Genomic DNA, 72,089 nt, shown 5'->3' with positions numbered 1-72,089 from the left:
CACTGGGGTTGGTGAGAGAAAGACCTCCAGCAGACGGGGATATTCAGTCCCCTGCAGCCCCCCCTCCCCTCCAGCACTGCCCCAGTCCCACGCTGACCCTGCTGCAGGGCATTGCCCAGCGGCACCTCCTCAGTCTCGCTCTCCCCCCTCCAGCACCGCAGCTGAAGTCATGCTCCTGCCACCACCGTCCCATGCTCCCCACACCGGCGCTGGTGAGAGTGACCTACCAGATCCAGTGAGCCACGGTCCCATTGTACTCCAGCGTCGTCACTTCAGTACTGCGATCCTCCCTCCAGCACCTTACGCGCCGTTCCATCCTCCCCCGCCAGCACTGGTGAGAGGGAGAAAAGCTGAGCTGCCAGAGCCAGTGAAGGAGCCGGCGACCATGTGCGACCCTGTGCTGCCATGGCTTTCAGGTACACTGTAGTACCACCAATACAGAAGGGGAAGAGTGGGGCGGCACAGTGAAGCCTGTACTGAAGGGGGGGGGGGGGGGGGGAGTGGTGGACATATGTAATATGTGTTCCAAACACCTGCGTGCTCTTTCTGTCTCCCCAGCCCTCTTCTCTATTTTTCTTTAATCTCTTCTGTGCTTTCTCCACCTGCCCGACCTCTCTCTTCCTCTTTCTCTCTTCTCTTGTCTCCTCTCTTTCTCTCTATCTACCCCCATCTCTCCCCCAGCCCCCCTCATGCCTAATAAGGTGGGGGGGGGGGGCAAAATAGTTGAGGCTAGGGGTGGGTTGACCCCTAAATCCGCTCTTGGCTGACAGCCAATGTTTAGATCGACAGTCAATAAGTTCTCAATTATGGGCAACATACAAAATGGTGGACATGGTCAAAATGTCAACACAAGCAAGAGGTCGACATTGACATGAACACATGACACGTTTCACATGATTTTTTAAATATTTTTTTTCCATCCACGTGGACTCAGATTGGGAACGTTAAAGTACAGAGCACAGTGAGATGAGGCACCTGGCCTGAAACATGCCAGTACACTACCTGACCACGAGTCCGCGTGCTCAGGTGTCAACATTAACACCAAGACACCCTGAAAAATTCATGTCGACCTTTTTATGTGTCAATGTTTTCTGTGTTGACCCATTGCTTGTATCAACATTTTTGCTGTGTTGACTTTAGGTATAATTTTCTTCCATTTTGCTGTTCGCTCTGCATGGACCCTCAGGTATTAGTGCACATTGCTCTGTGTGTGTATTACTGTATGTCTCAAATAACTGAGGAGAACAGACTGCAAACGCTAATTGTGGGACACACCTCAGACCCAGTGATTCTTCTCTGCCATTAACTGACAATATACCACATTGTTCTTTTTTTTCCCCCAGGTGTTTTCTTTAAAATTGAATGAAATAATGTAAATAATCCCCCCCCCCCCTCAAAAAAAGAAAGAAGAAAAATAGCAGGGGAAATACCGTATTTGTGCACGTCTGCAGAGCCATACACATTTTGAGATGCTTATGTGGTGCCCCAGAACTCTATGGGCCCCACATCCCCTTCCAGGACACAAGGGGTTACTACAGCAGCGGTCCCAGTGCAGGAGATATGGGGTTAATATTTCCCCGGGACTTCACGCTCTTTTGGTGACTGGCAGGTGAGGGTGCCAGGGGATTGGAGAAGAGAAGAGGGGGAGGTGAAGAAGGAAGGAGAGACTGGTGGGAGGAGAGGAGAGCAGCGTGGAGCGCAACGGAGAGCAGCGACTGGTGTGCAGGGAGAAGACGCCGGGCAGCAGCGTGACCCCTGCGACCCCAGAGCGGGAGCCGACGTCCGGGAGATTGTAGCAGCCAGCCGGAGAGGACACCCGGAGACGCGACGCGTCTCCTTACTGCCGCGGTGAGGCTGTGACCCCCGCTGACCCTGCCGTCTGTCAGCCGCAAGTAAGGGGGAGAGTGGAGGCGAGTAGAGCAGCCGCAACCCCCACCGATCTACCTGTCCACCGGCTGACTCCCCTGCCTCAGCACCCGTCCATCGCACAAAGAGGGGACAGGAGGAGTCACCGAGTGCGGCAACGCCACGGCTGTGGCGCCCACACTGGTGTGCGGTCACCCTGAAGGAGAGGACGCCACCCCTGCATAGCTGAGCGCGACGGGCGGGAGCCTGCACCAGAGAGCGGTATACAGGTACTCATGTCCTGCCAGACAGTCACTCCTGGCCACCAAGCCTGCCTCCCCCGTTACTTGCCGGACCAAACCTCACCTGTGCCCAGTACCTGACCTCAGGGGCAGCGCCCCCCACCACTCCTTTATGCCCGGACCCTGACCTGCAGAGTAGCCACTTTGTGTACCCACCTGTGCCCGCGTCAGGGTACACTCCACCGACAGACAGCCTAACCCCTAAGCAGAGGAGGGGATTCCTAGAGTTGAGCTGCAGGACTTCGTCGGCTCACTTTTCCCTAACAGCTGCCCTGCTCCATTAGTGGGGAGCTACCGCCACCTTGTGGTTTAATTGAAGTACTGCACCGCCATATATTGATTGCTGACCCTCCAGGTTAGTGGGTCACTTGTTCCACGTGCTACGGCCAAGCAGGAGGGCGCAGGCCCAACGTAGTGCACTACCAGTACTGGATGATTCCTCTGGACAGCTAGTCCCTAAACCCCTGTGCACAGGTTAATCGGGACTGAACCCCAGGCAAGGTGACGTCACCTCAGGGCTATGGTTAAGGTCCTAGTTTGGTGCACCAGTTATCTGATTATTACTTACTGTTGTAATTATTGTTGTGGTATACCATGTACGGTTTAATGCGTGAATACGTCAAAGGTAGCCTTCAGTGTTAAGGGTGCCGTGTCGACTAATTGACCCAGTAGTAATCTTAAAGCAGGGGTGTTTGACCCAGAACGCCGTCACGGTACCCCGAACACGTGGAGACTGTAGGCCCTAGTGGGCTCATGCGTGGTGTGCTTAGGTTGTCATATCTTGTGGTTCTATTTAGTAAATCCTAATAGCGTCAGTTCACATCCATAACTGTTGTTACTTACTAACGTGACTTAAATTCCAAGTACTGCTGTGCCGCGAGGGTCAGTGGCAGCGGTTACTCTTGTTCCTAAAATAAACCTGAGTTATTCTGTCAACCAGTGTCCTTTTCATTGAAGTGTCTACCTCCTGTGAACCGGAAGCTCGACGAACCTGAAGCACCCCGAAGACGCAAGGTAAGGGGACATCTCTCCCTTCGTGCACCGGCCACCACACTTACACCTCTGCAAATGTGGCGTGTATATGAACCTGCTCTGTGGCCCCATACAAAGATGCAATTTTGGCTCAATTTTACATGATTCCAACGGACTGGGATGGGAAATCATGTGAAATTGTACCAAATCGCATGTGTTTGACATCCGTTTTCTGACCCGATGTGTGGTCCCACGTGCATTGGGTCAGAGTTGGTGATTGGACTTGCTGCAGATAACATAAATCATATGCATCTTGCAGAAACCAACATAAACCTCTATTCCACGTTTACGTACTGTAAGCTAGACTGCATGCAGGGTGCTCTGTATGGCATATCAACCTCCAGGCAATGAGCACGTACCAATATTAGTGTCCAGGCAATACGCATTGTATTGTATATTGGCCTCCAGACAGTGGGCTCTGTATTCCATATTATACTCCAAGCAGTGAGCTCTGTGTTGCATATTATTATCCAGGCAGCGGGCACTGTATTGTACAGTATATTATCCTCCAGGCAGTGGGCACTGTATTGTACAGTGTATTATCCTCCAGGCAGTGGGCACTGTATTCTACAGTATATTATCCTCCAGGCAGTGGGCACTGTATTGTACAGTATATTATCCTCCAGGCAGTGGGGACTGTATTGCATATTATCCTACAGGCAGCGGGCACTGTATTGTACAGTATATTATCCTCCAGGCAGCAGGTACTGTATTGTACAGTATATTATCCTCCAGGCAGTGGGCACTGAATTGCATATTATCCTCCAGGCAGCGGGCACTGTATTGTACAGTAGATTATCATCCAGGCAGTGGGCACTGAATTGCATATTATCCTCCAGGCAGCGGGCACTGTATTGTACAGTATATTATCCTCCAGGCAGTGGGCACTGTATTGTACAGTGTATTATCCTCCAGGCAGTGGGCACTGTATTCTACAGTATATTATCCTCCAGGCAGTGGGCACTGTATTATACAGTATATTATCCTCCAGGCAGTGGGGACTGTATTGCATATTATCCTACAGGCAGCGGGCACTGTATTGTACAGTATATTATCCTCCAGGCAGCAGGTACTGTATTGTACAGTATATTATCCTCCAGGCAGTGGGCACTGTATTGCATATTATCCTCCAGGCAGTGGGCACTGTATTGCATATTATCCTCCAGGCAGTGGGCACTATATTGCATATTATTCTACAGGCAATGAGCACTGTATTTAATATTTTCCTCCAGTCAGTGGGCTCTCTATTACATATTATCCTGCAAGCAATGTACTGTAATATTAGTCTCCAGGCAATGTGCACTGTATTGTATATAAGATTAAGCCTCCAGGCAATGGACTTTACTGCATTACAACTGTATTGCATTTAATCAACCTGCTCTGAGGACAGTGGCAGGTTGGGGGTTTGACAGGGACGGTACAACTCTCAAACCATAATGCATGTTAGACTTCAGACAATGGGCTCTTATGTACACTACTCTTGTGTACTACACTACCAGGCATATAGTAATGATTTCTGTATTGTATACTAGAATAGCACACGGGAAGTAAGGGGTTCTGTATTGTATACAAGAATACCAGACGGGATTGGTATGAAATCCCGCTGCCAGAATCCCGACCGCCGAAATCCTGACATGGGGGGGACGTGGATCACCCCCTTCCCCCCCCCCTTACGGGTTCGCTACGCTCGGCACACTAATTTATGTGTCGGAATATTGGTGGACGGGATTCCGGCGTCGGGATTTTGACCGCCGGCATTCTAACTACATCCCTCCTAGACATATAGTACAGGGTTGCCGACTTTCAAATGCTCCTCTCCGGGAGAAGCCTTTCATTACCCGTTCGGGGGGCGGGGCTTGACTGTGACATCATTAAGCCCCGCCCCCATTACGGGAAATAGTCCAAATCAATGATCTCCATGGAGGGGGCGGGGCTAAAATGTCACAAGTGTGTTGTTTTAGCTCCGCCCCCTCCTGAGACCCGCGGATTGCGACATTTAAATGCTGCGATCGCGGGGCTCGGTGGGGGTCCCCCTGATTCCGGGAGGGTTGCCCACCCTTCCGGGGGGCCGGGAGGGGGACCCGATTTTCGGGAGACTCCCAGTAATTCTGGGAGGGTCAGCAACCCTGATATAGTAATTGTTTTGTATTGTATGCTACAATACTAGGCAGGAAGTAATGGGCTCTGTATTCTATACTAGACTACCATACATATAGTAATGGGCTCAGATTGTATACTAGAATACCAGACACAAAATAATGTTCTATGTAATATATTGTATACCAGATGTATACTAGGAAATCTAAATTAAAGTAAATTCCCCACAAGGTGTGGGCCCTCATGACACAATAAGCCCAGCATCACCCCAACACTTCCCACCTGCTTCTCCTCTATGGGCATGACTACTTTCCTAGAATATATAGATAGATTTAATAAAGCATTGGCTTATTTGTCTGTGTATTCTGTTTATATACATGTATATAGCAACACATATAATATATGTTAGAGTAGTGCTTCTCAGACTGTGGGGTAGATGTATGAAGCAGTGATAAGGGAGGAGAAGTGATACAGTGCCTGGTACATTATCACGCACACATTGGCACCTCTGCACAATTCTAGGGTTAATTTTGTTAGGAGCCAATTAACCTACCTGTATATTTTGGAATGTGGGAGGAAACCAGAGTACCCGGAGGAAACCCACAATGGGGGAGAATATACAAACTCTGCACAGTTAGAGCCATGGTGGGAATGGAACCCATGACCTCAGCGCTGTGAGGCAGTAATGCTAACCATTACACCATCCGTACTGCCCATGCAACCTGTTATCTATATTGTGTTAGCCTACTGACTATATTGACGTATACACGGTCCATCATTTGGATTACCAGTGAGTGCAGGTGATGATTACTAGCATGTTTTGTTAAACTCATAACTGGAAACTTGCATGTGATTTATATTTTATTATAAATAACTGAATCATATGCAGCAGATTGGGAAAAGTTCTCCAAAAATAAAGTACAATTTTGGACGACCATTCGTCAGGATTGGTTGCGTGTGGTTCGATTGTATGTTTTTTTTTTTGTTGTCTGCAGTGATTGGAGGAGAGTTACTGGTTTCCAGAGAGACTTTTCCCTTATCAGACGCGACTTGTGATGCCTGTGAGCTGGAAGATTCTCTGGAAACTTTCTTATAGGTGCTTTGTAAAATGGGGCACCGCATCTCGGTTCCCTGCTCTCTGCTCTGTTCCCTGTGTCACTATCACTGTGTCCCAGTGTTCTCATCACTACAGTAGCTAGCAGCATTAGATCACTGGGGACAAAGGGGGAGCAGCCTGTGGTGTCCTATTATTATACAGTTGGAGTAGCCTGTGGTATCCTATTTTTATTATTATACAGGGGAGTAGCCTGTGGTGTCCTGTTATTATTATACAGGGGGAGCAGCCTACAGTGTTATTATTATTATTATAGAGGTGTAGCCATCTGTGGTGTTCTGCTGTTATTATTTCCCAGTCCCCCCGCCCCCCCTGCCACCACCACCACACCTCTGATGGAGCAAGTGCTTGAAATTTTTTTTTTTTCTGTCTAAACAAGGGTTGGGATCAAAGCCCTGTCCTCTTTCTGAATTACTCACCCCACAATATTTTTTTATTTGGGGGGGGTGCTAAAGAGGAGAGACATTATTATTAACCCAACCCAACCCACTGCACTCTCTATAGTTGGTAAGTATCCCCAGCATGATACTGGGATCATCCCTCCGTTGTCTGTCCTTTATCATCCCTCCTTGCAGCAGCCACAGTGACACCTATAGAGGGGCTGGCTGCCTGTAGTCCCAGGGCTGCCATGAGGGAGTACTGTATCATGCTCAGGATTATTTCTATACTGCGCTCTAGGGATGGGTAATTAATCATATGATGTTTCATCGGTAACATCGGATTTATGCTTTTAATGTTCGATGTTTAACCCTGCAATGTTAAGGATCCAATGTTTCCTCAACATCGCTAGATTTCTCCCCCGATGTTTTTCTCAATTTTCCCATTTTTGTTTTTGTGTGTGTGTGTCACTGTGTGGTGCTGTAACTGTTTACGGTAGCAAGCTCACTGCTTGTTTTATGTTCATAGACAACTTAAAAAACATACAAAACAGTAACACACACTGGGCCATATGTACTAATCTTCAAAAGTTATAAAATGGAGAGTGATAAACCACCAGCCAATCAGCTCCTACCTTCCATGTCACAGACGGTGTTTAAAAAATGTGAGGCAGGAGCTGATTGGCTGGTGGTTGATCACTCTCCATTTTATCACTTTTGAAGCTTAGTGCATCTGAGTGGTGATGATACAGACTTCAGTTGAGAGAGGATAAGAGAGAGAAAAAGATTAACTAAAGAGGAAGTGAGAACATTAAAGCTACTGTATAGTATATCCGAATATTGCAACAAATATTAAGGTACAGTATGTTCTATTTTGCACTGTATGGACAGTTTCTTGTTATTTTCTATGTTCAACTTAAGTTATTAGGCTGTTGCTACTGTTAAAAATTAAGTTAAAAATGTTACTTCCTCATCTTTGCGGCCACCGCTTATGCTACGGAACATACATAGCATATAGCAAGCTGCAAGAGTTATTTTCGGGGTCCACGCCACCATCTATTACCTTTAGTAATGTTGTGGCAAGCGAAGCACAGTGAGCCACCTAGCCCGAAACATGGTGGAGGGGACAATCGCGATTCACGTAGCGGCTAACGTAACTGGTGTAAGCAGTGGCCGCAAAAATAAGGAAGTACCTTAAAAATATTTAAAAATAGCAGATTTTACCACATAACATGAATGATTTATCCAATGTGTGTGTAAATTCTAAGCCACCAATAAGATGAACTTAATAGAAGGATTATTTATCATTTCAGAAGTTTATTAGTGTATTATATGCTTAAGTAGGCAGTTTATTAGAAAATATATAGAAACATCGGTTAACATCGGCTTCAGAGTACCAATGTTTAGGTATATATGATGTTTTGTAACCAAAGTTGAAAAACATAATTCAACTGATGTTTTCTTTCGATGTCCCATCCCTACTGCGCTCCCCCCTGTCATACACTGTGCAGGGCAGCATGGAAGCTCCTGCACAACAGGAAGAGGCAGCAATGAGCAGTCCACAGAAGCCCCGCCCCCGCCCTAGTACATCCAGCAGCACGTATCCCAGGCTCCAGCAAGTGTGTAGATTCCTCACCACCACAATCTGCAGTGCTCATGGATTTGGGACAGACAGGAGGAGATGGAGGGTGACTTCTGCTGCACAGATAAGGTAAGAGTGAGTCACTGTGCAGTGTCAGGCTGCTTCCACCCATCCCCCCAGTTAAGTACTCTTCTTCCAGGGCTTCCTCATGGATCATGATTCATGAGGGGTCTTTTATCAGGCACAAAACAATACTGTAGTTTGTGTAGGGATCTCAGGCCCTGTGTTTTGCATTTCTCTACCCCCCTCAGTTTCACCCTGCATCTATCTTTTCCCATCCTACCGCTCCGCGTCTCTCCGTCCCCATCCTACGGCCCCGTGTCTCTCTGTCCCCATCCTACGGCCCGTGTCTCTCCGTCCCCATCCTACGGCCCTGTGTCTTTCCGTCCCCATCCTTCTGCCCTGTGTCTCTCCGTCCCCATCCTACCGCCCCGCGTCTCTCCGTCCCCATCCTACGGCCCCGTGTCTCTCCAACCCCATCCTACCGCCCCGTGTCTCTCCGTCCCCATCCTACGGCCCGTGTCTCTCCGTCCCCATCCTACGGCCCTGTGTCTTTCCGTCCCCATCCTACCGCCCCGCGTCTCTCCGTCCCCATCCTACGGGCCATTGTCTCAGAGAACAGTCTGCTATATGGGGGCAGACATTTTATGATGGTCCGTCTCCATAGCCTCAGAACAAAGCCATGAGGGGAGCCGGGACCGCAGCGAATACAAGCAAATCTGCGGGTCTGTGGTGGCAGCGGCATTACAATAGCCCCACAGCCCCCCGGCGCCTGCACTTACACAGCGCCTCACCGTTACCGCGGGGGCTGCAGGGTTATTGTTATGCCACTGCCCCTAACCTCCCTGACATCAGCCTTTAACCCCTTGGGTGATATGCCTGGAAATTTTCCAGGCATATCTGGGCTGTCCCAGAAAATTTCCGGGCATACCACTTTGCATTAGGTGCAAGCCAGTGGTGCCTCCAGTGGAGCACCACTGGAGCACCACCTTCAGGAGTCCCCTCCGTCAACCCCCCCCCCCACCCCCACCCCCCTGCCGCTTCTGTCGCAACCCCCTCCGCTCCGGCGATCGTACTCCGGAACTCCCCTGCCGCCAGCCGGCTTTCACTATATGCATCAATGACGTAGGCAGCAGGCTCGGGATGGTCGGCGCGGCTTGGGGGCACTCGGGAGAGTTCAGGCTCCCGAGTCCTCCTGAACCGCCGCAAAACATCCCCGAGCGTACTAATGCCGGAGCCGAGGTGAGGGGGGGCTGCGGCTTCCTACGATCTGTGGTGGGTTTTGCTGGGGCAGGACAAACCTGTCAGGGCCCCACAGCAAAACCCACCACTTAAGAGGTTAAATACTGCTTTCCAGGGGAAAGTGCTGCTCATAGTCTCCTCTCCAGACTTCTCCCAGAGACGAGTCTATAAAATTATACCCCGTTCTCACTGCAGCCAAATTCCCGGGTCTAGCATGTAGAATGTGAATCGCAAACCTGAGAACACCATACCTCCCAACTTCTGTGATGATGAAATAGGGACACTCGAGCGCCCGAAAAGGGGGAGGGGTGTATGCAAATGAAGGCACGGCTTATGCACAGCGTCTATTCTATTAGATTGGGGGGTCTCCCAACTGCCACCCCCCGCAGCGGGACAATGCCTGCCGCGGGTGGGACAGCGGGACAGGACCCGAAAATCGGGACTGTCCCTCTGTAATCTTGACAGTTGGGAGGTATGGAACACCAGTTTGGGGCAGGATAATGTGATAGCACTGAATACAGGGTGTGAGATCCCTGTGCAGCTGTCACGGAGAGGGTTAATCTCTGCAGCTCATTGTTACATTGTTGCAGAATCTGAGCTGGGAGCTGTAACCATGGACCAGCTGCAGCTTACTAATCACTCCTGCACATAACACAGCATCAGGGCCAGACTAACAATGGGAGGCTGCAGCTCCAGGCCTCCACATAAATAGGCCCATCACCATGGCAGCGTGATGATCACCAGGCAGACACCACAGTCACATGGATGAACATAAAGTATTGCAACTTGTCCGCCACCCATTCACAGTGTGTGTTCGCACGCACTGGCTGCGAATGGAAGTTTTACATAAACATCCATTCGCAGCCTGCGGGGTAACACCCACATCGCCGACCATTGAATGATGTGGAACATGCACACACATCTAAGGTTCCCAATCTGAGGGAAGAGGGCGGGCAGCTGACATCCGGTGATGTCAGCTGCCCGCCCCTCGCACCAGCTTCATCGGTGCATTAACATGAGAATGCCCAGCGTTCTCATGGAAACACGTATGGAAGGCTGGGCATTCCCATATGCTAATGAGCCGCCCCTGCCCTCCGGCTGCAAGGTTGGGTGCGTGCACAGTTTGATCGCCGTGGGTGCATGCACCCAGCACATGCATTGAAATGCACATGCGCAAACAACAAACATCTGCCCTGTGCGAACGCGGCCTTGCGAATGCACCTGAATAAGGTCCATAGTGTATAGGTCTCATAGTGTGTACACACGGGGCGATATGGCTTCCGATGTTGCCGATATAGTGGACATCGGAAGCCATATCGCATGCAGATCGCATGCTTTTCTAGGGCTTGCGAGCCCGATGCGCTGCCGATGCGTGCTCCCGTGTGAGCGCAAATCGGCAGTGAAATAGAGAGGGCAGCCAAGACTATATACTGCAGATCTGCACTATGTAGTCTAAATTGTCCCTCTGCAGCATGCCGTGCGATGCGAGTCCCGATAAGATCTGATCGTATCGGGACTCGCATCTCACGGTGTATCCTGCCGTGTGTACACACCATTACATGGTATTGGCCTCCACTTCTCATAATAGGCCCTTGAACAGCTCCAGGCCCATGAGGCCCTACATCTGGGCCTGTATGGCGGGGGTAGGTGTAATGTGTTCCCCTGCTATGGCATTGTGCGGTGCTAGTTACTGGTACTCCATGCTGATTTCCCCCTAACTGCCCAGTACCGGAATGTGTGGCTGGTTATGAAGGTTGGATATGGTTGTTAGGTTGGCCTTTATTAGGTAGGCATACTGTACATTGGGTCGACACTGTTAGGTCGTCACCTATATAATATCGTCATGGCCTAGGTCAGCAGGGACTTTAGGTCGATATGATAAAGGTCAATATAAAGATGGTCGACATGTTTTGTTTTACACTTATACAGTTTTCATGTTGACGTAAGTCAGCATAGACACACACACACAAAAAAATGTTGACCTTTTTCATGCCGACCTATAGTCCCCGTTGACCTAAGCTATGTCGACCTTTCATAGGTGTTGACCTATGGCCTGCCAACCTAACTGTGTCGACCCAATGTATGTCAACCCAAATTGGGTCAACCCAACGACCCATACCCATGAAAGGAGAGACAGAGATCTATGCAGTGTTTTCCCCAAACCCCACTGCCTCAGGCAGGTGTAGCTACAGGTGGGATACTGTCATTAGGTCGACAAGCATTGGGTCGACACCATTAGGTCAACATGCAGAAAGGCCGACATGGGTCTAGGTCCACATGGGTCTGGGTCGACATGGGTCTAGGTCAACAGGTCATTAGGTCAACACAAACATTAGGTCAACATGGGCAAGGTTGACAGTGAAAAGGTCGACATTGTGTTTTTCACAGTTTTTTGAGCCGACATGCGCCAACAGGCGGTATTGTGTGCCGAGCGTAGCCCGAAGCGAGGAGACGCGGTGCTAAGGTTCAGTGTCCATGTTTTCTGTGTAGAAATTTGGGTAAAAAAAGAATGAAAACCCAATGTCGACATTTGACTGTTGACCTTGCCCATGTCGAACTACTGACCTGTCAACCTAGACCCATGTTGACCTTTCTGCATGTCAACCTAATGGTGGCGACCCAATGCTTGTTGACCATTCTCTTGTAGACCTACTGATCCATACCCCATAAGTTGTCCATAGATTTTTTAAGATGATTTTTGTTAAATTTAAAATCAACTGTTTAATGCAGTAGTAATACTGCGCTGTATATACTGTACGTACCTAATGTGTTTTTAATGAAGTGGTTCCTACATGGGGCGGTATTCAATGAGCCTGATTCGCCATGTTTTTATGGCGAATTTGTGCTGTTTGGCGAATTTTTGACTAAAACGGTGAATCACCCCATTCAATGACCACATGGCGAATACATTTGAAGGTTTTTTTCGCCATGATTCACCGAGTAGCAATCGCGTTCTTTTTATGGAGAAGTGGAAGGTGAACTTTTAAAATAAAGTGTTTTGTTTTTTACATTTGGTGTCAAAAAATCTGGAATTTTATTCTGAGGAGGGGCATGCTATTTTTATTCATGTGCTGTAAGCACATGAATATATATTTAATTTAAAAAAATATATATTTTTTTTTATTTTTTACACAGCAGCCAGCAGGGGGCGCCGGAGCCGAGCCGCTCATTACATATTCATATATTCACTGCACCCGATCGTTACGATCGGGTGTAGTGAATATACACGCTCCCCTGCTGGCACCCCCGGGGGCAGCCTGTGCTGCCTGGCACCCGGGGAGCCCACCTCCCCCCCACATACGCTCTGGGGCAGGCAGAGAGACTTCCATCTCTCTGCCTGCCACCGTCCTCAGGCTCCCTGCGGCGTTTGCCGCAGGAGCTCATATTCGCCGGTCAGGGGCAGCGAGCCCCTGACTCGTTGAATACCGGAGCCGGCGAGGCTCCGGAACGTGGCGAATGTGCAGCGAATCCTAAAAAGGATTTGCTGCACCTCGCAGGTATTCACATTGAATACTGCCTATGATCTTTGTATAGCATTGACACCATACGTGATGTATCATTTATGGGTCCCGCCTAGTACATTTAACCTAAAATATATATATTTTTTGCGAGCCGGATGGCTCTCCGACAGTCGGGATTCCGACAGTCATTACTCCGACGTCAGAATCCCGACTGCTCCCTCGTGGGGGTCCATGGCCCCCATAGAGGGAGAAAAAAATAGGTGGCGAGCACAGCTCGCTACCGTGCCCGCAGCGTGGCGAGCGCAGCGAGCCCGCAAGGGGCTTCATTGCACTCCCCACGCTGTGCAGTCGGGATTCCGACGTCTGACTAATGACTGTCGGAATCCCGACTGTCGGGTTTTTATACCACACCCATATTATTTTATCCCAGTTACTGATACTTGGTAGCCGTGGGCCAGCAGCTTCTTCTCTAACTGTTCAGTCATGTATATGTAACGCAGAGTTGCCTACCCTCCCGGAATGGCTGGGAAGGTCCCGAAAATCGTGTCCCCCTGCCGGGCCCCCCGGACAGGTGGGCAACACTCCCAGATACCGGCAGACCCCCGCATTTACCCGGTGGCAGAGTTTTACATTTAAAATGGTCGGCGGAGGGGGCGGGGCTAAATATGCAAATCGCCGTTATTTAGCCCTGCCCCTTACTCAGAGACCCACAAATTGCAGGATTTGCATTACTGGGGGCATGGACTAATGATCTCTCCATCAGCCCCGCCCCCCAGAAGTGCTGCTGACAGTCTCCTTTCCAGGGTTCTCCCGGAGAGGAGACTGTAAAAGTCAGTAACCCTGAAGTAACGTAAGAAATCTCTCCATGTGTAGGCCCCATAACAGTATGTGGCCTGAGGAGGTGACTGTCACTTTCAATATCATCCTTAAAGCAGCAGCACGCAGACTAGTGATGTCCCCTAGAAAATGATGTAAGACCATCTCTATCAGTGTGTGGTGCACTGCTGTATCTCCTGGGCTCCTACTGTATATTACCCATGTTTGTTTAGCCTGAGGCAAACTAAGGCAAATCCTTGAGAATTGCCCCATAATTCTGGTAAAATCTGGGGTCAATATAATTTGTCCATATAAATAATCCAATGATTTGACAATGATTTGTTATATTGATTTGGTTTATAGTTTTCAGATGCAGATTTAGTGGAGGAATTCAATTGTCGGTGAATGCATCCGTCCTGCCAGATCAGGGCAGCAATAGCCGTGCTTTATGGCAGCCTGATCCCATGGCATGACTTGAGGAATATGCACCTGGTATGGAAACAAGTAGGTGAGGAGGGATTACCAGAGCGCTGTTATGGGGTGTACACACGGTGCAATATACTTTCTATTCAATCCCGAATAAATTGGGATCGGATCGAATGTTGCGAGTACACATTCGATTTAGACTGTAAAGTACAGATCTGTACTATATGGTCTTGCCGCACAGTCTATTTTTCTATTTGATTTCGATGCCACGGTGCCGCGTATTGGGGATCGAATGAAAATCTAATACGTTAAATTTCTGTTCGATTTGAAGCAAAAATCGAATAGCAAAATAGACATAAAGCGCGCCCCCTGGGAAACGGAGCCTTCCTCCGGTCCCCACCGCCTCCCCCACCTTCGCCCTTGCCGCCCCGAGCGCCCCCTAACCCTGCCCGTCTGAAGCGGAGATGGGAAGGGACACGCAGCATCCCTGCCGAGAGACTGGGACGCGCGTGCGTGTGAGACACACGCGTGTCCCAGTTCAGTGAAGCCCCTGCCGCCAGCGCTCGCCAGCGGGGAGGGTCTGGCGAGCCCCGGCCAAGGATGGCAGGGGCTCCATCTGTAATCGAACCGTGTGCACGCCCTATTAGACTCTGAGCCTGGCGGGTAAACTGCCGGGTAACTCTGAGGATTCAGATGAAATCCCGGCGGTCGGGATCCCGGCATTCAAAATCCCGACGCCGGAATCCCGACCGCCAAAATCCCGACAAGGGGGGGACATGGACACCCACGGAGGGAGAAACTGTCGGGATTTCGGCGGTCGGGATTTCGGCAGTCGGGATTCCGGCGTCGGGATTTAAACTGCATCCCAACTCTGAGCCTGGCGGGTAACCTGGGGGCACCTGATGTACTGTACATGTTACTGTTGTGATTACGTTACCTTTTTCTATAGTAGACTATGCAACTAGTCAGAGTCCAATTCACTCCTGCACTTTATGTTTTTATTCTTCTGCACTTTGATAAATACTGTTTAAACTAGTTTTCTCCATTTGTTTCATAGGAGTTGCTGCTGAATGGTGACGGTGTGATTCCCAATATTGGCCTCACCCGAATAGGGTGTAATCCTCTCTGTGGATGCGCAATTGTCAGCCATAAAACATAGCGCATGTCCTCTGGTAGGAGACTCCACCTGACCTGCTTGGGGTTGTACTTAGAATGATGCTGTTATACACTAGGGCAGTGGCTCCCGAACATCATGGCGCCCTAGATAATCACATGCTTTTTGCGTCACCCCTAGACCAAAGGTTTCCTATTGAGATATTTCACAAAGAATATTAAGTAATTTGTGTTTATATGTCATTCTTAGGTTCACTTATGTGATGAGGGACAGGATTCTCTTCTGTCTGTCCACACATCTGGATTTTCCTAACACACTGACCATAAATAATTGAAGTTTTTCCTGGACCCCCAACCCAAGTCACCCCTGAAAGTGTCCTGAGGCCCCCCAGGGTGCCACAGCACACAGTTTGGGAACCACTGCACTAGGGAGTTTTGCTTCTCCTCTCTTGGAGCGTCTAAGATCGGGGGAATGATATCACTGAAGATTACATTTAGCAGAATTAAATTGCAGGACATTTTATCAAGCTAGTGCTGACAGATGCTTTGGTGTAATTGTTCCCATAGTGTGCCCAGGGCTGTGTACGCAGCTTTACCAAATGTTGGTCAGTAATTGGATGCAGTCAAAATCCCGACATGGTCAAAATCTTGAATGGGTCAAAATCCTGACAAGGACAAAATCCCGACATTAATATCCCGACAAGGTCAAAATACCGACATATAGAATGTACAGGTGAAACCTCGCGACCTGTCGACTCAAAGTCATGTTGACTTTTTCACCTGTACATTCTATATGTCGGGATTTTAAATGTCGGGATTTTGACCATCGGGATTTCATAGTGAATCCTCAGTAATGTGAGCATTGTATAGCGGGGCGGGGACAGGATAATCTTCCGACACAGATTTTCAGGACCATTTTACAGAGCCGCGGTGGCCAATTTGTGTATTCTGAAGGTTATCCAGATAAGGAACGGTCACTAGGTCGACCACAGGAAGGTCGACATATACTGGGTCAACCATTGAAGGTCAACAACCTCAAAAGGTTCACATGGGTTTAGGTCGACACAAGAATTAGGTCAACATGGGGAAGGTCGACAGCCAAAAGGCCAATGTTTTTTTTTTGTTATATTTTTAGCTGACATGTGCCGACATGCGGATTTTCATGCCCTACCATCCACTAGGGCGTGCAGGGAGAATAAAATAGTGTGCCAAGCGTAACGAGGCACTGTGCCCGAAGTATGGAGAGCACAGCCAGCCATGCGAGGGGACGCGATGCACCGATACGGTGTCCATGTCCACTGTGTCGACCTTTTGAAAACCCCATATCGACCTTTTGAGTTTTATTGTAGATCTAGACCAAGAATAGTAATAGAATATTAGGACAGAACAAGGGTGACATGTACATTAAATACGGGGTTTATAGGCAACTTGTAATCCCTGTGGACAGATTGCCAGACTCCAATGTCCAGAAAGCCGATCTGCTTCATTGAGCGGACACTGAGGTCTGTGGGAACCTGATACTAATCCTGACCACCCGCCTAATTCATTCAGAGTATTGGTTCAAGTTTGGGTCACATCAAGAATCACACTACTGTAATAGTACGTCCGCAAGTATCCCAACACCCCATATTCCATTTGTTATGGCATTGTGTATTCCTGGAATTAGAAATGTATTCACATCACAGGATGAGAGATCACACTCTTTATAATATATGTAATATAGGAGCAATAAATAAACCAGAGAAATAAGGGTGATGGGTACAATAGATAGAATTTATTATAAAAATAAGTTTTACAAATATTGAGAGAGCATGTAAACTTCCTAGCAGATGTTATTTCAATAATAAAAGATCTGTGAGTAGCGATGTCTTCTACCATCCTGGACAGGGGGCGATCCATGCTGCAGTATGCAGGGGACAGAGGACCTTGGCTCCAGCACATTGGATCTGGCAGTACCGTCAGCTGCCCACAAACATCTATGGGACCAGGGCATGTGCAAATATACTGGTTTCTAGGGTCTGCATTACTCATTATTTTGTATACACTGAAGCCTATTTAGCAAGATGTCAATTTATTAATTGCTGCAGGAGATAATAAACTACAGATCCCAGGGTAAACTGGCACTTGTGGTTCTCTAGTTTTATTGATATAAATACACATGCAAAAGTGTTTTTTATTTTTCTGATAAAATGTTTATTTACTCAAGGCATACAGAAGTATACAGACACTGCCCGCTTGCCTCTGTGACATCACAAGTTGGAGAGCGACAGAAGTTGGCTGGTTTACACTAATGATAAAGTTTGTTAGGTATGTGGAGCAGCACAGAACATAAAAGTTGGATGGTTGGAGGAAAGTTGAGGCCCATACACACTAGGCGCTTTTGAGCTCAAAGTTGCCACTTTTTCCGTTTTGAGCTACTTTTAACTCAAAATCTCCTAGTGTGTATGGGCAGGCAATGAGCGGTGAGCGCTGATGTACCACAATACTTCACCCTGTATAACAGGATAAGTGGGAGACTGTGGAAAGTCATGTCAACTCCTCTTTCTGCCAGCACTGCTTGCTTGTTGCTTCCCATTCCCCATAACCTCCTTTTCTCTATCTGCCACCCCGCCTGCTTTCTGCATCCCACTCCCCTTCACCTACTGTCTGCTGCCACTGCCTGCTCTCTACATCCCATTCAGTCACCTATTCTCCTCGATCTGCTACTACCGCCTGCTTCCTGCATCCCACTCCCCTCCTTTCCTCTATACTGCTACCACCTGCTCCCTGTGTCCCATTCCCTGTCAGTTTCTTTCCTCTCTCTGCTACTACTGCCTGCTTTCTGCATCCCTTTTTCCTCCTCTATGCCACCACTGCCTGCTTTCTGCATCACATTCCCTGTCACCCATCCTCTCTCTGCCGCCAGCACCTGCTTTCTGCATCCTATTCCCTATCTCTTCCTCTACGCTTTCTGCTGCCACCACCTACTTTCTGCATCCAGTTTCCCATCACCTTTCTCTGCACCAATGCCCCTTTCTAGCCATGATTTGGGTTGGTTTATTTTTTCATCAAAATATTAAAATGTAAAGAAAATAAAAACCTGGCCTCCAACCGTCCCCTCTAGCCAAACCATCACTCGCCTTTATTGTGTTCATGTTATTTCATGAAAAAATAAACTGACGCAAAAATATTAGACCTCCTGTCTTTGCTACCACCGACTGCTTCATCACTTTCCCCAGCACTTCCTTTCTTCTCTCTGCTGCCACTTCCTGCTCTCTACAGCCCATTGAGTCACCTACTCTCCTCTATCTACTGCCATCGCCTGCTTCCTGTGTCCCACTCCCCTTCACCTACTGTCTGTAGCCACTGCCTGCTTTCTTCATCCCGTTGCTTGTCACATCCTCTCCACTCTCTACTTCCACCACCTGCTTCCTATTCCTATTCCCCTTTACCTTTATTCTGTGTCCCATTCACGTCAGCTCCTCTCCTTGCTGCCACCACCTCCTTTCTGTGTCCCATTCCGCATCACTTACTGTCTCTGGTGCCACCTCCTGCTTTCTTCATCCCATTCTGTCACTTCTCTCTGTATTGCCACCTTCTGCTTCCTACATCCTATTCCCCTTCACCTACTGTCTCTGCTGCCACTGCCTGTTGTCTGTGTCCCATTCACTGCCACCTCCTCTCTTTGCTGCCACCACCTGGTCCCTGTGTTCTATTCACCATCACCTACTGTCTATGCTGCCACCGCCTGCGTTCTTCATCCCATTCCGTCACCTCCTCTCCTCCCTCTGCTGCCACCACCTGCTTCCTGCGTTCCATTCCCTGTCACCTACTGTCTCTGCTGCCAAAGCCTGGTTTCTTCATCCCATTCAGTCACCCCCTCTCATCTCTCTGCTGCCACTGTCTGCTTCTTGCGTTCCATTCCCAGGCACCTACTGTCTCTGTTGTCACCTCCTGCTTTCTTCATCCCATTCCATCACCTCCTCTCCTCTCTCTGCTGCCACTGCCTGCTTCCTGCTTTCCATTCCCAGGCACCTACTGTCTCTGTTGCCACCTCCTGCTTTCTTCATCCCATTCCATCACCTCCCCTCTCTGCTGCCATTGCCTGCTTTCTTGCATCCCATTCCCCGGCACCTACTGTCTCTGCTGCCACCGCCTGCTTTTTTTATCCCTTTCCCCTCACCTCCTCTCTTCTCTCAACCTCCACCTCCTGCTATCTTTATCCCTTACTCCATCACCTATCCTATAAAAAAAGTAAACTAACACAAAATAATTAAAATTTATCTTGATTTCTTGACTTGTGTATTTGATTTTGTATATCTTCAATATAATTTCAATACACTTTTATGATTAAAACAAATATTCAATGTTAAATTCTCTGTCACCTCCTGTCTCTGCTGCCACCGCCTGCTTTCTTCATCCCATTCCTCTCCTCTTCTTTCTTTGCTACCTCCGCCTGTAGTCTGTATCCCAATCCTCACCACCTCCTGTCTTTGCTACCTCCGCCTGCTTCATCTCCCCGTCACTGCCTCTCTTCTCTCTACTGCCACCACCTGCATTTTTCATCCCATTCTGTCACCTCCTCTATTTACTGCCACCGCCTGCTTCCTGCCTCCAATTCACAATCACCTCCTGTCTCTGATGCCACCGCCTGCTTTCTTCAATCCATTCCTCATCCTCTCCCTTCTATGCTGCCACCGGCTGTAGTCTGCATCACATTTCCCTTCACCTCCTCTCTCTGCCCATACAGCCTGTTTTCTGCATTGCATTCTCCTCCTCTCCTGCCACTGCTTACTTTTGGCATCCCATTCCCTGTCACCTCCTCTCTTCTCTCTGCGACTACTGCCTGTTTTCTGCATTCCATTCCCTAACACTATCTCTCCTCTCTCTGCTGACACCACCTGCTTTCTGCACTTCATTCCCTAACTCTTTCTCTCCTCCTTCTTTGCTGACACCACCTGCTTTCTGCGCTACATTCCCCATTGTCACCTCTTCTCCTTCTGCTGCAACCACCTGCTTCCTGCATCCCATTGCTTGCCACATTATCTCCACTCTATACTGCTACCACCTGCTTCCTTTTTCCTATCTCTTCCTCAACGCTTTCTGCTGCCACGGCATACTTTCTGCATCCAGTTTCCCATCCATTTTCTCTGCACCAATGCCAATTTCTAGCCATGTTTTGGGTTACTTTATTTTTTCATAATACAACATCATAAACATATTAAAATGTAAAGAAAAAAATAAACCTGGCCTCCAACCGTCCCCACTAGCCAGACCATCACTCGCCTTTATTGTGTTGTTGTATCATGAAAAAAGAAACTGACACAAAAATATTAGACCTCTTGTCTATGCTACCACCGACTGCTTCATCACTTTCCCCAGCACTTCCTTTCTTCTCTCTGCTTCCACTTCCTTCTCTCTACATCCCATTGAGTCACCTACTCTTCTCTATCTGCCTGCTTTCTTCATCCCGTTGCTCGTCAAATCCACTCCACTCTTCACTTCAAACCACCTGCTTCCTACTTCCTATTCCCCTTCACCTACTCTGCTGCCACTGCCTGTATTCTGTGTCTCATTCACGTCACCTCCTCTCCTCTCTCTATTGCCACCGCCTGCTTCCTACATCCTATTCCCCTTCACCTACTGTCTCTGCTGCCAATGCCTGTATTCTGTGTCCCATTCACTGTTGCCTCCTCTTTGCTGCCACGGCTGCCGGACGGGGTCCCGACAGTCGGGATTCCGACAGTCATTAACCCGACGTCGGGATCCCGACTGTTAAAACACTGACGGCCGGGTTCCCGACGGCCGTCGGCTATTTTCCATCGTGGGGGTCCACGACCCCCATAGAGGGAGAATAGAATAGGTAGCTCGCCACCGTGCCCGCAGCGAGCCTGCAAGGGGCTTTGTTGCACTGGCCACGCTGTCTGAGAACAGGCAGTCGGGATCCCGACGTCGGGATAATGACTGTCGGGATCCCGACTGTCGGTGAATCATACCACACCCGCTGCCACCACCTGGTCCCTGTATCCCATTCACAGTCACATACTGTCTTTGCTGCCACTGCCTGCGTTCTTCATCCCATTCCATCACCTCCTCTTCCCTCTCTGCTGCCACTGCCTGCTTCCTGCATTCCATTCTCCATCACCTACTGTCTCTGCTGCCACCGCCTGCTTTCTTCCTCCCATTCAGTCACCTCCTCTCCTCTCTCTACTGCCACTGCCTGCTTCCTGCATCTAATTCCCCAGCTCCTACTGTTTCTGTTGCCACTGCCTGCTTTCTTCATCCTTTTCCCCTCACCTCCTCTATCCTCTCACCCTCCACCGCCTGCTTTCTTTATGCCTTTCCACATCACCTATCCTATAAAAAAGTATACTAAAATAAAAGTAGTAAAATGTATGTTGATTTCTAGACTTGTATATTTAATTTTGTATATCTTCACTATAATTTCAATAAACTTTTATGATTAAAACAAATATTACATTGTAAATTCTCCATCACCTCCTGTCTCTGCTGCCACCTTTCTTCATCCCATTCCTATCCTCTTCTTTCTATGCTGCCACCGCCTGTAATTCTGCATCCCATTCCTCACCACCTTTGCTGCCACTGCCTGCTTCATCTCTTTCCCCATCACCACCTCTCTTCACTCTACTGCCACCGCCTGCATTTTTCATCCCATTCTGTCACCTCCTCTCCTCTATTTACTGCCACTGCCTGCTTCCTGCATCCCATTCCCCATCACCTAATGTCTCTGATGCCACCTCCTGCTTTCTTCATCCCTTTCCTCTTCTCTCTTTTCTATCCTGCCACCGCCTGTATTCTGGGTCTTATTCCCCATCCCCTCGTCTCTTTTGCTGCCACCACCTGCTTTTTTTATCCCTTTCCATCACCTCCTCTCCTTTATTTTCCGCCACTGCCTGCATTCTGCCTCCTTCTGCATCCTTTTCCCATAATGCTCTTACCAGCGTCACCATCAAATACAAAGGTCTTATACTACTTGACCCGTGTGTAGCCTTTGCCACTGTAGATGACACTCATTCAAATGCTGCCACTGCCTGTAGTCTGCGTGCCATTCCCCGTCACCTAGTGTCTCTGCTGCCATCACCTGATTTCTTCATTCCATTCCATCACCTCCTCTCCTCTCTCTGCTGCCACTGCCTGCTTCCTGTGTCCCATTCCCTGTCACCTACTGTCTCTGCTGCCACCATCTGCTTTCTGCATCCTATTCCCTATGTCTTCCTCTGTGCTTTCTGCTGCTGCCCCCTACTTTCTGCATCCAGTTTCCAATCACCTTCTCTCTCTGCCACCACTGCCCCTTTCTAGCAATGTTTTGTGTTATTTTTTTTTTTCATAATACAACATCACAAAAATATTGAAATGAATAAAAAAAAAAACCTGGCCTCCATCCGTTCCCCCTCTAGCCAGACCATCACACGCCATTATTGTGTTGTTGTATCATGAAAAAATAAACTGACACAAAAATATTAAACCTGCTGCCACCGCCTGCTTCTTCCCTGTCCCCATCACCTCCTCTCTTCTCTCTGCTGCCACGGCCTGTTCTCTATCTATCATCTACCTGTCTATCTATCTACTTACTATCTGTCTATCTATCTACCCACTATCTATCTATCTATCTATCTATCTATCTATCTATCTATCTATCTATCTATCTATCTATCTATCTATCTGCCCTAGTAAAAGTCAGCTATGATTGGTTAATGGATGGACATCAACAGGGTATATATATAGACCCAGAAGGACAAACGGCTTGTTCTCCTGATGAAGCATTTGTGAAACAGCTGTTGAGAATATGTTAGGCAGGGAGTAGGGATGTTTGGTGTATTATACTTGCAAATGTAAAACGAGTGCTATGTGTAGTATGGTGGCCTCAACCCAGCTAGTGCTGTCTCAACTCTAAATACTGCAGACCCAGTGAGCAGGCTGCAGAGAGTACAAAATAAGAGAAGCACTATTAGAAATATATCTATCTCATAAGTATATGCTTAGTACTGCAGTAGAGAAACAAACTTGGGCAATTTCCAAAGTGGCCACTAGATGGCGATATAGGCCCTTTTTTCATGTTTGATCACACTGATACAGTGTATAAAACCAATTTAGGTACAAAATACATGAAATTTATGGCTGCAGTGAGACTTATGAATATAGAGGAGGAAGTAGGAGCCATGTATCTTTATGATAAAGAGTGTTGAACAAACATATAGACCAGAGATAAAAAGAAAGTAAAAAATAAAACTATTTTCAGATCAACACCTACACATAAAACATTCCCCATCCCCTGCTGCCTTGCCTATTTTAATCTATTAAGCACGATTTCTTCTCTTTCCAAAGCACAAGTGCTACAAGCACTTAATTAATGTTGTATGTCAAGTATATGTGAACCTTTAAGTTCTCCAAAAATGTCACCGCTAGAGGGAGCATCTTACTCCTGTAAATCCACCCAAGTGAGTGGACACAGGATTTGTGGAAACTTGTTTTATTAACGTTCAAATAAAGATTATTAAGTTTTAAAGTGTGTCAGATTATTTACAATTATATGGTGTGCATCCATAGAGCAAAACCTTTTCTCTTCTTCTGTTATGTACCTGACGTGATATTTGCCTGGATAGCACCCGCGCCGCTACAATAAGGCGACAACTTTGGAATCCCCATAACAAGTGATACACAGGGGACCATACAGAGTGCGGAAAATCCCTAACCCAGTTCCCCCATCCCTACTTTCCACTAGTAAAAGTCACCAATGACCTGCTGTCAGCCAAATCCAAGGGTCACTTCTCCCTGCTTATCCTTTTGGACCTATCTGCTGCCTTTGACACTGTGGATCACCTTCTCCTCCTCCACACACTCCAAAACATTGGCCTCTCTGGCACAGTCTTCAACTGGTTTTCCTCTTACCTCTTCAACCGTTCCTTCTCAGTCTCTGCCTCTGGCTCCACCTCACCACCTTCCATCCTTCCTGTCGGGGTCCCTCAGGGTTCCGTCCTTGGCCCCCTTCTGTTCTCTCTGTACACCTCCTCTCTGGATGCACGCATTAACTCCTTTGGCTTCCAATATCACCTCTATGCGGATGACACCCAAATCTACCTCTCCTCTCCTGATCTGTCCCCCACTGTTTTCTCTCAAGTTTCCAACTGCCTCTCTGCCATCTCCACCTGGATGAGGATGGGGTGTGGGGAAGCTTGGAGGACCTCTGCACAAGTTACACCTGTGTGTTGAAGAATTTATTAATTATAACAGCTGTCTGCTCTTTCCCTGACAGATCACACCCGGCGCCGGCGAGACCTGACGCCGTTACACAGCGCCAGTCGGGAGACATCCAAAAGGCTCTCGGACTACACAGAGCTACCCGGCGGCAGGTAAGCAGTGTTAGCCACACTGCGTTCCTATTTCTTTTGGGATTACTAGCTCACCCTATATTTGTAGCAGTGTCCCTTCACCGCAGCAATATATAGGCTGGGCACAGAACTCCAATAGCAACTGGTACCAGCAAATTTCATTGTATTTTTGCTTCCAATGCATTAACAACGGTGATAACTGTAAACGGAGGGATTTTATTCAAGAGCGTCTGGGGCATAGCACATATCCACTCCCACCAATGTTTGGTAGCAATGGGACCTGGTAGCTATTAACATATACCCAGACGCATCTCTGTTTCTCTCTCCTCTTTTCATTTCTATTTTTGTACACACTTTCGCTAGGAGTTATCCTATCACTACAGGGGGGATTCGGCAGGACCCTGCTCTGATTACAATTCAACAGGGCACCTTATACCCTCATATAAGTGACAGGAGATACTCCACTCTATACTTCTAACGCGGCCTATGGTGAGTACCGCTCACTTCCCACCAATGTTTTAACACTGGGAAGCAGCAGCCTACTAGCCCATCAGGCATAAGCCGTCTTCTTGTCACGTTGACACAGCACTCCCTATTACCCTTCAATTAGCACTCTCATCTCCACCCATTAAATTTCGGCAGGACCCTGCACTGACAGTGTCAACAGGGCACCTTTTTATTGGGGAAGAGACAGCAGATGCTATTTCTTTATACCTCTCCAGTAAAACTCCCTGCAAACGGACTGACTACACACTCCACTCACGGTGTCGACTTAGGACTACGACTAGTCGGTCGACATAGCAGCATTGTTTGTGTGTACCACCGTGGAGTTCTATACCCATCTTAAATCCAAATAGAAAACCACTAATATCACCCTCTTGTTGTGGCTACCACTGCATTACCTGTCTAACCGCAAGCATTTGGAGCTCTGTGTTTGTTATCATAAATTGTTGCCGATTGAGCCAATTGTCATTTATTTATTGTTTCATTTGAGAACGTAACGGATACACATTGTACAATTTGTTGGATGAAACCCACTCAGATAAATTAATCCATTTCGCTATCAGCGTTTTTTCTTCAATATCAGTGTATCACATTGACCCACATTAGTGGATTTATTTACCCACATTGGTGGAGCAACACCAGCGACATAACGCTGGAGGGACTCAATTGAGTCCAAATAGTGTTTTTTTCCACTGATTTATGTTATATGTAGTTTGTACTTGTGTCTCTGTCCATTATCAAGCCTTTCAGATTTCTTGATTAAAAGCTATGTTTTAAATTCTACAACCATTACATAAAGATTTATTTTTGACAAGCGTGCCCCCAAACAAAGGAGAGTACTTTTTCTTTTTTCTCCAAAATTTCCACCTGGATGTCTGAGCGATTTCTGAAGCTGAATATGGACAAAACCGAACTTATTATCTTTCCCCCACCCAGAGCTATGTGCCCTACTAATATCTCTATCACTGTTAACAACACCATCATCTCCCCCGTTCCCCAACTCCGCTGCCTGGGTGTCACTCTTGATTCCTCCCTCTCCTTTGCACCCCACATCCAAGCCCTGGCCCATTCTTGCCGGTTCCAGTTACGCAACATTGCTCGCATCAGGCCCTTTCTCTCACAGAGTGCAACTAAACTGATCATCCACGCATTGGTCATCTCACGGCTTGACTACTGTAATGCTCTCCTCACCGGCCTCGCTCAATCCCAACTGGCTCCTCTCCAATCTGTCCTCAATGCTGCAGCCAGGCTTATCCTCCTCTCCCGCCGCTCTAATTCTGCCACTCCCCTTCAACAAAATCTGCAATGGCTTCCATTCCCCTACAGAATCCTCTTCAAACACCTCACACTCACATACAGGGCCATCTCAAATTCCATTACTCCATATATCTCTAAACTCATCTCCATTCATACACCCTCCCGCCCTCTACGGTCGGCTGACGACTGTCGTCTCTCCTCCACCCTGATCACTGCTTCCCATGCTAGAGTACAGGACTTTGTCCATGCTGCACCCCTTCAGTGGAACGCACTCCCTCGCTCCATTAGACTCTCCCCGACCTTGCAAAGTTTCAAACGGGCACTGAAAACTCACCTATTCATCAAAGCGTACCCTTTCACTGCATAAACCAGCTGGTTCTCCGACCCCTTGCCTGTTTACATCCTGCTATCTAACCACCACCCACTTGCTTGCACCTCTTGTAATCTGTCTGTCTCCCCTTTCTACTAGATTGTAAGCTCCTCTGAGCAGGGCCCTCTTACCTCCTGTTGTCAAAGCCCACTTATCTTCACATTTCACTCACAGCTCTCCTATACTCCAACACTCAGTGACCATCTTCGTCTGCATACTCATCTCCATCATTGGCCTCTAGTTGTATGTTGATTGAGTCCTCACTACTTACTTTTAAGCTGTAATGTGTATTGATCTGTGGCGCTCTTTATTTGTACTGTATTTTTGTTATTTATTCAATGTTATGCCAAGTTTTGTCTCCCTGTATTGTTCCTTTGTACGGCGCTGCGAAACACTTGTGGTGCCTTATAAATAAAATTATAATAATAATAATAATAATAATATCTATCTATCTAGTTATCTATTCATCCACTATCTATTTTCCCACTATCTATCTATCTAATCATCCACTATCTATTTATTTATCCGCTATCTATCTATCTATCTATCTATCTATTAATCCACTATCTATTTCTCCACTTTCTATCTCACTATATATCTCACTCTAATATATATGTCTTCACTATAATATCTTATATGCTTAATTTTTTTTTTGCTGCCACCGCCTGCTTCATCTCTTCCGTCACCTCTACTCTCCTCTCAACCTCCACCGCCTGCTTTCTTTATCGCATTCCTTTATCTATCTATCTATCTATCTATCTATCTATCTATCTATCTATCTATCTATCTATCTATCTATCTATTCATCCACTCTCTATCTCACTATATATCTCACTCTACTACATATTTTCACTATAATTTCTTATAACATACTGTATATGCTTAAAAATGTTTCAAATGTAAATAAAAAAAAAAATGTGCCACGCCTGCTTCATCTCTTCCGTCACCTCCTCTCTTCTCACTTCTGCCACCACCTGCATTTTTCATCCCATTCTGTCACCTCCTCTCCTCTATTTACTGCCACCGCCTATATTCTGCGTCTCATTCCCCGTCGCCTTTTCTCTTTTGCTGCAACCGCCTGCTTTCTTCATCCCATTCCTCTCCTTTCTTTGCCACCACCACCTGCTTTCTGCATCCTATTCCCAAATTGCTCTTACCAGCGTCACCATCAAATACTTGTAGTCTTATACTACTTGACCTGTGTGTAGCCTTTGCCAGAGTAGATTACACTCATTCAAATGCTGCCACTGCCTATAGTCTGCATACCATTCCCCGTCACCTAGTGTATCTGCTGCCACCGCCTGCTTTCTTCATTCCATTCCATCACCTCCTCTCCTCTGTCTACTGTCACTGCCTGCTTCCTGTGTCCCATTCCCTGTCACCTACTGTCTCTGCTGCCACCACCTGCTTTCTGTATCCTATTCCCTATGTCTTCCTCTATGCTTTCTGCTGCTGCCCCCTACATTCTGCATCCAGTTTCCCATCACCTTCTCTCTCTGCCACTTCTGCCCCTTTCTAGCCATGTCTTGTGTTTTTTTTTTTCATAATACAACATCACAAAAATATTGAAATTAAGAAAAAAAAACCTGGCCTCCATCCGTTCCCCCTCTAGCCAGACCATCACACGCCTTTATTGTGTTGTTGTATCATGAAAAAATAAACTGACACAAAAATATTAAACCTGCTGCCACCGCCTGCTTCATCCCTGTCCCCATCACCTCCTCTCTTCTCTCTGCTGCTACGGCCTGCTCTCTACATACCATTTAGTCACCTACTCTCCTCTTTACTGCCACTGCCTGCTTCCTGCGTCCCACTCCCCTTCACCTACTGTCTGTTGCCACCTCCTGCTTTCTTCATCCCATTCTGTCAGCTCCTCTCTCTACTGCCACCACCTGTTTCCTACATCCTATTCCCCTTCACCTACTGTCTCTGCTGCCACCGTTGGTTTTCTGTGTCCCATTCACCGTCACCTCCACTCTTTGCTGCCACCATCTGCTTCCTGTGTCCCATCCCCTGCCACCTACTGTCTCTGCTGCCACCGCCTGCTTTCTTTGTCCCATTCATTCACCTCCTCTCCTCTCTCTACTGCTGTCACCTGCTTCCTGCATCCCATTTGCCGTAACCTACTGTCTCTGCTACCACCGCATGCTTTCTTCATCCCTTTCCACATCACGTCCTCTCTTCTCTCAACCTCCACCGCCTTCTTTCTTTATTGCATTTCCCTATCTATCTATCTACCCACTATCTATCTATCATCTACCTGTCTATCTACTCACTATCTGTCTATCTATCTACCCACTGTCTATCTATTCATCCACTATCTATCTATTTACCCACTAGATGTCTATCTATCTACCCACTATCTATCTATCATCTACCTGTCTATCTACTCACTATCTGTCTATTCATCCACTATCTATCTATTTACCCACTAGATATCTATCTATCTATTAATCCACTATCTATTTATTTATCCACTCTCTATCTCACTATATATCTCACTCTAATATATATATATATATATATATTTGTCTTCACTATAATTTCTTATAACTTTTATGCTTAAATTTTCTTTTGCTGCCACCGCCTGCTTCATCTCTTCCGTCACCTCCTCTCTTCTCTCAACCTCCACCTACTGCTTTCTTAATCGCATTCCTTTATCTATCTATCTATTCATCCACTATCTATATATTTATCCACTCTATCTCACTATATATCTCACTCTACTATATCTTTTCACTATAATTTCTTATAACTTATATGCTTAAAAAAATTTCAAATAAATTTACATTTTTTTCTGCCACTGCCTGCTTCATCTCTTCCATCACCTCCTCTTCTCTCTACTGCCACGCCTGCATTTTTCATCCCATTCTGTCACCTCCTCTATTTATTGCCACCGCCTGCTTCCTGCGTCTAATTCCCCATCCTCGCCTCTCCTTTCTATGCTGCCACCACCTATATTCTGCGTCTCATTCCGTCGCCTCCTCTCTTTTGCTGGAAGGTCCTGCTTTCTTCATCCCATTCCTCTCCTTTCTTTGCCACCACCACCACCTGCTTTCTGCCTCCTTCTGCATCCTATTCCCAAACTGCTCTTACCAGCATCACCATCAAATACAAAGGTCTTATACTACTTGATCTGTGTGTAGCCTTTGCCACTGTAGAAGACACTCATTCAAATGCTGCCACTGCCTGTTTTCTGCGTACCATTCCCCTTCACCTAGTCTCTCTGCTGCCACCGGCTGCTTTCTTCATTCCATTCCATCACCTCCTCTCCTCTGTCTACTGTCACTGCCTGCTTCCTGTGTCCCATTCCCTGTCACCTGCTGTCTCTGCTGCCACCACCTGCTTTCTGCATCCTATTCCCTATGTCTTCCTCTATGCATTCCGTTGCTGCCCCCTACTTTCTGCTTCCAGTTTCCCATGACCTTCTCTCTCTGCCACTTCTGCCTCTTTCTAGCCATGTTTTGTGTTGTTGTTTTTTTTCATAATACAACATCACAAAAATTTTGAAATGAAGAAAAAAAAAACCTGGCCTCCATCCGTTCCCCCTCTAGCCAGACCATCACACGCCTTTATTGTGTTGTTGTATTATGAAAAATAAACTGACACAAAAATATGAAACCTGCTGCCACCGCCTGCTTCATCCCTGTCCCCATCACCTCCTCTCTTCTCTCTGCTGCTACGGCCTGCTCTCTACATCCCATTTAGTCACCAACTCTCCTCTTTCCTGCCACTGCCTGCTTCCTGCATCCCACTCCCCTTCACCTACTGTCTGTTGCCACCGCCTGCTTTCTTCATCCCATTCTGTCAGCTCCTCTCTCTACTGCCACCACCTGTTTCCTACATCCTATTCCCCTTCACCTACTGTCTCTGCTGCCACCGTTTGTTTCCTGTGTCCCATTCACCATCACCTCCACTCTTTGCTGCCACCATCTGCTTCCTGTGTCCCATCCCCTGCCACCTACTGTCCCTGCTGCCACCGCCTGCTTTCTTTGTCCCATTGAGTCACCTCCTCTCCTCTCTCTACTTCCGTCACCTGCTTCCTGCATCCCATTTCCCGTAACCTACTGTCTCTGCTGCCACCACCTGCTTTCTTCATCCCTTTCCACATCACGTCCTCTCTTCTGTCAACCTCCACCTCCTGCTTTCTTTATCGCATTCCCCTATCTACCTACCCACTATCTATCTATCTATCTACTCACTATCTATCTATATATTCATCCATCCACTATCTATTTATCAACTCTCTATCTCACTATATATCTTAAGCCCCCCATACACGGTCCATTAATCGGATCCGTTGTGTGCTTAAACAGCACACATCGTGTCAGATCGCATCCCTTGTTCATGCTTTGTGCATGCACTGCGATCCGATCCGATGTGTACCTAGTACAAAAAGTATGTGCAGCACATACTTTTTGTACCGTACTATGTGATGCGCGGGAGCACGCATCGCATAGTACAGAACGGAGCCGGCGAAAACGGAGCGTGTATGGGCTCCTTTACACTTACATGTCTTCACTATAATTTCTTATAATTTATATGCTTAACATTTTTTTTGTTGCCACCGCCTGCTTCATCTCTTCCGTCACCTCCTCTCTTCTCTCAACCTCCACCGCCTGCTTTATCGCATTCCCCTATCTATCTATTCATCCACTATCTATTTATTTATTCACTCTATATCTCACTATATATCTCACACTACTATATCTTTTCACTATCATTTCTTATAATTTATATGCTTAAAAATGTTTTGCTGATATATAGCCTCCAATTATCACCTGTTTGGGGGTCCCCTCCGCTCCTGATACCTCCACCCGACCTCCTAAGAACCTCTGGAGAGGGGAGACGGCGACTGCAGACCCGGGGTCCCCTCTGGTGGTGATGCGCTGATCGCGGCCTAGTCTGCGGCAGAAGCGGGGGCCTAACTTTGTTGCCACCACGCGAGCTCCAGTACCGCTCGGCGGCTCCAGAGAAGTGGGGAAGCGGCCCAAAAGACTCCTCATAGCCTCCCCGGGTGAGCAGACATCTGCCCAGACCCAAGGAGACCCCTTGGAGAGACCCCTGGATTATATCTTTTACTGCCAGGTTGGTGCCCGCAGCTATCTCACCTTGCCGTTCAGCCCTTGGCACTGGGGGAGCTGTAAGTACCCCGTGCATTAGGCGGCCGCGCTGGTGGGAGACAGCAGAGTCGGGGCGGTCGCTTGCGGCCGCTTGTGGATTGCGGCCTACTCGCCCGCAGGAGCCACGGCCTTGTGTGCGTGCGAGCCAGGGGACGGGCGGGACCCGACCTCCAGGTGGGAGAGTGCGCCGGGTGTGTGGAGAGCCTGTTCCGGACACCCGGGGACGGCCGGGGGCATCTCTCCAGGGCTGAGTGTCTGGGGCGGCAGCGGGCAGATGCTTGCTGGCTGAGGCCTACACAGAAGCCAGGACCCGGGGTGACGGAGGCCTTCATTTTGACTATTACGGCAGGAGTGCTGAGGGGGAACTGCCCTAAAAATATCCAGCAGGACCACCGGTGAGTCTCTACCTACAATTGCCGACCCTATTTGGAGTAAGTTGTGGATCAGCCACATACAATCTATCACCCCCCTGCAGTGGGATCCCATAGGCAGGAGAGCAAGGTTGAAGGCTTGGGCCCATGTTACTATTAGAGATAATATGTAATCCCACCATGGCTCTCTAAAGTGGGGGCACCGGACGTTTCTTAGACACTTCAATGATTTGTACTTTTGAGGCAGACTTAATGTAATTCTGCCAGGGGCCTGCAATTTTTCTATTCTCCTATCCGCCCTGCGTCATTAGATTGTCTTGCCTATCTCACTTCTGTAATCATTACTAACATAATGCCGTCTAGGCGTCAGAAAGCTTCTAAGTCTTCTAAGTCTTCTTTCTTCAAACACCCGTCCCCAATCCAGGGGATTAAACTCAAGTCTCCGGTCCCAGCATCTCAACAAAAGCTTCCAATATCTAACGCCTCCTCTGAACCCATTCCGGCACCCACTTCTCCTATTCCCAACATGGGAGACAACGACCCACTAACAATTGGTGCCATGAAACAACTGCTGCAGGCTTTCAAAGCAGACATCTCGCAGGAACTCAAAGCAGCTTTTCAATCATACCAACAATCTATTGACGCTGTGGAGCAACGGGTCGATCACCTAGAAACTAAAATGGGGGAGGTGGTGAAATCCCACAATGAGCTGATAGTCTTACATGAAGAATTACAGGAGGAGAATGCCATTCTACGTGGCAAGCTGTGTGACCTGGAGGACAGGTCACGCAGAAACAATCTCAAGATCAGAGGGATTCCAGAGTCGGTTACTTCGGAAAACCTAGTGCAATTCGTTACTGACACATTCACAAAACTCCTACCCACGGTACACGTGTCTGATTTCCTCTTGGATCACATTAATCGTATCCCTAAGGCTAAAAACGCTCCGCAGGGAGCCCCCCGAGATACTTTGATGAGGTTCCATTACTTCCACATAAAAGAGCGTGTTCTGTGAGCAGCGAGATCTTCAGATGACTCTGAATCATTTGGGAGACTTACAGTTTTTTGCAGATTTCTCCGCTTCTACCCTGGCTATGAGACGGTCTTTCGCACCAATCACCAGATCCCTAAATAATGCAGACATCCCCTATCGTTGGGGCTTCCCGACAAAACTGATAGTGAGACGTAATGAGACCACAACCATTATCACATCTCCATCAGTGGGGGAGAAGATTCTAGCGGATTGGAACGTTACCCTTTGCGCGCCTTCTACCAACAGGGTGGCGCAAGACTGGTCTACAGCTAAACATAATGCTTGAATGTAAAGCATTTGCTTTTCTCAGTTCCCAGATTGCCCCTTCCTGTTGATTGTGATGGTTACTTTGGTATGTTTTGAAAAGTTGCAGTTTGGGGCCTAGTTCTCCTCCATTTGGTGGCTCGGGCTGGGGCGGGGTGTGGAACACCATCCGTTTAAATGTTCGGTAGTGGACATGGTCTGGGCCTTCCCGCCTGCCTCGGTCGGAGGATTCACCACTGGAGGGTTATTAGTGTATCTATGCTTATTATTAATATAGTTATGTTTAGCTTAGTTAGCATGTCTTATACTCTTGTTCACTCACTTACATCCTTCATTTCCTCTTACGATGGACTGCGATATTTTCTCATGTCCTTGAGTAGGTTGTCCTAGAAGCTCAGGTCGGACTTTGCATGTTACAATAATACCATGGGTCTTCAAACTGCGGCCCTCCAGATGTTGTGAAACTACAAATCCCAGCATGCCTTGCCACAGTTTTGCTATAAGGGAGTGTTAAAACTGTGGCAAGGCATGCTGGGATTTGTAGTTTCACAACATCTGGAGGGCCGCAGTTTGAAGACCCATGCAATAATACGATTTAGTGGCACATACACACCCATCCCCAATTTGCTACCTCACTGATGTGCCATTTATATTTGCATCATCGTGTACATTACACCTATTGTCGAGACTCTTCGGTGCACCCTTGTACCAATACCCACGCCCCTATGTGCTGCCAACCTGGGCGGCCTTTTCAAACACCTGTACGGTGTCTCTTTCTTTGTTTCTTTCCCACACTGTATTTTTCCTACACTGTATTTTTCCTACCCTACCGGGCTGTTAGCCCAATGTCTACCCCTTTTAATCTCATTCCTGAATTATCACCCCCTATGCAACACTCATACAGCATTTAGGTACACTGGATTTAACACTATAAGTCTTCGATGTACAATATTGGACCTAGTCTTAATGCTCTTGAAACAGGTATATTTAGCGAAGTTTTTGATGTGCATTTTGCTTGTAGTCCCCGAGCTGTTTTGGTCCAAGAGGTCTGGAATACTTATTATGCCTATGGTACTCCTAAAGCTATGGTATATGTTTACTTATGACCCCAAATAAGCTTAAAATATTGTCTCTGAATGTCAAGGGCCTAAATTTCCCCAATAAGCAGAAAATGGCGTTGACGCATTTCACTATAATTAAAGCCCACATTGTGGCAGTCCAAGAGACACATTTCCCCGCCTCTGCCCCACCTCGCTTTTATAATAATAAATTTCCACATTGCATCACAGCCAATGGCCCCAATAAGAAGGCTGGAGTGGCCCTTCTTTTTTCACAGAGGTGCAATTTTTCACTCGCACAACAGATTGCAGATCCAGAAGACGGTATCTAATAGTTATGGGAAAAATTGACGATAACGCCCCAAACACTAAACAAATCCCATTTATATGAAAATTTTGCTAGACTCTCCACTCGTCATATAAAGTTTCGTTTATTATATTGGGGATTTCAATTTAGTTCTTAATCCTAACATGGACAAATCAACCCCCAATCTAGACCGGCTGTGCCCCATAAGAGAACCAAATCACAAGCATTCCAGCGCATTTTATGTGAGTTTGGCCTTTATGATGTGTGGAGAGAGAGGAATCCTAGTGGCAGGGATTACACTTTTTATTCTGCAGTCCATAGATCCTTTTCTAGGATTGACTTGTCTCTTTCGGATGGGAGGACCCTCCAGCAGATTGAGTCTGCGGATATACTGCCGATCGCATGGTCTGATCATTCAGCTATATTGCTTACCTGGGATTTATGTTTAATCAAATTGCCCCCCAGAGCATAAACTTAAACTAGACCCTACTAACCGTTCTTTGTACAGGGAGCTTCTCAGGACAAGAGATGTGTGGAATACTCTCTCTATGTCTGAGGTACGAAAAAACTTATTTAGGATGAAGCAGACATTTTATTCCCAAGGAGACAGTGCAGGTAGATTGTTAGCGAGAAAACTAAGGGAAACAAAAGTTGGAACGCACTAAGCAAATTACTAACGTGAAGGGAGTCACAGTAACAGATCCTCTAGTTATTGCCAATTCTTTCGCAGAATATTATGCATCATTATATAACCTTCGCCAAGACCCCCTTACACCTCAACCCAATTCAGAAGCTATAGATTCCTTTTTAATACACATTGATCTACCCTCAGTGGACCAGACCACTTTAAATTTCCTTGAGCGTCCATGGTCGGAAGAGGAAATCCGTGTAGTTATCGATAACTTGCCGTCTGAAAAAGCCCTTGGCCCAGATTGTTATATCAATAAATTTTATAAAATGTACCGAGACCGACTACCTCCGTTGCTAGCCCCTCTCTTTAATGAAGCATCGAAGCAGGGCTCTTTCCCAACTGAGATGTTGGAGGCCCGAATTGTGACCTTTCCAAAACTAGGTAAAAATCCTATAATTGTAATGAATTACCGCCCCATAGCCCTTCTAAATACTGATGTGAAAATCTATGCTAAATTGATTGCGAATAGGCTTAATCAGATCCTTCCATACTTAATTAACCAAGATCAAGTGGGTTTTGTGATGGGACGCCAGGCCCCAGATATTACGAGGAGAACTATACATCTGTTGGACGCCTTCTCTAGGACGGCGGAGACGCTTTTGGTCCTGTCGTTGGACACGGAGAAGGCGTTTGACAGACTCCATTGGGGCTACCTACAAGCTGTCCTCCGCAAATTTGGATTTGGAGGTAGGGCCTTATCCTCTATAATGGCCCTATACTCCAATCCATCGGCCAAAGTTTTTGTAAATGGTATGCTCTCGTCCACGTTTACAATTTCTAATGGTACCCGGCAGGGGAGCCCGCTATCTCATCTCATGTTTGTACTTGCAATTGAGCCACTGGCGGAAGCCATTAGATCGGCCCCCGACATAGAAGGCCCAGTCCTATTTGGGGCGCTCTTATAAGATATCTTTATTTGGGGACGACGTCCTACTCACAATTACTAATCCTTCCACATCCCTAACCTCTCTCCATAGGATACTGCATACCTACTCTTCAGTTTATACTATAAATTAAATAGCTCGAAAACAGAAGCTTTACCCATTAATAATATACCAGAACAACAGTCGAAAGAACTTAAGGCGAGCTACGGCTATGCGTGGCAGTCATTGAGCATTAAATATTTAGGTATTCAAATCACCCCTAAAATCTCGGACATAATCTCTGCCAATTACCTACCATTACTAAGTAGACTCTCCCAGATGACAAAGGATTGGATGCTTCTTGAGACATCATGGCTAGGCCGCATATCAGCTCTTAAAATGATCTTACTCCCTAAGTTGCTATATCTTTTTAGGACCATTCCCATCCTCCTCCCAAAACATCTACTAACCAAATTCAATGGGATATTCACAAAATATAGTTGGAGAGGCAAAAAGCCTAGATTAGCCAGAAGTATAATGTGCCTTCCTAAATCAAAAGGGGGATTGGCGTTCCCCAACCTTCTTTCTTATCAAGTGACCTGTATTTTGTCCCCACTCCACGAGTGGTTTGTTAGAGAGAATGTCAAACCCTGGGTCTTGCTAGAACAGGGTCTTGCCTTACCGTTAGCTATCACTGATATTTTGTGGCTTCCCCCATCTGCAGCCCCTAAGTGTATCGAACATTCTCACATCGAAATCACTCTCCCTTCCCCCGACCTGTCCCTTCCGGGATTGGCCCATATGATTCCAGACCTGTCACTGGACCTGTGGATAGCTCGGGGTATATTGACATTAGACTCTCTCCTTAAAGAGGGCACTTTAATCCCATTTAGTGATGTCCAAAACTCCTCCATTCCCACCAAGCATTTTTACAAATATCTCCAGGTATGACATTGGCTGCAGAGCACGAGCCCCACTCCACATAAAGTAGGACCTTTGCCCAAATTCATCTCCCATAGATTTGCTCCATAACCTGGTGGTATAACCTACTTACAGACCCACAACAGCCTAATAAATTGAATTTTCAAGGTAAATGGGAACGAGATTTGCAGGTTTCGTTATCCGAAGCTGAATGGAAAACAGTTTACTACAATTGTTTCCATATATCTAAATGCCAATCGCACATAGAACAATATTACAAATTGACCCATAGACTATACCTTACCCCGGCCCTCCTACATTCTATGTGGCCATCTACTGATAGCACATGCTGGAGACAGTGCAGGGGAGTGGGAACATTGTATCATATTTCTGGTCATGTCCAAAACTGAAGGGGATGTGGGACAAAGTATTTACGCTACTCTCGGGCATATCGGGGTTTGTCATATCTCCACATCCGAAGATAGCACTATTTCATCTATTTCCAAACCACATCCATAAAGATGTTCATTATGTGTTGGGACATATCTTAATCTCTACCAAACTATTTCTGGCTAGTCACTGGCAGACTCCTTTAGTTCCTACGATCTTAACTATCAAAGAAGCGGTACACGACCATTACCGGTTTGAAACAGAGGGTTCTGCTTGCGCCATATCTTCTCTGTCCCCATCGGCAAAGTGGATGGCCTGGATGGCATATAAATTGTCCAAACCTACCTAAGATTTCTAGCCTAGATTTTATATATTATGATAGCCTTTTCTTATCTGTCTAGAAATTGTCATGTCTCCTTTCTCAATGCTGTATGTAATGCATTATCTTTATACCGGTACCCAGTGCTCGAAGTGGGCCGGTATACAACGGTATGGCATACCGGCACTTCACTTCGGGCACTATTTTTTTTTTTTCGAAAAGCCTCCGGAGATTGAATGAGGGCGTGGCCTGGCGTCGGAGGAGAGAAGTTCCCCGAGGCTCCGGATTTTATAACCTCAGAATTGGTCTCCCCTACACCCTCAGCGAGTCCTCACCTCGGCCCAGCCTCACCGATGCTAATACTGAAGGGCTGCAGAGCCAGGGAGCGCTTCCGTCGCTCTTGCAGGTTGCGGCCTTCAGTGCTCCTGAAGCCGGGGCGTAGATTTCTGCGGTCCCCCTGCCGGATCCGCAGGAAACGCTTCGTTTTGGCCGCCGGAGGTCCCCTTCCATACTGTATGGGATCCTGGGACACGGTGGCTGCGGGGACAGGCTCCGGATCACCAGCTGGTGCCCTCACAGCCCCTGGGGCTCCATCCAGCAGAGCTCTTTGGCCCGCAGTCTGCAGCGGCGGACATCTTGCCTGCTTCACCCCAGACACACCACAGGAGGCAGAGGCTTTGCTGGATTTTAACCCTACTACGGTCATCTCCTCTGCAGCTCCCTACCCTCTCCTGAAGCAGCTGGAGTAAGAACACCAATATCTGAGGTGAGCTACACGGGGAGAACTGTCACTGGTCTCTGCCCTTACCCCACAGTGACTGACTTTCTTTATAGAGGGTGAAGTAGGCACTGTTTACACTTCTACCTTTCCCCCAGCCAGTCTGGAACAGCAGCCTCCCACAAAAGGGTGCATATCTGGGACACTGACCAGTGGCATTGAGATTTTGCTATAGTCCCCTCTGCACCCCTGTACATTCACAGGACTTATTGAGAAGTGGTAATTGGATCTACACCCTCTAGACTCCCTTTTTACCTTTCAAACCTATCGGTGGTTATCTAGGTCGAGGCACTGACAGGGAGCCCAGCTGGGAGCGCGCATGGAGGATGATGGGAGCCTTACTGGGGATATAGAAGATGAAGTGCAGCTGATGCCCTGCAGCGTGATGGGGACAGGTGACGGGAGCCTGTGCGGAAGTCTGCGCTGCTACCGGTAAGTGGAAGCTGCGTCCTGGTCTGCTGTGTCCTTCCCATCACCCAGTGCACACCTGCCACTCTATATGGTCTGGCTGCCTACTAGCCCCTTTCTGCCCTCCCTGTGCACGGCCTCCTAACAGCGTCAGCCAGAGGTGTCTGCCGCTGGCATCAGGAGGTACACAGCTCCCACTTGTACGGCTCTCCCTTCTCCGCTCCTCCTCCTCCATACCTCCTACCCTTCCCCCTACCTCCTCTCCACATTTTCCACTTCCACTACTCCTCTCCTCTGCTTAACCTCCTTCTCACCCATCACAGTGTGTGGCAAATGTATATTGGGCATCACGGTGTGTAGCAAATGTATATTGGGAATCACGGTGTGTGGCAAATGTATATAGGGCATCACAGTGTGTAGCAAATGTATATTGGGTATCAATGTGTGTAGCAAATGTATATTGGGCATCACGGTGTGTAGCAAATGTATATTGGGCATCACGGTGTGTAGCAAATGTATATTGGGCATCACTGTGTGTAGCAAATGTATATTGGGCATCACTGTGTGTAGCAAATGTATATTGGGCATCACGGTGTGTAGCAAATGTATATTGGGCATCACGGCATGTAGCAAATGTATATTGGGCATCACTGTGTGTAGCAAATGTATATTGGGCATCACGGTGTGTAGCAAATGTATATTGGTCATCACGGTGTGTAGCAAATGTATATTGGGCATCACAGTGTGTAGAAAATGTATATTGGGCATCACTGTGTGTAGCAAATGTATATTGGGCATCACTGTGTGTAGCAAATGTATATTGGGAATCACGGTGTGTAGCAAATGTATATTGGGCATCACTGTGTGTAGCAAATGTATATTGGGCATCACTGTGTGTAGCAAATGTATATTGGGCATCACTGTGTGTAGCAAATGTATATTGGGCATCACGGCGTGTAGCAAATGTATATTGGGCATCACTGGGTGTAGCAAATGTATATTGGGCATCACGGTGTGTAGCAAATGTATATTGGGCATCACGGTGTGTAGCAAATGTATATTGGGCATCACGGTGTGTAGCAAATGTATATTGGGCATCACTGTGTGTAGCAAATGTATATTGGGCATCACTGTGTGTAGCAAATGTATATTGGGCATCACTGTGTGTAGCAAATGTATATTGGGCATCACGGTGTGTGGCAAATGTATATTTGGCATCACGGTGTGTGGCAAATGTATATTGGGCATCATGGTGTGTGGCAAATCTATAATGAGCATATGCCAATCACAGTAATGCTCATTATACATTTGCCACAAACGGTGATGCCCAATATACATATGTGGCTGTCCCTGTCACTTTCTCTCTGTGTTCCCGCTGTCAGTCTCTCTCTTCTGTCACTCTGTCCATTTGTCCTTGCTGTCCTTGAATTTTGGCTCATACAGTGTGGCACAATGTGCAAGGGGCACTAGTACTAAATACTGTAGTATAAGGGGTCCTACTAGTGTGGTATATAAGGGGTATGGTATGCTACACTTAAAGACACGCCCCCTTTTTCAGTGGCCACGCCCCCTTTCCATACCCCCACTTTCATAATTTCCACTTCGAGCACTGCCTGTACCTACTTATAAACTGTATGTCCTACTTCATCTACAGTGTTGTTATCCTCCCCTTCCCCATCCCTCCACTCCCCCCTCCCTTGTCTTTTCTTTTTTCTTCCCCCTCCCCCCTCTTTATTATGTATTCCTTATCATAATGTCTGTTTTGACATGTTTGAAAATTTCAATAAAATTTTAATCTTGAAAAAAAAAATGTTTTGCTGCCACCGCCTGCTTCATCTCTTCCGTCACCTCCTCTCTTCTCTCAAACTCCACCGCCTGCTTTCTTTATTGCATTCCCCTATCTATCTATTCATCCACTATATATTTATTTATTCACTCTATATCTCACTATATATATCTCACTCTCACTCTACTATATCTTTTCACTATAATTTCTTATAACTTATATGCTTAAAAAAAAAATTTCTGCCACCGCCTGCTTCATCTCTTCCGTCACCTCCTGTCTTCGCTCAACCTCCATCGCCTGCTTGCTTTATTGCATTCCCCTATCTATTCATCCACTATGTATTTATTTATTCATTCTATATCTCACTATATATATCTCACTCTACTATATCTTTTCAGTATAATTTCTTATAATTTATATGCTTCAAATTTTTTTGCTGCCACCGCCTGCTTCATCTCTTTCGTCACCTCCTCTCTTCTCTCAACCTCGACCGCCTTCTTTCTCTATTGCATTCCCCTATCTTTCTATTCATCCACTATATATTTATTTATTCACTCTATATCTCACTATATATCTCACTCTATTATATCTTTTGACTATAATTTCTTATAACATATGCTTAAAAAAATTTTATGCTGCCACCGCCTGCTTCATCTCTTCCGTCACCTCCTCTCTTCTCTCAACCTCCACCGCCTGCTTTCTTTATCGCATTGCCCTATCTATCTATTCATCCACTATATATTTATTTATTCACTCTCTTGGCCAAATGTAATACGGTGAGAGTTTCAGAAAGTGAGAGATTTTGGGAGAGTTTTCCCCCTTTTTTTAAAGCAGCAATCAATTACACTGCAAAACCAGGTTGATTTTGCCATGTAGTTGATTGCTGCTTTAAAAAAAAGGGGGAAAACTCTCCCAAAATCTCTCACTTTCTGAAACTCTCACCATATTACATTTGGCCATATATCTCACTATATATCTCACTTTATTATATATTTTCACTATAATTTCTTATAATTTATATGCTTAAATTTTTTTTGCTGCCACCGCCTGCTTCATCTTTTCCGTCACCTACTCTCTTCTATCAACCTCCACCACCTGCTTTCTTTATTGCATTCCCCTATCAATCTATTTATCCACTGTATATTTATTTATTCACTCTATATCTCACTATATATCTCACTCTACTATATCTTTTCACTATAATTTCTTATAACTTATATACTTAAAACATTTTTTTGCTGCCACCGCCTGCTTCATCTTTTCCGTCACCTCCTCTCTTCTCTCAACCTCCACTGCCTGCTTTCTTTATTGCATTCCCCTATCAATCTATTTATCCACTGTATATTTATTTATTCACTCTATATCTCACTCTACTATATCTTTTCACTATAATTTCTTATAATTTATATGCTTAAAAATGTTTTGCTGCCACCGCCTGCTTCATCTCTTCCGACACCTCCTCTCTTCTCTCAACCTCCACTGCCTGTTTTCTTTATTGCATTCCCCTATCTATCTATTCATTCACTATATATTTATTTATTCACTCTATATCTCACTCTACTATATCTTTTCACTATAATTTCTTATAATTTATATGCTTAAAATGTTTTTTGCTGCCACCGCCTGCTTCATCTCTTCCGTCACCACCTCTCTTCTCTCAACCTCCACCGCCTGCTTTCTTTATCGCATTCCCCTATCTATCTATTCATCAACTATCTATTTATTCAATCTATATCTCACTATATATCTCACACTACTATATCTTTTTACTATAATTTCTTATAATTTATATGCTTAAAATGTTTTTTTTTGCTGCCACCGCCTGCTTCATCTCTTCCGTCACCTCCTCTCTTCTCTCAACCTCCACCGCCTGCTTTCTTTATTGCATTCCCCTATCTATCTATTCATTCACTATATATTTATTTATTCACTCTATATCTCACTATATATCTCACACTACTATATCTTTTCACTATAATTTCTTATAACTTATATACTTAAAACATTTTTTTGCTGCCACCGCCTGCTTCATCTTTTCCGTCACCTCCTCTCTTCTCTCAACCTCCACCGCCTGCTTTCTTTATTGCATTCCCCTATCAATCTATTTATCCACTGTATATTTATTTATTCACTCTATATCTCACTCTACTATATCTTTTCACTATAATTTCTTATAATTTATATGCTTAAAAATGTTTTGCTGCCACCGCCTGCTTCATCTCTTCCGACACCTCCTCTCTTCTCTCAACCTCCACCGCCTGTTTTCTTTATTGCATTCCCCTATCTATCTATTCATTCACTATATATTTATTTATTCACTCTATATCTCACTCTACTATATCTTTTCACTATAATTTCTTATAACTTATATGCTTAAAATATTTTTTACTGCCACCGCCTGCTTCATCTCTTCCGTCACCTCCTCTCTTCTCTCAACCTCAACCGCCTGCTTTCTTTATCGCATTCCCCTATCTATCTATTCATCAACTATCTATTTATTCACTCTATATCTCACTATATATCTCACTCTACTATATCTTTTCACTATAATTTCTTATAATTTATATGCTTAAAAATTTTTTGCTGCCACCGCCTGCTTCATCTCTTCCGTCACCTCCTCTCTTCTCTCAACCTCCACCGCCTACTTTCTTTATTGCATTCCCCTATCTATCTATTCATTCACTATATATTTATTTATTCACTCTATATCTCACTTTACTATATCTTTTCACTATAATTTCTTATAATTTATATGCTTAAAATTGTTTTGCTGCCACCGCCTGCTTCATCTCTTCCGTCACCTCCTCTCTTCTCTCAACCTCCACCGCCTGCTTTCTTTATTGCATTCCCCTATCTATCTATTCATCCACTATATATTTATTTATTTATTCACTCTATATCTCACCATATATCTCACTCTACTATATCTTTTCACTATAATTTCTTATAATTTATATGCTTAAAATTTTTTTCAAATGTAAATTTCAACTTTTTTCTGCCACCGCCTGCTTCATCTCTTCCTTCACTTCCTCTCTTCTCTCTACTGCCACCGCCTGCATTTTTCATCCCATTCTGTCACCTCTTCTCCTCTATTTACTGCCACCGCCTGCTTAATGCGTCTCATTCCCCATCCTCTCCTCTCCTTTCTATGCTGCCACCGCCTATATTCTGCGTCTCATTCCCTGTCACCTCCTCTCTTTGCTGCCACCGCCTGCTTTCTTCATCCCATTCCTCTCCTTTCTTTGCCACCACCACCTGCTTTCTGCCTCCTGCATCCTATTCCCAAACTGCTCTTACCAGCGTCACCACCAAATACAAAGGTCTCATACTACCTGACCGGTGTGTAGCCTTTGCCACTGTAGATCACACTCCTTCAAATCTTACCTGTTGACATCCATCCTCTTACCTTCTGTATTTCAGCTGATGTTCTATATGATAGCAAAAGTGCATTGTACCTATTACACCATGTGCAATCTGGTCACATTTATAACAAGATACAATATAGCATAATATAAATCTTTGTTTCCACGATGAAATCTATAGACACTTGGATAAGTTACTAGAATGTAACATTACGGGACTGCAGAGCATAAGCTGCTTTGTGACGCTTCTGTTTGCAGTAATGCGCTCATCTGTAGAGTAAGCACCTGGACCTGCACATCAGGGGGTTCTATGGGGAGGGGCCACATCTTAATGGGAAATGGTGGATAGGACAGAGTGTTTGTAAGTAATTGTTGGCTGGCTGCATTTACAGGATATAGGGGGAGATTCTCTAAGAATCTCCGCCCCTCTTTGCCGCCCATTGCATATTTAATTATCGCATATGCTGTAACATATGCGATAATTAAGGCAAAGGACAGCTCTTGCGTTAAGAGCTGTCCTTTGCAGTGAGAGTCGCCGGGTCCCAGCAGGTCCCGGCGGCTCTCCCCTTCCTCCCACACCCGGCAGCGCCGGGCTCTCCTCCTCCCTGCACCCGGAAGAGGATCAGTGCAGGGAGGAGGTCACAGGTCCGGGCAGCACTGCGCTGTGCTGCCCGGACACAGGTGAGGGGGCGATGCGGGGGGTCGGCGCGGGGCGATGGAGGGTTGTGATAGAAGTCCATTGGCTTCTATGGGGCATCGCCAGATTTTTCTGGCGATGCCCCCCGCCGCGGTAACCCGGCGGGGGATGCTTACAGCATCCCAAAATGCGGTAAAAACTCAGATAACGGGGTTTTTACCGCATTTTTCGCTTAGAGAATCTCCCGCATAATATGTAAATGAGACTGAAGGGGTACAGACTGAGTATCTTTAGTTACAGAGAGGTCGCAAAATCTCTTCCCTGCTTACGGATCTTTCTTTTACAGGTTCTCAGTAAAGACCTTATTCTGGTCCCATGAGATTAATTTCACAGCGTTGCATGTGGACCAAACTTTGTCCGCAGTGCCTGCCGTGCTCCCCCCCACACACACACACTGCACGCCACGATCCCCGGTACGGCTGCGAATGGATGATATGCATAATAATCCGTTCGCTGCCGGGGTGAAATCACTCGATGGTCGGCAACCATCGAATGATTTCTCCAGCGCTCGTAGATCAGAGACACCTGGATGGAGGTACCATTGGAATGCCCAGCGTGTTAGTTGGGGTGGTGCTTACCCTTTCACTAGGCAGCGAGTGTACACTGCATAGAGATCAGGTCTGAATCAGGCCCAGGGTGATCATAATGAATAGCAGGTAGGAAATAAATATGTGGTACACAAAAGTGCCAAGTTGCTCAAATGATTGGTCCATTTGGACCTTATTGGTCCATTGCAAGTGCTTGCAAGGGTGGGGCTAGTTCAGGCAAGGGAGGGGCTAGTTCAGGCAAGGGAGGGGCTAGTTCAGGCAACGGAGGGGCTAAACAAGGCAAGAGAATCACAGAATTCCCCCACCCTACAGGATAGTAGTAATGCAGAGAACTCAGTTTATTTCTCCTTCGCTCCATAGGGATATATGTACACTGAGTTCTCTGCATTACTACTATCATACATGTATTCCAATGCACTGATTAATCCTTTTGCTGTACATACCATCTATGTATATTACATGCCGCATACATAATGTAGTGCTGGAACAAATTCACCAGCAAATGTAGGGGCATTTTCTAGTGAGATCACTGAGAGAATGACCTGAAATCTCCCCGGGTGTACCCCCCTTTAGTGTACAACTTTCCATTCTGAACATGTATTATTGGTTATTATAATACTGCTATACCCAGATCTAGCTCCCTTTTACTTTCTTTATCATGCCCCCATTTAAAGTTGAAGTCTTCAATCAAACATGGTTAAAAATAATAAGAAAAATGAAGATATAATGTACTTACATGCAGAACCTGGCATGGTCGCATCCAGCAGTGCCTCTGCCTCACTAGATGAACTTAGACCAGGTGGATTTGGGAAGCTTCTCCAGCTGGAGGTAATTGACGAGAAACCCGTAAAATTTGCCTGCTCCGCCGCTGTAATTGGTGGGTAATTGGCCTCTTCTGCCTCCATTAGTTCTAGATGGTTATTACTGGAGGCAGAGGGTGGAAAGAATGCCTACAGAAATAAGAAGTAAAAGTGTATATCAGTGATTATTACATCTACCATAGGACTGGTAGAGGACATAAGACAGACAGAGGCATTTAGCAAACTTCTTGTTTGTGCCATTCAACCATGTGCCATTCAACATTCTTGGGGGTGATAGAGCCAAGGCACTTCTTCAAAAGGAGGCCCGATGGACATACATGTTGAACACTATCAGCGCGTTTGGGCTGAATGAGCAATTGAATTTGAATTGTTTTCTCTAACTCCACTTTGCCTTTATAAAAGTTTCTCTTTGCTGACAGTGCCTATTTGCTTAACATGTCTTATTAATTTTTGCCGTTTTTTCACTTCTCATGTTTAGATTATTCCATCTTTGCCTAAAACATGTAATTATAAGTTTTTTTGTCTCTCACAGTGCTGCGGCCTCTATGCAACTGCGGGAAGCTAACGCCATCACTATGGCTACACCGTGCCTCTGATTGGATAGTGCGGGATGCTGGAAGCAGGAAGTGGCTGCGACTTGTGGTATGCAAGCAGCCGGCTGTTCCTTAGCAACCGGATACCCGTGACGTCATCCGACGTGCGACGAGTCAGCATGCAGGTGAGCATAAACGCGGGCTGTAGGCGCGGACTGTGCTAACACGGGGCTGGTAAAGGTATTTATTCTTGTTTATTGCATGTTTGTATCGCTTCTGATGAAAATCTGTGAAGATTGAATCGTTAAGCGCACCTTGCGTGTCCTTCTCATTATTTCCGTGAGTGCCGCCCGATTCTGTGGATATATATATATATATATATATATATATATATATATAAGCACAGCATTGCAGTAGATGTGAGGTCGCTATGGTGCAATTATAGGTGTTCATCTACTCTGTGCTATCAAGAGATATCTATATTCTGGTGGCTTGGCGAGCGTCCTGAGCAGCCACGCTATTGCAAAGCTCCTGCTATACCAGCCTTTTACCTTATTCCCATCTGATCTACACCCCATCCCAAACCACCTCTTACCCCATTTCCAGTCCCCCTTGTCTCCGGCCGGCCTCCGATCCCTACCGCGGAGCCGGGGAGTGCTTTTAAGCGCTCCCGCGGGTTGCGGCCTAGTCGGAAGGCCGAAGCCGGGACCTCAATTTCCAGCAGGAGGCAACGCTACGTCCAGCGAGGTGGCCGAAAATCGCGACACCCGCCGAAAAGGAGAAGGGGACCGAGGATAACGAAGCAGCGGCGACCCCCCACAAGCCTGCTGCCTCACCAGAGCTCCCACCAGACGTCCGCCGCCGACTGCGATCACGAGCGTCTGTCGGGACCGGAGCTACAGCCGGAGGACGGAGGAGGCGGTGAGTGACAGCTCACGCAGCCGGGAGAGAACGCCAGCCAGAAATCAGCCCGCTGGTGACCCCTCAAATAGAGCTAACTTAAAAGCTCCCTCCAATACTCTACTTAAAGGTCTTGCCTGTCCCCACTGTCCTGCCGGCGCCATCTTGAAAGCTGCTGCGCAGCACATAAACTACACAAGACGCCCTGTGTCTAATTGATCCCCTTCACATCACCCGTATCTGTGGCCTCCCACCCAGTTGTCCCCCCGGCTCTGTCCACCAGGGGCAGGGGGCAGATATAACCCAGATACCTCTGCTATAGAGCCAGGTACCCTCTGCTGCCCAACACCTGAGCTCACAGTTGCAACTGCCTATTAACTGTGTCAAGCACAACTGACTACCACCCTCAGAGGTGACAGCTCCCTCCCTGCCACTCACAGAATTGGGACTATACAAAACAGGAATTCACATTTAACGAAACACATTGACTAACCCCCCAGGAGCTTAAGAATAAGAATAAATATGTGAAAATCTCATCTCCATAGCTGCCACTCACTACAGATGTAAATAGGGCTGCATAAATGCTATAACAATCCTATACTCCTCCCCCGGTACCTGAGTCTGTGCGCCCTCAATCTTTCTAGCAGAAGATCCTATACATAACCATGCCGGCTAAGAAACCCAAGGATGCAGTGCCGTCCAAAATCTCCCTCCCCACCAGGAAATCCTCACAACCACCTCCGGCCACCACTAGCCCCCTGAAACAACTCCCTCTTGCCCTGGGAAACCAGGCAGAATATCCCTCCCCCATCGAGATGGCTGGGGTGGACACTGAGTCAGAAGCGCCAGTAACGGTGAAATCCTTGTGCCAAGTCTTCACGGCATTCCAAGCCGAGATGTCCCGAGACCTAAAATCGGCTATCCGCGAAGTCAAGACAGAGCTGGTGGCTATAGGGGACAGAACCGATCACCTAGAACGCAAAATGGAGGAGCTAGTTGCCTCACATAACGATCTGATATCCTCCTATGACCGCCAACAACAAGACATAGCCCAGTTCCAATCTAAACTAGCGGACCTGGAGGACAGGTCTAGACGCAACAATATCAAAATCAGAGGTATCCCAGATTCGGTGGCTAATTCGGAGCTGGAAGACTACGCTACCACCCTGTTCTGTAAACTGCTGCCTACAACGGACCCCAAAGAGTTCCTGATTGACCGCATACACCGCCTCCCCAGACCAAGAACGGTCTCCGCAGACCTGCCCAAGGACACCCTCCTGCGAGTCCATTTCTTTACGGTCAAGGAACGTATACTTAGAGCTGCCCGGGATTTAAAAAAACTCAGGCACTCTAGGCGGTCTACAAATCTTCCAGGACTTTTCTCCGGCAACCATCGCCAATAGAAGGGCTTTCGCACCTATCACCGCTGCTCTCAGATCCCATGACATCAGGTACCGCTGGGGATTTCCGGTCAAATTAATTATATACTATGAAGACACCTCATATTCCGTATCTACACTGGACGCAGGAGTGAAACTTCTGATGGACTGGGACATATCAGTTACAAAACCTCCAGAGCCGAGACGCCCACAGGCTCTACAACAAGAATGGTCGGCTACCTGATTACCAACGCCCTGCCTCGTGTCAAAACCAAGCTAGACTGCAGATCTCCGATGCCCGAGTTCCTGTTCTCCCCTCCACCGGGATGGGATCCATATGCTAAGTATCACAGTTGTTTGTATTTCTCATTATGCAGGACTCTGGGCATTCGGCTTACCCGGTTAGCAATTGTTATTTTGCTGTATATTCTTTGTTTCTCTCCGGTTCAAACCTCCTGAACCCAGAGGTGTTATAGGTTTAGAATGTTGTATTTTCAAGTTACTAGACTTCCCCTATAATAGGATAGTTTATGTGAGATATTAGTGAGTGGCGGCCTACGTTCTACGAGCCTTGCCACCCCCCAACCTCTCTCACACTACTGCATGACCCTTTCTCCCCTGCAGTAGTCATGCGGGTCCAATATACCGGACCCTTTTGTTTTACCTCTCCCTATGCTTATCCCTCTCCCCCTGTATCTCCCCTCCCCCCACTTCCCTCCTCCTCAGCCGACCTTTCCCCCAAGGTGACGGCAAAAGTAACAGCAGCAATGCTATGGCATAGTGTCTCTTCAGGGTTAAGACCTAAATTTTCCCAGCATCCCCTACTAACTTCACAATGCCTAAATTTCTATCCTTAAATGTTAAGGGGTTAAACTCCCCTAATAAAAGAAGATTAGCTCTCTCCTACTTTCACAAGCAGAGAGCTGATGTGGTTGCGGTACAGGAGACCCACTTCAACTCCACTAACCCCCCGTTGTTTAAAGATGGGAACTACCCGACCGGTTACTATGCAAATGGCCCGTTCAAACGTAACGGAGTTGCCATTCTGTTTAATAAGCACACCCCCTTTGTCCTACAATCCCAAAATTCTGACAAAAACGGTAGATATCTGATACTGACAGGTCTATTAGAGGACAAACCCACTACCATTGTATGCCTGTATACACCAAACACCAACCAAATCTCATTCTTACGTAAACTATTTCTCCTTATCCGGAAATCATACAGAGGATCCTTGATACTTTTAGGAGATTTCAACTTAGTTCTAGATCCCAGGTTAGACAAGTCCCAACAACCCACATCCCGTCCCTCCCAGACGTCTGGCCCATCCCTAGCCTTCCGCAACCTCCTATTAGAGTTTGATTTATACGATATTTGGAGGACAAAAAACCCGTCTGGCCGCGACTACACCTTTCACTCTTCGGTACATAACTCCTATTCCAGAATAGACTATATCCTCTGCGATAAGTGGTCCCTACAGCACACCACAGATGTTGATATCCTCCCGATCACATGGTCTGACCATGCTCCCGTTACATGGAAGTGGTGCCCCAACCCATCAACTACCCCCCCGAGGCCTTGGCGTCTCTTCCCCCACTTGTTAAAGGACCCTACGGCCAAAGCAACAATTTTAAACTCTATTAATTCTTATCTCTCTAACAATTACCCACAGGAAACGTCTATCACCAACCATTGGTGTGCCCTTAAGGCAGTTACGAGAGGAGCAGCTATACAGGCTGGTTCCTACCTCAAACGCAGCTCTACTAAGGCCCAACAAGATCTAGAGACCAAGCTATCGAAGCTAGAAACCCAAAATAAAACAGCCCCATCTAGAGCTCTGAAATTAGAAATATCAAGTATTCGTAACCAACTTCAAAAGCTCTTCTTAGCTCGTACACAACTAGCCCTGAACAGAATGCGCCATAAATACTACCTCTCTAGTAATAGATCGGGCAGAATGCTTGCCCGCAAACTGCGAGCTCAACAAGCCAAAAACAGAATCAGACATATCATTACCCCTACCAAAGAAAAACTTTTAAACCCCAAGGACATCGCTAACCAGTTTGCTAAGTATTACACTCAGCTCTACAATCTCTCCTCCGATACCTCCACACCACAACCCACCAACATTACAATATCCTCCTTCCTAGACAATATACAGCTCCCATCCTTAAAGCCGGAACAACTAGAAGCCCTCAATGCCCCATGGTCTGATTCGGAGATACAATCTGCCATAAGATCCCTCCCCCGCAACAAAGCGCCAGGCCCAGACGGCTTTACAACTGACTTCTATATCACATTCAAAGACCCGCTAACCCCACTCTTAACAAACCTCTTTAATGAACTATCCTCCCTGGGCTCTTCTCCAAAAGAACTACTAGAAGCCCGCATAGTGACCATCCCCAAGCCTGGGAAGGACCCGGCCCTTTGCCAGAATTATCGCCCTATAGCATTGTTAAACTGTGATATTAAACTATTTGCCAAATTAATGGCCCTCCGCATTAACCAATATCTACCGTTGCTGGTGCACCCGGACCAGACGGGCTTTGTCCCGGGAAGACAGGCCTCTGACAATACAAGGAGAGTATTCAACCTGATCGACTCTCTCAATGGAAAGCAAGATCTACTTCTCCTATCCCTCGATGCTGAAAAAGCTTTCGATAGGCTGAATTGGAAATATATGCAAGAAGTGCTCACACGCTTTGGCTTCAGAGACCGAATTTTCAATTCGATCCTGACGCTCTATAGTTCTCCCACGGCCCGGGTGCTCAGCAACGGATTCTTATCTGATCCCTTTTGTATTACGAATGGCACCAGACAGGGTTGCCCCCTATCTCCTCTGATTTTTGCTCTCTCAATAGAACCCCTAGCTATCACTATACGTAATGACTACAATTTCCCTGGTTTGCAGATAGGCTCGCAATGTCATAAGTTAAGTCTCTTCGCCGACGATGTCTTGCTCTTCGTGACCAACCCTGTTAGAACTCTCCCATACCTCCACACGATTCTAGACTCTTACAGCGCAGCATCATACTACAAGCTAAATACTACAAAGACAGACGCTCTTCCGATTAACCTCTCAAGACACTTACCCCATTTAAAATCAATCCACAAATATAACTGGCAAACTGAAGCGATAAAGTACCTGGGCATCCACATCCCAGCGAATACTTCCAATGTCTTTAATGTCAACCTCACCCCCCTCCTCGAAACGCTGTCCACCCTAACTAAATCCTGGGTGTCCTACGATATCTCCTGGATGGGACGTATGGCTGCCTTTAAAATGACACTACTCCCTAAACTAATGTACTTGTTTCGCACCATACCATACACAATCCCAAAAAAATTCTTACGACTTGGCACGTCCATTTTGTTAAAGTACGTGTGGTCGACGAAACCCCCAGCAATAGCCCGCTCTAAAATGTCCTTACCTAGAGCATTTGGCGGCCTGGACCTTCCCGACCTAGCTAGCTACCATACAGCGTGCCTCCTAGCCCCCCTTAAATATTACACGGATACTGTTTCCGCTACAGGTTGGGTGGCCATTGAACAAGCCAAGACCCCTCACATCCCTCTTGCAGAGCTAATCAGAATTCCAAAACAAGCCAGACCTAATCATCTACCATTACTCCCATCCACCAAGGCCTCTCTGCGAGCATGGGATGGACTACTAGTTAATCTACCAGGCTCGACGAACGTCATGCCCACCATCTCCATTACAACAGTAGCAAAATTAATCCCAAACCTCAATTTAAATTCATGGAAAACATTGGGCATCAACACCCTAGGAGACCTGCTAGAATCACACTCTTTGTTACCATTCACCACCCTACAACGCCAATATTCCATTCCCCCCTCCGAACACTACCACTACCTACAAGTAGCACATTGGTGGAAGGCCCACATCCCTTCCTATACCCCCCCAGATGCTACATCCCAGACACTTCTGTCCAGACCTTTCACGACAGGAACTAAAGGCGACATCTCTTTTTGGTACAGAACTTTGGTAACCCCCTCTGCCTTTTCCAAAGCATCCACCCACGAGAAATGGGAATCAGACCTAGGCATGACTTTCTCCCTTCTGCAATGGCGCCAAATCTTTCACACTTCCTATACAATGTCCCGTTGCTTAAATCATACGGAAATGCACATCAAATTAATTAATAGATTATACCTAACTCCAGATCGTCTGCACACCTTCTGGCCATCCTGCTCCAACCAGTGTTGGAGGCTATGCGGATGCATAGGCAACATTTACCACATTTTCTGGACCTGCCCAGTAATCCACCAGTATTGGTCTGAGGTCTTTGGCTTGATCTCTAAAGTGTTGAAGATGGCTTTAACTCCGGACCCATCCCTTGCTTTGTTTCATGTCTACCCGCAGACTGTCCCCCCTAGAGATAGATATGTCCTAGGTCACATCCTTATAGCTGCCCGAGCCAACCTGGCCCAACACTGGAAGCAACCCTCCCCTCCACCCCTGCTCCAAGTAGTTACGAAGACGAATCACCATTTCCTGATGGAAACTAACTTCGTCCCATTTGTCCCATCACCCACTTCCCCCCATATGCGTTGGCTCCCGTGGCACACATACACAACTGAAGGCGAAGGTGCTGCACATTTCCCCCCCTCCCATCTGGCGGAATCATGTCAGCTCAACCTAAATGAAACCCCAGAGAGTTCAGAATAACCTAACCTGTCTGGCTAATCTACCTTACCAGCTAATACCCCCCCCACAGGAAATGGGATATGACCGGAGATTTGATACCAGATAGCTAAATGCTCTGTTTTTATCTGATATTGTTATTAGAAGATATTATTGTCTGCTTGTTTTCCCCTGATTATGTACTATTTAGGATTTACATATATTATTCGCTCTGCGTAGCGAAACACACTGTATAATGAATATGCTTGTTACCCGATACCCCCCCCTCCCCCCCCCTAAATGTCCCCTTTTTCTTTTCTGTTCCCCATATTAAAAACCTGTTACAATAAAAATTTATTGATGGAAAAAAAAAAGAGATATCTATATTCTCTAGAAGTGCAGAGAGGAAAATGACATTCCAGAAGCTCACTATGGAAAGTGTAACCTGTGCTCTATAGTCCACTTTGTCTCCTTGTCAGCTTATTATGAGGCGCAGGATTATCAATTATATTAGAAAAATGTCAGAAGATGTAACGGAGCTCACATCTGGGACAATAAGAAAGTATTGGTAACATAGTAATTATGTCCTTTCTACTTGTGTGTCCCCTGCTAGAAAGAAAACTAAAAATGTGTCTTTGTCAGTGATCTTTATGTAACCCTGAGCACAAGAATAACTTTAGGGAACTTTACACTGTTAAGGCCCTCATACGCTACGCGATTTGGGCCAGAGGATCCAGCAGATTGTCTGTGACATCCTATCGGATCCGATGCGCAGTCCCGTGCGCATCGGATCAGAGCTCGGACGGGCTGCACATTAAATACATCTTATGTGCAGCAGTCAGCAGAACATCCTGGGTGCGGTGAGCAGGGTGCGGCAGGTGGCGAGGAGAATTGAAAAATCCTATTCAAAAGACTGGGTGGCCACTGTTTGGCTGAGAGATCTCTTTCAGCCAATCAGCAGCCACCTGATCTTTTGAATAGTATTTTTCAATTCATACACCCCCTGCCTGCAGCTCTCCGAGATTGTGTGTGATAAAGCCCATGTAATTCGTGTGTATAAAAAGGCACATCATGTGCCAAATCTTATTGAGCTCTCTCAGGTAGTGTTAGGATTAAGGTCAGGGTTAGTCTGCAGAAGAGGACAGTTAGGGTTAGGTACTAGGGGGCAGTTAGGATTAAGGCCAGGGTCAGGCTGCAGAAGGGGAGAGTTAGGCTTAGACACTGGGGTGGATAGTTAGGGTTAGGCATTAGGGGGTGGAGTAGGGCTAAAATGACTAAAACCTGACAATTTGTCAGTTAAACGTTTCACCCTGTCTATCCTAGACACTGCCTAATTAGTGGCCCTGTCAGCCTATTGCATGCTGACATAATGGCTGTCTATATAGACAGAGCCGATCCCTTAATCCACACCCCAAGTATGTGTTTGGCACTTATACATTATCTGCTGACCAGCAATGAGTAGCTCATGGAAGTTCTGTTTTATACTTACAGGGAAGTATGGGGGCTCCATCCCAAGGGATTCCATGGCGACCCAGTCAATGTGCTGGAAGAAGGGGTGGTGGCGAATGCTGTCAGTAACTCCTGGTTCTTGGCCCAGATGGTTATTGACAAGCTGAAAAAGGTATTTGGATGTAATTATTCAGCACAGTTGCTCAATACAATCATTGTACAAACATTTCTGCTGCCGGCACAGAAGAATATAAAGGGATTTCTCCATGGCTACAGTATGTTACTACTGACATTCTATCTGGGATCTGTTGTGTGTCTCACATTACATTCCCCATTCCAAGAACATGTAACCATTCTGCCATTTCCTGTCATATGTGTCCTAAAGGTCCATACACACTGGGCGATTATGCCCAATCGGTGTGCACAGCGATGATCGCTATCATTGCTGAGGGTGAAAGCCGCTCAGTCCATACACACTGGGCGGCTTTCCCCCTGCCCGGCGGGGGAGGACGGCTTTGCATAGTGCAGAGCTATGCAAAGCCGTCCTCAAAGCCGCTCATCTGCTTGTAATAACAGCAGATGAACGGCTTTCCTGGCGATGATGCGGGAGCATGCAGCATCGCTCACCGCTCATCGCCGGGCATATACACTGGGCGGCTTTGAGCTGAAAGCCGCTCAAACCTGCTTTTTTGAGCGACTTTCAGCTTAAAGTCGCCCAGTGTCTATGGGCCTTAATACTGATGTGTCTGTGTAACAATGGCTGCTCAGGTCTTGCTTGTTAATTGTATAGACATTTGTAAATAAGACTACATGCATTACTTACATACATCTTATAGATATACATACAACATATCACATAGGCATGGGGCACTAAGTGGACTCGGCCAGAACTTTCTATACCTGTCATCACTAGAAATATATGTATTGGTGTTTGATAGAAACATATCTGTACATTGTTATATTGTCACTATACAATAGTCTAACGTTACTTATCTGATTATTGTCTGTCTAACAGGAATGACTGCAGAGAAACCAGTGGGATGATGCAGGTGAGGGGCAAACACACGGGCGATTTATGCCCTATTTCTAAGTGATCTGTCTAGGACACTTAGAAATGAAGCTCGGATCGCTCCCTTTGTACACCCTACAGCTATTGTGGTTCGCAGCCCTGCACATCACTATCGCCCACAAATATAGACAGTGCATGCACGTTCTATCCTGCTTACATTACCAGTCCGCATAGGCAAACACTGCTCAGCACAGATTGCTCAGCGCATGTAGCAGGTAATTCCCATGTGTGCAGCTATGTGTGCTGAGCCACCTGTGCCTAAGCAGCACAGGACTCAAGTCTCCCCATGTACAGGGCTTTAGTTGACTATGTACTCCATTGTGATGCTCTTTATATTTATTAATCCTATTTATAAAATGCAGAAAAGTCACCTCTCAATAAAAAAACACCCATGTAGATCTTTTACTTATCTGTCAATAGTTATAGCATAGCTAACAGCTGCGTCAGCCGTCGCCAGAGAAAAGATTCAGCTATTTTCCATAAAGCCACAATCTTTATTCACTGCTGCACAATGCGCGGCATAGCGGGGCATATGGTATGTGTACACTCCCGCTATGCATACACTTATATAGGAGCTGGCTGGTGCGGGTACATGCACCCTGCTGCTTTATGGGAGCCTGCACTCCCACTACAGCAAGCTGCTCTACGCAGCAAAGCTGTAGCAGGACACATCTGTAGTCAGTAATAGTGGCCGGCTGTTAGAGTGCAGAGTTTACTTGTAGCCATAATTGGACAGTAGAGTAGATCAGATACTCTGGTTTTCAATAGAGATCAGAGGACTGAACAGATTGATCCTATAACACAGTGACTAATGGTTACTCACATCCAACATCTTATAAAGTTATATACAACCAATTACATCATTTATATTAATAATTTATAAATGTAATATCATATTTACCATGTTAATGAGGTCCATGGCTGCAGATTCTGTTGCGCAGAATCTTGAGTGAGCAGCATGACCTCCGGTTATCATTTCGTTCAGGATGACTCCAAATGAGAACCAGTCTTCGCCAATCATGTACTCCTTGCCGAAATACAGCTACCAGAAGAGAGCAATTGGTTACCAACATTTTAGCAATCACTTTATTTAAAAAAATAAAAAAAAATTAAATTAACAAAATAGCGGTAAAGATAACCCCTACATGTTATAGTAACAGCAGCAATATTTTATATTGTTTATAAATAATAATTACTTTGCTGTTTTTAGGTATATTGTGACCCGAGTTATTGCTCTTTCACTTGTATATGCTAGTTCACGTACTATATATTGTTTATAAATAATAATTACTTTGCTGTTTTTAGGTATATTTTGTCCCGAGTTATTGCTCTTTCACTTGTATATGCTAGTTCACGTACTATATATTGTTTACAGCAGCTGTCCTGCCAACACACGGCAACAGTCTCACGTCATCTTCCCCTGGTAAGAGTCGGACCGGAAGTCGCATGTACCCGTTCCCATGGAGGACGCTATGGTGGAGGGTAGTCACTTAAGGTAATGCTGGTTACGCACCAGAACGATTTTGCTCAGTCCCATCAATGTCGATGCAATTTTGTCCGATTTTATGTAAATTGGGCACGTTTTGGCATGTTTTAGATCCGATTCCGATCTGATGGTTACCCTTTGAGCGCTTATTGTATGTATGCACTATGTCCATCTTTATCACTCTTGGGATTATTACTTTGTGCATGATATGTTTGCAGCACTTTGGGTTCAGCTGCGCACTTTGGTCTGATTTGTATTTTTCAATCAAGATCATTTTGGTGTGTACCCAACATAAGAGTCGTATTGTTTACTGTTAATTCTGCACCAGACCCAGAAGTCCAATACCAGAGCTGCATCGCTATTGACAGCTCTTATGGAAAGAGCTGTCCTCTGCATTAATAATCGCATATGTTAGTGCATGTGGGATTAGTAATAATGCGGTACCCGGGGAATGCTGGTGATGTGGTGGTGGTGGGGGGATGTTAGTGCATCTTCCACATGGAGAGAAATTGCCAACACTTGGTAGAATCAGAATTACCCAGAAATGTGCAATGATGCATGTGCGTGCTACAGTGAATGCCCTTTTTACCCAACTTGGCTATATGCCGTCACATACGGGGTTGGAATCAGGCCCCATGTACATAGTTACATGAGGAAACAGTAGGAAACCCTTTGCATTTACCTCAGGAATAATGACACCACACCTTCTAGCACAGCCAGTAACACCCTCGTCTCTAGGCGTGATCTCAAGGGCCAGACCGAAGTCGGCGATCTTGAGATGTCCTGTTGGAGTCACCAAGATGTTCTCTGGTTTTAGGTCGCTGTGAAGAAAATAAAATCTTTGTTTTCATACAAACAGGATTTATTTGGTACATAGATTATATTGCACGTTACATGTATACATTCTAACTAATAGTAGTTTTATATGTTTGGGAGCAAGGACTAATGTAATCATATGGGATGCGGTCATTTGGTCGAATGCATTATGGTAGAATGTCATTACATCGAATCCATTAGGTCGAATTGCTAAAAAGTCGACATGATTCTAGGTCGACATGGGAAAAGGTCGAAATGATTCTAGGTCGAAAGGTCATTAGTTCGACAGGGCATTAGGTCGACAAGGTCATTAGGTCGAAATTGTCTAGGTCGACATTCACAAAGTCGACATGGGGTTTTTCACTGTTTTTTGAGCCGACATGTGCCGACAGGCGGTATTTCATGCCCTACCATCCACTAGGGCGTGGTGGGAGAATAAAATAGTGTGCCGAGCGTAGCGAGGCACCGTGCCCGACGCATTGCGAGCGCAGCGAGCGATGCGAGGGGATGCAGTGCACTTTAAACTGTGTCCATGTCGACTGTGTTGACATTCAGGTAAAAAAACAGTGAAAAACCCCATGTCGACTTTGTGAATGTCGACCTAGACAATGTCGACCTAATGACCTTGTCGATCTAATGACCTGTCGAACTAATGACCTTTCGACCTAGAATCATTTCGACCTTTTCCCAAGTCGACCTACAATCATGTCGACCTTTTAGCAATTCGACCTAATGGATTCGATGTAATGACATTCTACCATAATGCATTCGACCAAATGATCCGAACCCAATCATATTTAGGTTAGTGTCCATGTGATTCCACCATGTCATGTACATCTGTATGTGTGCTGCAGACATCTAGGTTATTTAATAGTGGAACCTTCCTCAGCCCAATAACCCCTGTGATACTAATATGTGTGGTTACAGCATACTGTAAATAACTAGTGATATTGATGTCATAGGAAGCAGCAAATGGAGGCTGATGCTGGTCGTTCCCAGTTGGGGAAGGGGAGCAGCTTATAAATGGGGTCAGTTTATTCTTATTTGTAACCAGAAAATAAATAATAACAATACACTGACACGTGGGCCAGGCAGCACATTGTGCTTATTGTGCTGTTATTCCCTGAGTGCAGCCGCTGCAATTTATCATTGGGGATTGTAAGCTTTTAGGGGTGATGGGCCTTATTCAGATCTGAGCTCAGTACTAATTTGTTTGGAAAATGGGCAAAACCATGTGCACTGCAGGTGGGGCAGATGAAACCTGTGCAGAGACAGTTAAATTTGGGTGGGGTGTGCTGAAACTGAAATCTAAATTGCAGTGTAAAAATAAAGCAGCCAGTATTTACCCTGCACATAAACAAAATAACTCACACAAATCTAACTCTCGATACATGTTACATTTGCCCCACCTGCAGTGCACATGGTTTTGCCCATTTTCCAAACATATTTGTACTGAGCTCAGATCTGAATAAGGCCCAATGGGTGAGCTATTTACCTGTGTAGTGAGTGCCAGATACTGTACCTTTAGATTCATATAAATAGCAATTGGAGATGGAATTAAAGGAACCATATTAGGTGAAGTTATCCAACCTGTGTCCATCCACCTCTTCCGCATATTATTTATTTTAGCTTTCCTTAATTTGTCACCTGTCACTCCTGCTCCTCTTACTTCCCTTACTACACCTCTCATAACCTCCGTCCTCCTCTTTTTTATGTACCTCCCACTCCTTCCAACTCATTACCCTGCACCTCCCACCAGGGGCGGATTTAGGGAGGAGGGCGCCCCTAGGCACAACAATAATGTTTACTAAGTAGGACAGTTTATAGGGGCAGTATCTGCATGTCCTATCCATTTACACTCTATTTAAGATGGAATATAGTACAGTACAGTGCATATTTTGCAGTTATTGGTACATTTTGGGCTGATAGTACTATCACAGGCATCCAAGTGCCGCCCCCAAACATGTGCCGCCCCTAGGCCGGTGCCTCACGTGCCTAATGGGAAATTCGGCTCTGCCTCCCACACTCCCCCTCCACCTCCTTCCCCTCCACCTTCCACTTCTTTCTCCTCTGTACCTCCCACTCCATCCCTCCACCTCCTCCTGCATGTCTACTCCCTCCTTGCTCCTTTGCGCCTCCCACTCCCTCCCTCCACATGCTTCTCCTGCACCTCTCACTACCTACTTCCTCCTCCTTCCTCTGCACCTCCCCCTCCACTTCCTTCCCCTGCACTTCTTACTCCATCCTTCCACCTCCTTCCCCTGCATCTCTCACTCCCTCTTTCCTCCTCTACACCTCCCACTCCCTTCATCTACCTCCTTCCCCTGCACTTCTTACTCCATCCTTCCACCTCCTTCCTCTGCACCTCTCAATCCCTCTTTCCTCCTTCCCCTGCACTTCTCAGCACCTCCTTCCCCTGCACTTCCCTCCGACTCCCTTCCTCCACCTCCCTCCTCTGCGCCTCTCACTCCCTCCCACCTCCTTCCCCTGCACTTCTCAGCACCTCCTTCCCCTGCACTTCTCACTCCCTACTCAATACTCTCCTCAGCCATAATTGACAATAAAAGCATAAAACAATTGTGCAGAGAGAGCCTCTGTGGCTACTGAGAGCTGTAGATAACGATTGTACATTACTATGTAAAGGAGGCCATGTAACATGTAAGTGGGAAATATGTGATAATATGTTACATGTATAGCGTGTAGGAAGCAGACATGATCAGCATATTAAATTCTACATTATACACTCCATAGTAATATCGCTTTATTATACTATTATCATACTGTAACTATATAATTACCCATGGACTATTCCCTTGGAATGGAGGAATTGAATCCCGCATACTATCTCTGCTGCATAGAACCTGTTGGATAGAAAACAGGTTAATGTTATATTGTAGGATGTATAAATAATGGGTGTGGTATAGGGGTCTGACAGTCGGGATCCCGACAGTCATTAGCCCGACATCGGAATCCCGACTGGCCGGACTCAGACAGCATGGTGAGCGCAACAGAGCCCCTTGCGGACTCGCTGCGCTCGCCAAGCTGGGGGCACGGAGGCTCTCTACGCTTGCCATCTATTGTATTCTTCCTCTATGGGGGTTGTGGACCCCCACAAGGGAGAATAGGTGGTGGCCGTCGGGCATATGAGGTTAATATGAGGATTCTGTTTTTGTGCATTGGTGCAATTCACTTCATATTGGGGGTTATTCTGGTTGATTCCCAAGACTATGAATTTGCAGCCTTGCGAATCCATGTAACCCCGCAGTTCGATTGGTGGTACATCATCCCACCATTCACAAGGGCGATTTGCTGGCAGGGACTGCGAATGGATGTTACACAGTAACATCCATTCGCTGCCTTGTGCGATCAGCCCATATAATTCCATGGTCACCGACAGCAGCTGTATAATCCTGCCACAGCTGACATGTCATTTCCCAAACCACATACACAGCTGCCCCTTAGTACACGGCCACCTTCATGTTGCTGCACATAGTAATGACAGCATCTGTATAATCCTGTCACAGCTGACATGTCATTTCCCAAACCACATACACAGCTGCCCCTTAGTACACGGCCACCTTCATGTTGCTGCACACAGAGATGACAGCAGCTGTATAATCCTGTCACATCTGACGTGTGTCATTTCCCACATACACAGCTGCCCCTTTGTACAGGGCCACCTTTATGTTGCTGCACACAGTGATGTCAGCAGCTGTATAATCCTGTCACATGTGACGTGTGTCATTTCCCAAACCACATACACAGCTGCCCCTTAGTACACGGCCACCTTCATGTTGCTGCACACAGTGATGACAGCAGCTGTATAATCCTGTCACATGTGACGTGTGTCATTTCCCAAACCACATACACAGCTGCCCCTTAGTACACGGCCACCTTCATGTTGCTGCACACAGAGATGACAGCAGCTGTATAATCCTGTCACATCTGACGTGTGTCATTTCCCAAACCACATACACAGCTGCCCCTTAGTACACGTCCACCTTCATGTTGCTGCACACAGTGATGGCAGCAGCTGTATAATCCTGTCACATGTGACGTGTGTCATCTCCCAAACCACATACACAGCTGCCCCTTAGTACACGGCCACCTTCATGTTGCTGCACACAGTGATGCCAGCAGCTGTATAATCCTGTCACATCTGACGTGTGTCATCTCCCAAACCACATACACAGCTGCCCCTTAGTACACGGCCACCTTCATGTTTCTGCACACAGAGATGACAGCAGCTGTATAATCTGACGTGTGTCATTTCCCAAACCACATACACAGCTGCCCCTTAGTACACGGCCACCTTCATGTTGCTGCACACAGTGATGACAGCAGCTGTATAATCCTGTCACATCTGACGTGTGTCATTTCCCAAACCACATCTCGCACCTCACACTAGCCCACCCACACCACCCATAAGCACCCCCACTTGCATACATCTGCCACACACCATACTACAACACACACAACATCACCGCACCCGCTCCTCCACCACCACCCACAGCACCCCGCCATCCACTTGTGCAAACAGGACAACCGCCCATCATACACCGCCACTACACCCACACCCCCCCTCCCCCATCAACGCTACACCGGCCTTTCACACATCCACAACATGCCCAAACCCATTCCCTAACCCACCCCAAAACCCCACAACTGCCCCTCCAACACTGGCGTCAACCACCCCCCACCCAACTACAACACTCTCACCCCTGCACCTCACACAACCACACCACCCACATGCACCTCCAACTCCACCACTCTCAAAAAAACTACCCCTCCAACGACACCAAGCCCCCCCTTTCACCACACGCAGCACCCTTACATCCACCTGCCAAAACACTGCACCTGCCCCTCTCCATTTCGCATTACCCCTGCAACCAGCCACACCAACACCACAGACGCCCATCGTCTGTAAGCCCTGTTTATACCAACAAAATAACATACTCCCTCTTCACAATCAAACGCCCTTTTCATCTTAAAAATGAAACCTCTAGCTATAACCAATACAGGTCATCCTCTATATAATTCAATGCAGATTTCACACACTAAAGGCATTCACATGTTAAGTGGGCGGAGCCCCTTACAACGGTGTGAAGAGCGCCCGTAGGGCGAGATGAATCACCTAGTGCTTTTATATACTGTATTATATATTGATACATCAGAACCCTTCTGACTGAATACAAAATGTATATGTATAATATATAATATATCAGTAAGTCCTCCCTCTATCAGCGGCTGTAACAACACATTACTCTATATCCTCACCTTGCACTGGAGATGTCCATGGGCCCATTCCTCATCAGGAGACTACGGAAGTCTCCGCCACTGGCATACTCCATCCCAAAGAACACGTGATCCTGTGTATGGTAGAAGCAATAGTGTTATTATATACATGGCAGGACAGGCAGAAGGGACAGAGCTAGGGCGAGGGGAATGTCACCTTTGTCCGAAATAACTAGTAAGGGGAAATTCTATACATTATTCATTCACTTCTCATCCTCTCATGGGAATATAATGGACAGTCATGGGGAGGGGACGGGACCAGGGGGGCGGTGCCTAGGCCAACAGTACATAAGTGGACAGTCATTAGGCTGACCACTATAGGTCAATAGTCAATAGGTCAACACATGAAATATGTCGACCTGCATTAGGTGGACATGATAAAAAGGTTGATACAAGCATTAGGTCGACATGTAAAAGGTCAGAGGCAGTCACAGCCGTACCGTGCTCTGATGGGAGAAGTAGCCATGGATGAGGAATGGGCACCCAGATGCAAGGTCTAGCACTTTTCTTTCCATGAATGCATGTTCTACGCCGATCTCAAGGAGCCATCTCTTGCTCATGACCTTCACAGCCAACAACTGGCTGTGAGCTGAGTGTGAGGCCAGGAGAACCTAGAGGAAATATTACAGTGTTAACCTCATAACCACAGTGTCCTGGTGACGTCATCCCTTGTGGGTCCCTAACACTAAGCTGAAAGGCCCCCATACACTAGTCCAATTTGGGCCAATTTCATCCAAATCTGATGGACATTGGCCTAAATTGGATGTGTATGACATGCCATTGGGTCCGGTGCGTGGTCCCCTATCATAATGGAGGCCAGACCTGCAGGTCTGACTCTGACCCCCTCACGGGGGGGGGGGGGGGGGGGGGGGGTGTTGTTGCTTGCGATATATCACATGTGAAAGGACCATATGCAATGTATTGCTTGTGATGTTGCAGTCTAGGAAGATCCGGGGCAGCTCCGGGGGGGGGGGGGGGGGGTGGCCATACACTTCTGCGATACATCGCAATAGTGTATGACCAGCTTTACATCTGGGGCACGGAATCCCCCCACGCCGGTAAAGCCCAGCCACCACCGGGCACCACCCTAGAAGTATGCTTTTGTGTTACTGTTAATAAGAAAAACTATGTGCTGAGTGATACATAAGTGATGGACATACATTAGACTGTGTTACACTGGTAAACAATAATAAAGTGCTACATTGAATGCTACCATGTGATGCCCCAAGCAGCCAGGCCGTGCCCACTCTGGTGTATTATATAATACTTTTACTGCCAGAGATTTTGCACTTTGCAGGTTGCGTTTCAGTGAAGCAGCATCTTCTACACAATGTAAAGACGTTTCACATGTATATAAGTGCCACATGTAATACAGGCAACATTCCCTGATGTTCTAGCTGATGCTGCACTGATAATGTAAGAAAAGGGGTCACTCTATAGCGGTAGGAGGTCACACATTACACAGTGCGTCTATCCTTCCATGCTTCTATCACCCCACATACTGTAACCTTATTTCAGTGACTACTAGAAGAGGTCGCCCTACCAGAACCATCGGACACTGTAGTGTTATATTATAGCGGGGGAATGTTCAGTGGCGCCGGAACGGGGGGGGCGAGGGGGCAGCTTGCCCCCCCCAAAATTACTGAGGCGCTAAACCAGCTGTGCGGGCGGGCGGCTGATTAATCTTGATCCAGCCCCCGCCTGTCCGCCTATGTAAGCCCCAGGAGAGAAGGGGTTAATGGCAGAGCGGGGACGGAGAGAGGGAGGCTGAGCGGCAGAGCGGGGACGTCAGCGTGACCCCCGCCGACCTCCAGCAGCGTGAGGAGACGCGGCGCCGGTGACTGCCGCAGCCAGGTGACAGAGGGAGCGCGGAGAGGTCTGTGACCCCCGCCGACCTCCAGCAGCGTGAGGAGACGCGGCGCTGGGGACTGCCGCAGCCAGGTGACAGAGGGAGCGCGGAGAGGTCTGTGACCCCCGCCGACCTCCAGCAGCGTGAGGAGACGCGGCGCCGGGGACTGCCGCAGCCAGGTGACAGAGGGAGCGCGGAGAGGTCTGTGACCCCCGCTGACCTCCCCGAGTATTAGCACCGCCAGCCACGCACTGAGAGGCGGCTAGGCTAGGCTGCCTTGTGTATAATGCCCACGCATATATGCCGCTGCCTTGTGTATAATGCCCACGTGTATATGCCGCTGCCCTGTGTATAATGCCCATGCGTAAATGCCGCTGCCCTGTGTATAATGCCCATGCGTAAATGCCGCTGCCTTGTGTATAATGCCCACGCATATATGCCGCTGCCCTGTGTATAATGCCCATGCATATATGCCGCTGCCCGGTGTATAATGCCCACGTGTATATGCCGCTGCCAGTGTGTATAGTGCCCGGGGGTATCATATAGCAATTTAGGGGGCGCCAAAATGAGATTATTTCTTGCCCCCCCCCCCAACCTAAAAACGTTCCAGCGCCCCTGGGAATGTTACACATCATGCAGTTATACTGTGTGCAATATCATTACATGGAATGGTGAGTAACAACTGACATTGAATGATATTGCACTGCAGCCTTGTTCACCTCTAATAATATGGAGACATATAGTAATTCCCCTGTGACAACTGAAACCTCATTGCTTACCTTCCCAAAACCACCTTGGCCTAACTGATGGTGAAACGTCAGTCCCTGGATGGTACGAGAGACTGCATCTCTGAGGCAGGATGATGGAGCACTGCTGGTTTCTAAGGGAGAGAGAAGCCAGAGGAGAACATTTCAACAGTGCCCATATATGATAGAACATGAATTAAGGTGACATTTATATTACAATGCCCCCCAACTTTGGCAGATGAGGAAGAAGTACGCATGTGTGCGCCCAAATTTCTGTGGGTGTGGCCTCAGGCTCCATGGGTGTGACCTATGCTCATGGAACTGCTGCGAGGCACGCCCCATCTATGCAGCTCTGGGGGCATGTCCAGCACTTTGTGAGCTACTGGCCATGCTCCCAGCCCCTCTGACTGCCTGAATAGATGCTGTGCACAGGCACACAGCATTTATTCCCCGCTGAGCAGCGGCAGGCAGGGGGTTTCCCTGTTGCCGCACCATCACCACTGCGGAACGCTGCCGGCCCCGGGTGGGATGGCAGACTATCACAAAAAACGGGATGGTTCAGCGAAAATCAGGACAGTTTGGAAGAATGTATTACAGCAGAAAAACAGGGTAAAGTGACCAGAAAATCAGCCAAGTGACATGAAGATTTCCATTCAGTTATCCTACTGAGGAAAATGTTAGTCCAGTAGCATCAAGAGGCTAAGCTATTTTGCTTAGAGATTTTCTTTTATGAAAACAGGACAGAGCGATGCACATTGTCATATGCACACGTGTGCAGCTCTGACGGGAGAAGTACATATCCAACTCCACCAACTGTGTACCGCTCTCATTAAGTGCTGACTACCTTTATCTACACCTCTATCTGCTTTTCTCACAGACAGTGATCAGCGCTGGGTCTTATCTACTTACACTACGTATAATCAGGGCCGGCGCGCCCCAGGGGGGGAGGGTGCCCTGTTGCCGTGCTGCTCCGGGGGAGGGGGTGCCATGCCGCCGTGCTGCTCCCGGGGAGGGGTATGTGGAATGTGATGATGCCGCGTTCTGTCTGCCGTGCTGCCTGCGGGGGGTTGCCTCCAGGGGTGGCGGTGCGGCTCGCTCACCTGCTCCCAGGGGCTTTCCTCCTGCTCTCCTGGGTGTCGGCGGGACCTTTCCTGCTGCTGCTGCTGCTCCTCCTGCAGCTCACTACCGCCCTCTAGTGCCCGGCGCCCTAGGCAAAAGCCTAAACCTGCCTAGTGGTGGCCCTGCCTATAATGACTATTATACAACTGGCACTAAAGTTAATATTAAACATAATTTACAGAAATTATTTATAAAACCGATGGGATAACTAGTCTGTTAAATCAATACAAACAAGCATAGGTCAAAAACAGCAGAAATATCTCCTTTACTGTCAGCAAGAAAAGCACTGCTGCTGGCAGAGAGAGGGAGTCACACTGCAGGGGGGGGCAGACTGCAGGAGGGAGTCATGCTGCGGCGGGGGGGGGGGGGGGACAGACTGCGGGAGGAAGTCACACTGCAAGGGGGGAACAGACTGCAGGACAGAGTCACGCTGTGGGGGGGACACAAACTGTGGGATGGAGTTACGCTGCGGGGGAGACAGACTGCAGGAGGGAGTCACAGGGGTGAGACTGGTGCATGGGGGAGTCACGCTGTGGGGTGGGAGACATACTGTGGGGGGAGTCAAGCTGCAGGGGGGGGAAAGACTACAGGAGGGAGTCACGGGATGAGACCGGTGCATGGGGGAATCACGCTGCAAGAAGAAGGCTGTAAAGCTGAAACGCGTTGGTGACACTTTGTGCACACACAGGATTCGGAAGGAACATACCACCCACACCTGAGACGGAAGCAGAACCAAGCGCCGGGACAGGGTAAGTAGGAGGCTATGAGCGAGCAGTGAGGCAGGAGGGATCCCGGCAAAAGTAAGTGAGACGGCGCCTACGGCTACAAGGTCAGCCGTGATGCCGGTCCACTGAAACAAGTCCCTGCTTCAGCCGCAGAGGGCATCGGCAGAAGTATACAGTATCCCCCACATGTGTGCGACGCCGCAGCAACACGGCACCAAGCAGAAGTGACACCGGTCACCCTAAACTGTACCTACCGCACACTCCTCCGAAAACCTAGGAGTGATATCAGGCTGTTAAAGGGGTACCCGAAGAATCCACTAGCTTATCTGACAGCGGGACGCCGCACTCAGATAACCCTAAGAGACTATTATCCAAGTGCTCTCACCAGAGACTTATCAGACTGTTCCTAAAGTTTACACAATCCTAGGGGGGAATCACCAACCTTTGATACGCACAGTTAGGACTGAGCATACAGACTATCCAACTTATGCTTATGACCAATTGACCCTTTTTTGTGGCCAATTGTGTACATTTTAATTGAATCCTTGTTTGAAGTAAATTACAATTGCGAACATACTGAGTCTATTACCAATTTCTACTGTATACAGCCATATGCACCCATATATATGTATATTCACTGCATATTGATTAATAATTAAGACAGAGCGCAACACTAACCCACAAAAATTATATACGTTCAAAAAGATTGGATCCCAGTCAGATCCATAAGTGTTCGCAGCTAGTCATAACATCAATCTCAGTGCGCAGATACAACAAGAAATTCTCTACCACTGATAATCTGCCAAAGCAGGTGATCTCCAGTGCAGTGCCGGATTATTGTGGTATACCTGTACTGCTATATCTAAGCATTATTGTATTTAACAACAAGGTAGATATCACTGCGTTAGATTTGGATACAAGTAACTGAGCATGTTGTACATAAATTCATGGAGATGTATTTTGTAATATAAGTAGTAGACACAGAGGCCTCAGCACCTAGCTCCTATACTACAGCTACCAAACTACATTCAGTGCCTGTATAACCACCGTGTGTGTGTGTGTATCACTTACTTCTTCGGTCTGCATCTGCTTGTAGGTCTTCTCTCTTCTTTCTTACCGCGCTGGTCTCTGAGCAGGGTGATGTCCTCCTGCAGATCTTCTTTCTCCATGTGGCCGCCTTCCTCCTCGTCGCCGTCCTTTTCTGCATGCCAAAACTCCACTTGGCCTTCCACCGCTTGGCCATGCTCCACCTGGTCATCCTCTGCATGGCCATGCTCCACATCGAAGTCTTCATTGCCGTCTTCTTCATCTTTTCTCTCTGCAAAGCTGTCCTCCTCCACGTAGCGATCTTGCCTGTAGCTCTCCTCCACATCTATAGCTACCAACTGTCATCTGGCTACCAACTGCCACTTGCAGCAGAGGGTGGAAAGTAAACAGCTTGGTTGCCATGACAACATTCAAAGCAGCAAGTGCTGTGCTGTGGCATTACCCAGTTATATCTGTGCACTACATACAAGTTGTATATGTTATATCAATTGGGGGGTATGTGTGATATTAGCATTGGATTTAATAGTGATTTCCTAAATTATGGTGGGGGGACATTTTTATAAGCAGACTGATTAGATTACAATTTATATATATTGAGGTACATATTTGGTTATGTTTGTCACTTCTATTAGAAAAAAAATTCTTAGAAACATTCATTTATATTAGGGATGTGCACCGGCCACTTTTCGGGTTTTGGGTTCTGAGTACTTTGAGGTTTTGGGTTCTAATGGGTTTTGGCAAAACACCTCCTAAGTGTTTTGTGTTTGGATTTTTTGGGTTTGGGGTTCTGATTTTTTGTTAAAAAAAAGCATAAAAACTGCTAAAATCGCAGAATTTTGGTTTTTATTTTTTGCTCCTACGCTATATTAACCTCAAAAACATTCATTTCCACTCATTTCCAGTCTATTCTGAACAGCTCACGCCTTTTTTAGAGCAAAAGGTTGCACCAAGGTAGCTGGATAACTATGATAAGCCACACAAGTGTGCGGCACAAACACTAGACTGATATGGCACACTTAGCATCCCCTCTAGGCTGATACTGCACACCTAGCATCACCCCTGGACTGATATGGCACAGGTAGCATCACCCCTGGACTGATATGGCACGCTTAGCATCACCCCTGGACTGATATGGTACGCTTAGCATCACCCCTGGACTGATATGGCACAGGTAGCATTACCCCTGGACTGATATGGCACAGGTAGCATCACCCCTGGACTGATACGGCACATTTAGCATCACCCCTGGACTGATATGGCACACTTAGCATCCCCCCTAGTCTGATACGGCACACCTAGCATCACCCCTGGACTGATATGGCACGCTTAGCATCACCCCTGGACTAATACAGCACACTTGGCAGCACCCCATGAATTATACGGCAGACTTGGCTCACCCCAGGAATTATTTGGGAGACTTGGCTCGCCCCTGGACTGATATGGCACACTTAGCATCACCCCTGGACTGATACGGCACACTTGGCAGCACCCCATGAATTATACGGCAGACTTGCTTACCCCAGGAATTATACGGCACAGATGGTGGCACCCCTGACCTGATACAGCACACATGGAATTATACGGCACAGATGGCGACACCCCTGGACTGATACGGCACACATGGCGGCAGGCATGGAATTATACGGCAAACAAATCCTGCAGTAAAAATAAAAATTTGTATTCTTTTAATTATAAAAAAGAGCAGCACACCTTACTTAGCAACACCCCATGAATTATACAGCACTCTTGGCTTACCCCTGGACTACAGCGCATTTAACAGCCCTTGCAGTAAACAAAAAAAAAACACCTTATTTTTATTTTCATTAAAAAAAGGGCAGCTTCCCTGGTCTGATATGGGACACATGGGGCACCCCTGGAATTATATGGCACATATGCGGGCACCCCAGGACTGATACAGGACACATGGGGGCACCCATGGAATTATATGGCACACATGCGGGCACCCCTGGACTGATACAGGACACAAGGGGGCACCCATAGAATTATACGGCACACATGCGGGCACCCCTGGACTGATACAGCACACATGTGGGCACCCCTGGACAAATACAGCACACATGTGGGCACCCCTGGATGGATACAGTACACATGTGGGCACCCCTGGACTGATACAGCACAAATGTGGGCACCCCTGGACAAATACAGCACACATGTGGGCACCCCTGGATGGATACAGTACACATGCGGGCACCCCTGGACTGATACAGCACAAATGTGGGCACCCCTGGACTGATGCAGCACACATGCGGGCACCCTAGACTGATGCAGCACACATGCAGCCACCCTGGACTTATACTGTGCACTGGCAGCAGTCATTTAAAAAAAATATATTTTTTTGCTTAA

The 72,089-nt window shown here is 46.9% G+C and overlaps 1 long non-coding RNA gene across 1 annotated transcript; it reads left to right on the top strand.

Moving 5' to 3' along the window:
- Positions 1-15,395: 15,395 nt before the first annotated feature.
- LOC146027108 (uncharacterized) lies at positions 15,396-55,746 on the top strand. The gene is made up of 4 exons (XR_014454673.1): positions 15,396-15,526; positions 17,674-17,774; positions 47,200-47,385; positions 55,616-55,746. It is a non-coding gene; the product is annotated as an uncharacterized LOC146027108 (long non-coding RNA).
- Positions 55,747-72,089: the final 16,343 nt, after the last annotated feature.

The sequence above is a fragment of the Crinia signifera genome, chromosome 8 (assembly GCF_055691185.1).
Source record: "Crinia signifera chromosome 8, ASM5569118v1, whole genome shotgun sequence".
In the NCBI taxonomy this organism is placed as follows: domain Eukaryota; kingdom Metazoa; phylum Chordata; class Amphibia; order Anura; family Myobatrachidae; genus Crinia; species Crinia signifera.
This window is presented reverse-complemented; position numbering and strand designations above follow the sequence as displayed.